This window comes from Camellia sinensis, chromosome 7, assembly GCF_055761805.1.
Source record: "Camellia sinensis isolate YWXY chromosome 7, ASM5576180v1, whole genome shotgun sequence".
NCBI lineage: Eukaryota > Viridiplantae > Streptophyta > Magnoliopsida > Ericales > Theaceae > Camellia > Camellia sinensis.
In genome coordinates, this window is record NC_138967.1 from 179,468,734 (window position 1) to 179,540,822 (window position 72,089).

Genomic DNA, 72,089 nt, shown 5'->3' on the forward strand with positions numbered 1-72,089 from the left:
TGTATACATTACACCTATGTGTTTATCTACTTTAACTCGTTGTTAGATTCTTGTTGGTTATGTATATGCATTATACATGTTGGATATGCCTTGTTGCATGGTTGTTGTTGGCGTTGTATGCCGCGCTTATAATCAAAGGTACCGTTACCTTCCAGCTAGCGCCTGGAGAACTGTATGCGCTAATAATAGAAGGCACCGTACCCTTCCAGCTAGCGCCTGGTAAACTGGTATTTTGGCTTACTACGCACATAGCTAGTAGAGCGAAGTTGGTTGTAGTTATTTCAGTATATCTTTGGCTTACTAAGCGCATAGCTAGTTGAGCAGGGTGGAATTGTTGTTGTTTAGTTGTAACTGAAAATATCATAGATTTGATTGGTTCCAGTTCGGAGAACCGAGTTACTCCATTGAATGATTGTATATATGTGGGTGGGTTGTAAATTTATAATTTTACAAGGTTATGCATGTATAGGTATGACAGTAGTGGAAATGAACCAAAATGTCTTTTTTTGCCTTTTGGAAAGTGTGAAGGAGAATGAATGTTTTAACGATAAACATGTTTTGAAAAGGTACATCTGTGTATGTATAGGAAGTGGAAGAGAGTATCGGGCTTAGTGAGATTATTTTCCTAAGTAATTGTTAATGTTATGAAAGAATGGGAATGGGGATTAATGAAAGGAATAAGGAAAGATGAATCGCTTATAGCGTTGAATGAAACGGTTGTTTTCAAGAAAAGTTTATATATATATATATATTTTGTATAAACTGTCATATTACTATTCTAGTACGAGAATGAGTGTGCATGATCACAGCTATCTGTAAGTTGTTATTGTTGAGGATCATGTTGAGATCCCTACTGGACTTTATGTTCATCCCACGTTGTTGAATCTTTTTCAGGTGTTTAGCAGGTTGTGCTACAAGATTTGGATTTTCTTATTTGTTGGCCACGGGGGCTCTTTGTTGTTGGCGGAACACCATATGTGTAAAAGGGTTACACCCCTTCATTTGTTTATTTAAAGGTTGTAAGCCCAAGGGCAATTTATTAAGTATGTTCATGTAACATTTACTTTGCATACGAATGAGAGTATTTATATTCATTTCTATGGATTGAATGTATGAGTTTATTTCCGCATGTTATCTCTGAAATTGAATTAAGTTAATGAATTTGGTAATGGCTTCGAGTAATAAAAAGTGGGGCGTGACAAATCTCCTTCACTTTTCTTTAGAATAACATATTTTTCATTGCTGGACGGTCATTGAATACATATATTCATCCTGACAGGCAATGTTTTGCATATATTTCAAAGGCCTAATGAATCAACCATGATTTATTCATAATTGCCAATTTGGGAAGCAAAGCATACATTATATAATCAACATTGAGAGCAGAAGCAGCACATATATATTCTCAAAATTTTGGGATATGAATATAGAAAACCTTAACCCTCATCAGAAACTGAGAAAACATGGGCAAAATTTCTAACCAAAACATAATTAATTTTATATCTTTTCTATGACCAGGACTTGAGAAAAGAAAACCAAAGGAAAGAGGTAAATAAGTCCAGTCAAAGCAGATTAGGAGTTTTTGTATTCTTTTTATTTTTTTTAGCATCGTCAGTATTCTAATCAACCAAACAGAGTATGATCACAGATTATATATCCAAAGAGTAATGGTACAGAGCCCGAATATAAGGGCCCGAATTTGGGTCGAAATTAGGGAGAAGAAGGAGGAGGAGGAGGAGAAGAAGGAGGAGAAGGACTGGACTGGAGGGGCCAACAAAATCGGGCGGAGGTGGAGGCGGAGGCGGAGGTGGAGGTGGAGGCGGAGGCAGAGGTGGAGGCGAGGCTGCGATGCCGACGAGCGACGAGGGACGAGCTGCGAGATCGGCCGACGAGCTGGGACACCGACGAGCTGCGACGATGCCGACCTGCGTTCTCTCTCGCCTCTGTGTTCTCTCTCTCGCCTCTGTTGAACTCAACGAAGAAGAGGAAAGAAAAGGAAGAAAAGGAAGAAGAAAAAAAAAAAAAAAAATCAAAACCCAAAACGACGTCGTTTTGGGTTTTGAGCCAAATTCGAGCCCCTAATTTCGGGCCCTCAAACATTATTCTATATCCAAATTCCAACTGAAATAAAAACATTATAAAAAAATTAAAAATTCTTGGTTGTGTTTGAGGGAATTTTCATTAGATACTAGAATTTTTCTTTTATTTATTGGCCAAACACAATCTGTCTAGTTTGGAATTTTCTAAAACCGAATTTTCAATCCATATGTTTTTTATTTTTAGTAAATTTTTTTAACATTTTAATCAATTATTTTTTATTTTTTAAATCCACTTAATTTAGATATAGTTAAATATATATATATATATAATATTTATACAAAAATCGTCAAAACAAAATCAGTAAAATACAACAAAATATGAAAATGTACACACACACACAAAAAAAAAAAAAATTTGTCTTATTTAATGAATTTTTTAAAAGATTTTTACACAAATTTTCTATTTTGATTAAAAATAAATAAAAAATAAGAATTGAAAAAATAAATAAACTCCAAACCAAACAGATTTTAATTCATTTTCTCCCTAAACCCTAAACCCATATAAATATATAGAAAGGGGATTTTTAGCATTTATACAAAAATCTTTATAAAAATTCATTAAAATACAACAAAATATGAAAATGTACCAAAAAAAAAAAAAAAATTGTATTCAATGAATTTTTTGAAATATTTTAACACATATTTTCTATTTTGATTAAAAAAAAAAATACAAATAAAAAAAAAATTCCAAACCAAACAGATTTTAGTTCATTTTCTCCCTAAACCCTAAACCCATATAAATATATAGATAGAGGAAATTCTAGTATAGACAGCTCTTACCATATGCACCCCTAAATTATGTTATTTTCATTTTTAATTATGATCTTATTTTATTTACAACCGTGCTGGGGACCTCCAGTGGGGGGTGACCCCCAGCACCTCCAGCTCCACGTGGGGCTCTGCAAGTAGAAGACCAAAAAAAAAAAAGAAAAAAAAAGAAATATGGACCAATCAAAAAACAGTGGGGGTGGTGGGGGTCTGGGGCATTTTCCTTTTATTTATGAGAGATCTTTTATTATACTTCATAATGTTTGGTTATAATATATATATATATATATATTAATTATAACTCAGAAAATATAAAATTATATCGTTCTATAGTACATATAAAATTGGTTCGGCAACCTTAACTAAGTAGAAGCTTCTCTCACTCACACTCGATGTCTCCCTGGACTTTTGATAGCTATTACTGTGTGTCGCGGGTGACGATGCAGCATGATTGAATTTGGGAGCCCAATTTACATTTGATAAATATTTTGAATTTTTTTTATTAATGTAAATATTGAGTTTTTTAGTATTTTTAAACTTTTTTTTTGTTAAAAGATGAGGTGAAATATGTTTGTTAATTTTTTTTTTCTTTTTTTATAAACAAACATGCAAAAATTATAAACAAACATGGAAAGAAATTTTTCACTTTTTTTGTATCAATTAATTTAATTTTATTTTTTTGGGATAAAATTATCATTTGTCAAATGATTTCTTTGTAAGTTCATATGTTAAGTTCAATACGTATTTTTAAAACTTACGGAAGAAAAAAAAAAAAGATTTATAATGTTAATTTGAGATTTTGAACTTGCTAATTTTTCAAATATATTTTGGAATGAAAGTGTCTGTCTCAACCAACTCATTTATAAAATTTTAATTTTAATTTTTTACTATTTAGTTATACAATAAATTAGAAAATATTTAACTGTTTCACTTTTACAGGTGTATAAATTTAAAGACTGAAATTCAAAAATATGTGGTCAAATGTTCAAATTCAAACACTTGTGGTAATAGGGATAAAATTTATTTAATAGTTCACACAAAAATCCCATTTATATGAAGTTAAGTGGATGAGCTCGAAATTTAACTGCTTTTTTTTTAAGAGTTAAATTTGGAAGGGTTAAATTATGCCCAATATTGAGACAAATATGTTATTAATATATAATAATTTGTTTGAATTCGGAATTGCTAAGTTTTGTTTATTTTGCACAGTGAAATTTATGGACTCTATTTGATGTCAACAGAATATCTATTTCAGCACTAAAAATTCTAAAATTGGTGACTAATTATAAAAATTAGGCCTATAATTCCAAATTTATCACTACAAGGTTCAAATTGAGAGTTCCAAAAAAATATCAATTTTAAGTGAAATTTCACTAACTATCATAGTGAAAAATCACATGGTGAAAATTCATTGTGAGACAATGCAATCAAATTGTTTTGGAGCGTGAGAATTGAGAGGTTGTGTAGATGAATTGGTTGCAAACAATCACCTTTTGTTCTTCACTTTGGTTGAACTCTAATTCATACAAACATCTACTCAAAAAGGTATCAAAATTTTAACGAACGAGGCCAAACAATTGTTCTTAAAAAATAAATAAATAAAACAACCAAACAGAAACTTAAACTCCTATGTTTTATTGATCATTTTGAATGGATCCTGAAATTGGTTGACAATTTTTTGTATTGTACCAACAAATAACCAACTCACTAAACCTATTTGACATTTAAAAGAGTTGAACCTCCCCTCTTCCAGTATAGGGTTTGCTAAGTGTACACAGAAGAGATAGAGAGCACTCAGTGTCACTCTGCATTCCCAAATTAACAACTTTTAGTTCATTTCAGGCAAACTTCTCTTATGAAAAAAAAAAAAAAAAAACAACAAAAAAATGTAAGTTCAATAAGAAAGAACATGTAAAGACAATACAATGAATCGACATGGAAGACTAAACTGTTAGCGGGGTTCCAGAATTATAACCGTCACATTGTTCAGTGAACATATTTCTGGGCTATTGCATAAATTCTGATCTGGCACATTTGTAATAGTTGAAAATGCATGTTGTAATAGTTGAAAATGCAGGGTAGAAGCACAAGTTCATTGCTAAGAATCCCAACTCAAAGTCATTGCCAGCAGGTACGATGGTATTGGAGGTTGTGATTGACTGTCTGTGTAAGATTGTATCTGTTGAGGCATAAACAAACAGCAAACATGAAGAAATTAACAGGAAAACAAGATGAGCAAATGTTCTCATCCTTGGATTATTGGTTTAATATAGTTCCACAATTGTTCTGCCATATATGTCCACTCCACAAACCCACCTAGGAATCACCGTGATTATTCTTTATAATAACATATTTTGTACAGCAGAACATTCATCAAATAGATTTATTACAGGCGATGTTTTGCATATAATTCATCGCCTCGATCACTTTTAACCAGACCAAATTTGTTTTATAGTGTCGACAATGAGGCAGAAATTTTCATGTTCATTTCAAAGTCCTAATGAATCAACTATGATTTATTCATTATATAATTAACAATGAGAGCAGAAGCGGCACATACATGTTAGGGAAAATATGTGATTCCCCACAAGTAAATCAATCAATGGGAATAAAAACTAATGCGGAAAAATTAAATCAAAAGCAACACAAGAATTTTTACGTGGTTCCCTCAATGTGAGGTACGTCCACGGGATCAAAATCCGATTTCACTATCAACCAAATAAGTTCCAACCGATTACAAACGAGACACTAATGGTCTCACAAACCACCCTTAGGTGAATTCCAAATAATCACAAATAAACAAAGAGGAAAGACCTCACCAAATAGATGAACCAAAAATCTTCAGAACCAAAGTTGAAGAAGATCCAAAATAATAACCCAAATCAACACCGAAAACGAACCAAACAAACTAACCAAATATTCACCAACTTGTTCCACGCAAAACAGTGCACCAACTTGAAAAGAATCAAAGCACCCAATCGCAATGTTTGGCTGCCACTCCACTCAACTTTGAAAAACAAATATATTAGGCCACTACTCCTCCTTCACCTACGGCACACACAAAACAATATATATATATATATATATTGTGAATCTAGGGTTTTGTTTTATCAAACCTTAGTTGTTTCCAAATTGGATTGGGTCTCCTCAAATATAATATATAAAAATATATTATACCTAAATCAAGTCAAATTAAAATTCTTTTACCAAAACCAATTGGGTCCCACACTCCAATAAGGAGGTATACCCAACAATTCTCCCTCTACCGACTTAGGTGGAGATATCAACCATACCCGTCAAAGTTCGATACTTTAAATGTTTGTCCCTCGACAAAGTCTTAGTCAACATATCCGAAATATTATCATTGGTGTGAACCTTTTCGAGTTGCAACAATTTCGAATCTAACACATCACGAATCCAACGGTATCTCACATCAATGTGTTTCGATCTCGAATGAAAAGTATAATTTTTACTCAAGTGAATAGCACTTTGACTATCACAATAAAGCACATACTTTTCTTGCTTTAAACCCAACTCTTGCAAAAATTTCTTCAACCATAACTCTTCTTTGCAAGCTTCTGTAATGGCAATAAATTCAGCTTCGGTAGTTGAGAGAGCAACACATTTTTTTAATTTAGATTGCCATGCCATAGCTCCCCCTGCAAAAATCATCAAATACCCCGAAGTAGGTTTTCTAGAATCAATATCACCGGCCATGTCATAATCTGTGAACCCATCAAGTATCGGTTTACCATCCCCATAACACAAACACACCTTCGAAGTCCCTCGAAGATACTTTAGAATCCATTTTACCGCTGCCCAATGTTCTTTACCCGGATTAGAGAGAAACCGACTCACCACACCAACTGCGTGAGCAATATCCAGGCTTGTACAAACCATGGCGTACATCAAAGAACCAACTGCTGAAGCATAAGGAACTTTTAGCATCTCTTCCTTGTCTTTCTCACTTGTAGGACATTGATTCGAACTAAGCTTGAAGTGACCCGTAAGTGGACAACCAACCAGCTTTGCTTTATCCATGTTGAACCTCTCAAGAACTTTCTCAATGTAGCTCTCTTGAGACAACCAAATCAGCCCCTTTTTGCAATCACGAACAATTTTCATACCAAGAATTTGCTTTGCCAGTCCCAAATCTTTCATAGCAAAAGACTTGCTCAACTCCAATTTCAACCTATTTGTCATGGTAGAATCTTGACCCACAATTAACATGTCATCAACATAAAGCAAAAGAATAATAAATTTACCATTCGAAATTTTTTTCACAAACACACAATGGTCCGAAGTGGTTTTAGAAAAACCATTATTCATCATGAAAGAGTCAAATTTTTTGTACCATTGCTGCGGGGCTTGCTTGAGACCATACAAACTTTTCTTCAATTTGCAAACAAATTTCTCTTTCCCTTTCTCTACAAAACCTTCCGGTTGCTCCATGTAAATTTCTTCTTCAAGGTCACCATGAAGAAATGCGGTCTTCACATCAAGTTGCTCAACTTCAAGGTTCATACTTGCAGCCATGCCAAGTACAACCCGAATAGAAGACATCTTTATAACAGGTGAGAAAATCTCGTCAAAGTCAATGCCTTTCTTTTGCCCAAAGCCTTTCACAGCAAGACGTGCCTTGTACCTCAGATTCTTGCCATCATTCTTCAATTTGAAGACCCACTTATTTTTCAGAATTTTCCTCCCCTTAGGCAACTTCACTAAGTCATAGGTGTGATTTTCAAGTAAGGAGTTCATCTCCTCTTCCATGGCCTTTTTCCAATCACCTTTCTTTGCTTGCTCAATTGCTTCTTGGTAGCTCTCCGGCTCCCCTTGATCAGAAATCAACACAAACTCATTGGAAGGATACTTTCTTGAAGGTTGTCGGTCCCTTGTAGATTTTCTTAACTCAAGTTGTAGTGGCGGTTCTTGAGTTGGATGCTCTTCCTCAATTTTTGGCTCAACTTCATTAGGATTAGCATCATCTTCTACATCTTCAATGGGTGGCTGCACATCTCCCCCATTTTCATCATCAACTGAAGATGAAGGAGATGGATCCATGTCAATGAGATCACTAGTTTTTGGCTCCGGTTGGTCACCTTTGCCAAAGTCTTCAATTGTTTGGTCTTCAAGAAACACAACATCATGGCTTCGACTGACTTTCTTGTCGACCGAATCCCATAATCTATACCCAAATTCATCACGCCCATAGCCAAGAAAAATACATTGTCTTGACTTACTATCAAGCTTGGACCTCTCATCTTTTGGAATGTGAACAAAAGCTCGGCAACCAAACACTTTCAAGTGCTCATAAGACACATCTTTGCCGGTCCAAACTCTTTCTGGAACATCACCATTCAATGGATAGGAAGGAGACAAATTGATCACGTCAACCGCTGTCTTCAATGCCTCACCCCAAAAGGATCTTGGCAATTTAGCTTGTGAAAGCAAACACCTTGTTCTTTCCACAATGGTGCGGTTCATCCTCTCTGCAACCCCATTTTGTTGAGGAGTCTTCTTAACTGTCTTTTGGTGCCGAATACCTTGGCTGCGACAATACTCATCAAATGGCCCAATGTATTCACCACCATTGTCCGATCGGATGCACTTCAATTTCTGCCCTGTTTCTCTTTCAACCATGGCCTGAAAATGCTTAAATACTTCTAGAACTTGATCTTTAGTTTTTAGTAGAAAAGCCCAAACTTTCCTTGAATAATCATCAATGAAAGTAACAAAATAAAGTGCACCACCATGTGTTCTAACTTTTAAAGGACCACAAACATCTGAATGAATCAACTCCAAAACATTTTCTTTTCTAGAAGCAACATTTTTATGAAAAGAAACTCTATGTTGTTTACCCGCCAAACAATGAACACAAGTTTTGAGATGTGTACCTTTCAAACTGGGTAGAAGCACTTTTTTGAACAAAACTTGCAGCCCCTTTTCACTCATGTGGCCAAGCCGCTTGTGCCATAATTCGGTAGAAGTATCAACTTCAAGTGCATTGACAACACCTTTACAAATTTTTCCTTGCATCGAATAAAGTGTATGAGTCTTCTTGCACTTAGCCACCACCAAAGAACCCTTTGTGAGCTTCCATATTCCATCACCAAATTTCTTGTTGAAGCCTTCATCATCTAGCTTCCCGGTAGAGATCAAATTGAGACGAATATCGGGAACATGCCTCACATCTTTAAGCAATAACTTGCAGCCCAAATTTGTTTCCAAGTAAACATCACCCATGCCAATAATCTTGGACAAACCTTCATTACCCATTCGAACAAAACCATAATCTCCTTCGGTGTAGGTAGTGAAGAAATCAACTCGAGAAGTCACATGAAAAGAAGCACCAGAATCAATCACCCAATTGCTCTCTTGGCCCACAAAATTGATACAATCATCTTCACAAACGACCATGAGATCACAATTGGTAGTAACTGTCGCTGTGTCTTCTTGCTTCTTGTCCACACTTTTGTCACGCCTTTTCTCCTTATTCTTGAGCTTTCGGCATTCCCGCTTCATGTGCCCTTTCTCATGGCAATAATGGTACTCAATGTCTTTCTTTGAAAAAGAACCATCTTTCGATTTGTCACGGCTTTGATCACGACCTTGAGGAGTCTTATTCCTCCCCCTTGTTCTGCTTCGGCTTCTCACAACGAATGCTTCCGAATGAGAGGAGCCCGCTGATTTTCTTCTAGTTTCTTCATTCGACAGGCTACTAGTGACTTGGCCCATTGTGACAACTCCATCGGGCGCCGAATTACTGACGGTCACAACCAAAATCTCCCAACTTTCGGGCAAAGAACTAAGTAGCATCAAAGCCTGCAACTCATCATCAAAAACAATTTTCATAGAAGCAAGTTGGTTAACAATACTCTTTATTTCATTCAGATGTTCCGGAATAGGGCTGCCCTCTTTATATTTTAAATTAACCAACTTATGAAATAGAAAAGCTTTATTTGTGGCTGATTTCCTATCACAAAGGCCCTCTAATTTTTTCCATAAATCATGTGCTGAAGTTTCAGTAGCAACATGATAAAACACACTGTCATCAATCCATTGACGGATAACACCAACGGCTTTTCGATTAAGCCTATTCCATTCATCATCTTTCATACCCTCGGGTTTGCCAGAATCACCCTCAATGGGTCCATATAAATCTTTACAAAATAATAGGTCCTCCATTTTAGTTTTCCAAGTTACCCAATTGCTTCCATTGAAGCTAGACATGCGACCCACATTCCCCTTCATTGATTTACACAAATAAATAAACCCAAATAAACCGTAAGCTCTGATACCAGTTGTTAGGGAAAATATGTGATTCCCCACAAGTAAATCAATTAATGGGAATAAAAACTAATGCGGAAAAATTAAATCAAAAGCAACACAAGAATTTTTACGTGGTTCCCTCAATGTGAGGTACGTCCACGGGATCGAAATCCGATTTCACTATCAACCAAATAAGTTCCAACCGATTACAAACGAGACACTAATGGTCTCACAAACCACCCTCAGGTGAATTCCAAATAATCACAAATAAACAAAGAGGAAAGACCTCACCAAATAGATGAACCAAAAATCTTCAGAACCAAAGTTGAAGAAGATCCAAAATAATAACCCAAATCAACACCGAAAACGAACCAAACAAACTAACCAAATATTCACCAACTTGTTCCACGCAAAACAGTGCACCAACTTGAAAAAAATCAAAGCACCCAATCTCAATGTTTGGCTGCCACTCCACTCAACTTTGAAAAACAAATATATTAGGCCATTGCTCCTCCTTCACCTACGGCACACACAAAACAATATATATATATATATATATATTGTGAATCTAGGGTTTTGTTTTATCAAACCTTAGTTGTTTCCAAATTGGATTGGGTCTCCTCAAATATAATATATAAAAATATATTATACCTAAATCAAGTCAAATTAAAATTCTTTTACCAAAACCAATTGGGTCCCACACTCTATTAAGAAGGTATAACCAACAATACATTCCCAAAATTTTGGTAATTTACATGGAACAATCAATTTCAGATATGAATATAGATTGGGAGTTTTGCATTCTTTCTTCTTAGCATTATAAAATATTAAAAATTGTTGGTTTTGTTGTGGAAATTTTCACGTATTCTTTTATGTTTACTTATTTAAATTCCACACGCTACTAATATATAATTAGATTATGTAGTTGCAGTTTTTCACCAAGTAGAAGCTTTCTCTCATTCGTACTCGCCATCTCGCCAGACTTTTGATTGCGCTCACTGTGCATCGCCAATGACGCTACACAATTGAATTTGAGAGCCCAATTTATGTTTGATAAATATTATAAATGTTTTTTTTTTATATATATTAATGTTAAAATTGAGGATTGTTCAGAATATATATATATTTTTTTTTTGGGAAAAAAAAAGAGTTTTTTGGGAAAAAAAAAAGAGTAAGTTACCATTTATTGGTAAATTATAAAAATTATGGTAAAATTTATAATTTTAATTATTAATATTTATAATATTTTTCATCTATTTGTAATTCAATGGTTTTTTTTAATTTCAAAAATATTTAATTTTCCAAGTTCTACCCACTAGACAGTCCATTAATTTTTTTTTAAAAAAAAAAAGTCAAGAAATGACCCAAAAAATAGTGGACTTTTTAAAATTTCTTCCTCAATTTTTTTTTAAATTTTTTTTGTTACATTTTAAATTCCTAAGATGGAAGGAAAAGTTTTAAAAAATTGACGTAATTTTTAAAAAAACATATCAGAAAAATAGAAAACATTATACATATATTTGGATCGACAAATAAGATGGAAGAGCGACAAGACAAAGAAAATGTTGTTAGTGTCAAAGGTGAAAAAGGCGGTGTTGATGACAGATCTCATATCGTGATACCATTAGCAATGCTGCTAGCGACATCATTGGACAATCTTAAGAGTAACAATAACACTGGATCGTCCCTAGAATTACTATTTTTTTAACCCTAGGTTTTGAAAATTTAACCATCTACATTTTTCTCAAAACAAAAACAATACACGAAGTTTTTGTTACCGATTTCTAAATGAAATGAAAACAAAAACAGAAATTAGAAAATAAAAACAAAAATGCTACCAATCAAGGACAATGGTTTCCCTGAAAAATGAAAATATAAAACGAAAACCAAAAACACCTACGAAACTCAAACACAGGTGTTTTCTTAATCTTTCATTAGCTTCTTTTTTGGACAGCAATGACAGTATTTGTTTCCTTTGTGTTTGATCTTTGACTCACGTCTTTCACAAGCATAACCATGAAACTTGCCCTGTTAGTCGAGTCATTTTCAAAATTTATAATGATTACACAACTTATCCAAATCAACAACAACATTTTGATAGAGTTTACCAATAGTTCCTAATTTTGTCAACAATAGTTTGTGTTGTATTTGTTGGTACTGTAGTATTGTATCAATATACCATGTCACTAAACTTCATTTATAGTCTAAATGAGTTAAATCTCCATTCTTCCAACATATGGGTTGCAAACTTGTGTACAGACTAAATCACACAACCTAATTGTCACTCTTCATTGTTAACACTATTTAGTACATTTCAGGCACACTTCTTTTATTGGGAAAGAAAAAAAAAAGTGAGTTTACAAAGAAAAAACAAAAACAATAGATGAATTGACATGGAAGACTGAACTGTTACCGGGGTTCCAGAATTGAATTTTTCACAGTGTTCGGTGAACATATTTCTGGGCTTCTGCATGAAGTTCGATCAGGCACACTTGTCATAATTGAAAATGTAGGTTTGTTTCGGAGAGGGTAGAAACACAAATTCATTGCTAAGCATTGACACAACATTAGACAAGGTAGGCCTGTCGGCTGCAATTTCTTAAACACAAAGAAGACCTAACAGAGTCTCACAAGATTCCTGTGTTGAAGTTTTACTACGAGCATTGCCTCATCTGTAATTCCTCCAATCCTCGTCCAAATTTTCTTGAAAGCCTTTTCACAGCCACCTCATATCCTTTTAGTAACTTTCCTTGATATGGAACCTCATTCATTTTCTTTGTATTCTTTGGAAAACTAACATCAAACACTATTTGAAAGTAATATTTTAAGTAAAAAAAAAACTCTATGCACCAATTGGGACTTCACTACTTAATAGTAGTGTTCAACATACCAAAAGCGTCACAGTTAGTGATGTTGAATGTTACCTTGTCAATAGGTCCAAAACCAGCCTCTCTAAGCTTTTTTGCATCAGAGAAGTTATCGGTAGCAGAAGATACACTAGTGAAACTGAACAACGATAAAGCAACTTCCTTCTTCCCACCAATAAGATCCTTATTGGCTTCATTTAGTGTGCAGTTGGTAGCTCCAATGCTTGTGCCAACATCGAATAACAGTAAATCCTCCCCTGCTTGGTAAAAAATACAGGGGTTAATTTTTTTATTTTTGAATTATATTAGGGCATTTGAACCTATATAGAAGCACAATGACTAAGTTTTAGTTACTAATAAAAATGCTGTACCTTGAATTGGTTTAGTTTTATGTTCCAAGAGTGAAATTCACACCTTTGTTTTGTGACTTTATCCTTCTCAACATACAATAAAACAAGTGTCATAGAAGCTGCAAGTGCTAGAATAAACCATTTCCGCCTCTTTCTTCTTGAATCTGCAAAAAGAGTTCCAAAAACAATGTAATTAATTGTTGTCCCCATGCCACCAAAAAAATTACAACAGTTCCATTATTCTTACCTTCACTAAGAAATGCAGAAGCAGAAAGTTTAAGACAAAAATCACTCTTATCAGGGTCATCGTCTTTTAGCTGTTCAACATTAAAGAGATCTTCACTCCATATTGAACACCCATCACTGCCATAAGCAAGAGCAAATATTCAAGCAAGCCGAATCACAGTCAAAAGCACCTCTATATTGCAAAACCATCAGATTGAAAAGGAGTCTTACTTTAGGTATCCAAATTAGGTCCCTAGTTGCCAATTCCGCAAACAAACTCAGTTTAATGGAGTTATAATTTTTTTTCCTTGGTTTTGGTCTTCCCGCTCGAGCGGGAACATTTTCACTTTAGCAGAGTTTACACCTTCTCAGTAGTTTGGCTTGTCTGCACAAATACTAGGAGGCGTGTTTTTGCCCTCGAGCATGGGTTCCAGCGCTCGAGCGAAGACTTGTTTAATTGCACGCATTTTAGTGACTCCGCTCAAGCGGCAAGTCCTGCGCTCTAGTGGGGTACGCGGCCCCTGTTTTCTATATATATATGTTTAGGTTTGCTTTTAGGTTTAATGCTTCTAGATCTGTTTTGGGAGCTCTAGGGTTTTCTTTTAGAGGCGGTTTTGCTAGTTTTCCTTTGATGTTTATTTGAGTATTAAACTCACATGGTTTGATAATTCACACCAAAGGGTTGTTTGAGTGATCATCTTCAAGAGTGTTCTTCTTTGGCAGAATTTGGAGATTCAAGCGTGGAGTGTTCGAAGGTGTACGAAGTTGGGCGCGGTTGTTGAGTCGACATGGATGTTGTGGAATCAACATCAATCTAATCAATCCCGAGGCGAAGGTTGCGGTAGAAGATATACAAAGCATTGAAGACAAATTGACAGAGTTTGGGTATTTTGTATTCTTTCTTTCCTTCATAGTGGATTGATTTGTGGTGTTTTGCCCGTGGTTTTTTTAATCACAACTGGAGGTGCTCCAATAGTGATTTTTTCTACGTAAAAATCCTTTGTGTCTATTTATTGTTTCTAAAACAACAATCTAAATCACTTTCGTAAGTGCTTGATGATTTAGATTGTTAGTTTTAATTGTTTGGGAATTGGTACAATTAAATCTTGATCTAATCACGAATCACTTAGGTTTTTCAATTAGTATCAGAGCAGGTCACTCTTTGTTTTCATCAAAACTATAGGAGCATGATTTTGTGTGATTGGTGATATGGATTCAATTCGTGAAGGTAACTCAACCCATAGACCTTCATTACTTGATGGTACAAACTATTCTTATTGGAAAGCTCGTATGAGAGTGTTTTTAAAATTTGTTGATGAGAAAGTTTGGCACTGTGTGATCTATGGGTGGAGTGAACCTGTTGTCACCATTGATGGTGTTGATATTCCCAAACCTCTTGATAAATGGGATGCATTCGATTATCAAAATTCGAATTGGAACAATAAGGCTCTCAACTCCATCTTTTGCTCCATCACACTAGTAGAGTTTTGTTGTATTTGTACTTGTGAGGTAGCAAAAGAGGCTTGGGATATTCTTGAAACTATTCACGAGGGTACTACTTTTGTTAAAAGGTCAAAACTTCAACATCTCACCTCTACCTTTGAAACCCTTTTTATGCGTGATGATGAGATATTTGATGATTTCTATGCTAAACTTAGTCACATCGTGAATTCCTGTTTCACACTCGGTGAAAAAAATCCCTGAAGCTGAGGTTGTTGGAAAAATTTTGAGGTATTTACCAGAGAGGTTCCAATCAAAAGTTATAGCTATTGAGGAGGCTCAGGATGTTGATACCCTCAAGCTTGATCAGTTGGTTGGAAATTTGCAGACTTATGAAGCCCACCAAATTTCTAAGGAAATAACAAAAGGATAGTGGGGCTTTCACTAGTGCTCATGAGACTACAAAAACCCCTGAGGTTGAGTTTGATCTAGAGTCCAAGATGGAAGCTATGTTTACTAAACAGTTCAAAAAAAAATTAAAGAAAAAGAAGTCTAATTTCAAAAATCCTATTTCAAAATATAAGAGTAATGAAAAACCCAAAATTTTTCCACCAAAAATTGCTCCTAAAACTGAAAAGAAGACTATGAAGGGGCAAGGAGTCAAGTGTTACGAATGTCAAGGGTTTGGACATATAGCTCTTGAATGTCCATCGAAAAAGAATCGGAAGAAAGTCTATACAGTGACTTGAGATGATGAAAACGAGTCAGAGCAAGAACCCAAAGAAACCGAATTTGGTGAAGACAGAGATAGTACTTACATGGCATTCTAGTCTACTGTCACTCAACCTCCTCCATGGCTAGTGGAATTTTCTTGTGGTCAGAATCTGCACCGTGCTCCTACCTTTGATGGGAGCAATTACTTGTTTTGGAAGATCAGAATAAGGATGTTTCTGAGAGCTTATGACCCTAAGGGCTGGCAAGCCATTAAAGAGGATGTTAAAAGCACTGACAATCCGAGCAATTAAAGAGTCTGACAACCATTCGTGAAGCAAGTTATGATGAAGAACAGCAATGGATTGCTCACTGCACAAAGGCCAAAGATGCATGGGACATTCTGAGTCAATTTCATGAAAGAGGAAAGTCATCTTCACCACCATCCATCAATTTTTATGCCTTAGTTGCTCGATTGGATGAGATCCAGGAGAAAGATGAGCAAAAAGAAGATGATGAAACCTCAGAAGACAATGGTGAGATTGATGGTGATGACCTACAACAAGCTTATGAAAATCTTTAGGATGAATCTCTGAATTTGTCCAAGATAAATGACAAACTCACTCTCAAACTCAAAGCATGTGAAAGTGAGAATGTCAAGCTAAAGGGAGAGATTGAAGCAGCAAAAAGGGATGTCATCAAGATCTCAAATGACAGGAAAGACCTTTATGGAAAGCTTCTAGCTTATGAAACCGAAAGGAATGAACTTTTAAGCATCTATGCTACATTTGAAGAGAAGATTGGAATTCTTGAGATGTCACAAGCCATGTTGGAAGAGTTGATTGGTCAGAAAGAGGAAGAACTCAAAGTTACTAGAGCCACGATTGATATGTGGAACAAAGGTCAAAGACACTTGAAGGTATTATCGGGTCTCAACAAATGAGTGGTGATAAAAGTGGGATAGGCTATACTGCTACAACACTTCAAAAGGGACAGGCCTCTACATCACATGATCTGAAGACTCAAGCAAAGGGAAAGCTCAAGGCTGATACTTCTCTTCATCAATCCAAAGGCAATAAGATCGACAAATTGGAGGTAAAACCTGTGTTTGTTTGTCATCATTATGGGAGGTATGGCCACATTCGTCCTTATTGTTTTAAGTTGTTTGGTAAAGTGTCTAAAAAGGGTAGAAATTCTAATACTCCTTGGGTTAGGAGACAACCTTACATGTCTAGGCGGAACACCAAGATTCATGAGGATGTTTACAACACTAAGACGTCTACCAAGACTGCCAGTTCTGCTTCTACTTAGACCAAAAAGATATGGGTTAAAAAGAGCGACTTAACGTATTTGGTTGTTCACACTACACTGAAAGCACGTGACTCACTCATGTGGTATCTTGATAGTGGGTGCTCTCGTCACATGTCTGGTGACAAATCCTACTTCACATCTCTTGATAAATATGAATAAGGAATTGTTACCTTTAGAGATGGTGGCACCTCTAGAGTCATTGGTAAGGGCTCTATAAGTATTGTTGGTCTTCCTAAACTTGAAAATGTTTTGCTTGTTGACGGCCTTAAAGCTAATCTATTGAGCATTAGTCAAATGTGTGATTCCCATCATGAAGTATTATTTTCAAAAAATAAATGTGAAATTTTAGATAAGAAAGGAAACACTGTCATGCATGGGGTTTGCACATCTAACAATTGCTATGGGATTATTACCACTAATGATCTTACTTGTCACTCGGCCGTCATAAGTAACATTGACCTGTTGCATCAAAGATTAGGTCACATGAATTTCAAAGACCTAACTAAGATTGCTAACAAAGAACTTGTGAGAGGAGTACTGAAAATGGGTAAGAATGTGAACCATGTATGTGGTCCGTGTCAACTTGGGAAGCAAACTCGTGCTCTTCATAAAAAGGTGAACAGTTTCACAGCTAACTGTCCTCTTGAATTGGTTTATATGGATCTTATAGGACCCACTCACACTGAAAGCATTGGAGGTAAAATATACATTTTTTTAACCATTGATGATTTTACTTATTTTCATAGGTAAATTTTTTAAGAGAAAAATATGATACGTTTGATGCTTTCCATGCCTTAGTCCTTAAAATCCAAAATGAACAAGGTGTTTCTATTGGGCATATCATAGGAATCCGAACTGATCATAGTCGTAAGTTTGAAAATAGTTCGTTTTTGGATTTTTGTGATATGCATGGAATTAAGCATGAATTTTTTGCACCAATTACTCCACAACAAAATGGAGTTATTGAGAAGAAGAATAGAGTTATTCAAGAGATGGTTAGGGTCATGCTCCTTAGTAAGAAAGTTCTTCCAAAGTTCTGGGCTGAAGCCTTAAATACTGATGTTTATGTTGTAAATCATGTGTATTTAAGGCCCAACACTTTACAAACTCCATATGAATTGTGGAAGGGATTAAAACCTAATGTAAAATACTTCAAAACTTTTGGAAGTAAATGTTACATTTTCAAAGATAGAAAGCCCTTAGGCAAATTTGACTCCCGAAATGATGAAGGTATTTTTCTAGGGAATTTAAACTCAAGTAGAGCTTTTTGTGTCTATAACCTGCGTACTTTGACTTTAATGGAATCGATCAATGTGGTTATAGATGACATAGGTTCTCCTACTTCAGCGTTAAATGAGGAAGAAAATGGTGAGCCTCTAATTCTGGATACTGAACCATAAAGTCAAGGAGAAGCAGAGGACCAAGCTCAAGAAGGTGAGCCATCACCAATTTCTATGGTGAGTCCAAGTCCAAAGAGTGCATAAAGAGACACCACTTCTGATGCTTCTGTCACTACAAGTCCAGAATTTAAACCATCAGCAAGGGTGAAACTGAATCATCTAACTCAGCAGGTGATTGGAAGTGTCTCAGATCGAATGAAAACCCGAAGACAAATTTGGGAAGAGGTATCTCATATGTGTTATGTATCATTAATTGAACCTAAGAATATAAAAGAGGCATTACTAGATGATAGTTGGATCAGTGCTATGCATGAAGAGTTAGGTCATTTTGAACGTAACAAAGTTTGGACTCTTGTTTTCAGACTTAGAGACATGAATGTGATAGGTACCAAGTGGATCTTTAAAAATAAATATGATGAGAATGGTACTGTGGTTAGAAATAAAGCTGGGTTGGTTGCTCAAGGCTGTACTTAGGTAGAGGGTGTTGACTATGATGAGACGTTTGTCCTAGTTGCACGTCTCGAATCTATTCATATTTTACTTGGTGTTGCATGCTTTCTTGGGTTCAAATTGTTTCAAATGGATGTGAAAAGTGCCTTTATGAATGGGAACTTGAAAGAAGAGGCCTCTGTTGAGTAGCCAAAAAGGGTTTGAGGAGCCTAAATGTCCAAACCATGTCTACAAGTTAGACAAGGCTTTGTATGGGTTGAAACAAGCCCCTTGGGCTTGGTATGATAGACTTACTATCTTTCTTCTTGATAATGATTTTCAAAGTGGTAATGTGGACAAGACTTTATTTGTGAAAAATAATAAGTCTCATATACTTGTTGCTCAGATTTATGTTGATGATATTGTGTTTGGATCTACTGCTAAACATCTTGTGAAATATTTTTCGGATTGCATGCCACATGAGTTTGAGATAAGCATGATGAGAGAGTTGTCTTATTTCTTAGGTCTTTAAATTAAATAGTCTCCTTTGGGCATGTTTGTTTCTTAGAATAAGTATGCCAAAAACCTTGTGTCAAAGTTTGGTCTCGAGTCGGCCAAACATGCACGCACTCCCATGAGCACCAGTCTTCATCTTTCCAAAGATTCCTCTGGAACTGATGTTGATCCTACCCTTTATGGGAGTATGATAGGGAGTCTCTTGTACCTTACAGCCAGTCGTCCTGACATTGCATTTAGTGTAGGTGTTTGTGCCCGTTACCAAGCCTGTCCTAAAGAGTCTCATCTTCTTGCATTCAAACGCATCATTAAGTACGTTAATGGGACATTGGGTTATGGGATTTTGTTCTCGACCGACACTGCAGCTAAAATCACTGGTTTTTCTAATGCCGATTGGGCAGGGTATGCTAATGATCGTAAGAGCACATCTGGGGAGTGTTTTTACCTCAGAAATAATTTGGTTGCCTGGCATAGCATAAAGCAAAATGCCATCTCTCTTTCAATCGTTGAGGCTGAGTACATTGCTGCAGGGAGTTGTTGTGTCCAAATGTTACGGATGAAGCAAATGCTTCATGATTATTGTATAGACTAGAACACTCTCACCCTCTTCTGTGATAATACTAGTGCCATCAATATTTTTAAAAATCCAGTCCAACACTCTCGCACCAAACACATTGAAATTTGTCATCATTTCATTCGAGAGTTAGTGGAAGAGGGCCTTGTTGTTCTGGAACATGTACCCACTGAGCATCAAAAAGCTAATATTTTTACAAAACCCCTTGATCTTCTTAGGTTTGAGTTCCTTAGAAAGACCTTGGGTGTAGTGCTCAGTCACTAGGGTGTTACATGTTACTTGAGTGGGTGTGAGTGATTGGTTTTATGTGTACTTGGATGCTATAATCTCATTTTCATTGATTCTTGTCATCTCTGCATTTAGACTCATATGAACACCTCTCATGTTGCTTGCAAAATGTCATTCTTCTTTGTTCATAGCTCATTCTGAATGCTCATGCTCATTGACTTCATGATCTCATTTTGTACACATCCTTGAGATAAACTATTGCAGGGGTTTCCGCACAAGTGATCAAAGTTCTCTATGGATCACTAACAGTGTCTTTTTTACATTATTGGAGGAATTGACCTATACTGGCACATCATGGGTGATGTTGAGTCACTTAACCATCTACCATCATTTTTTTACTTCCACGGTTCCTCTTTCAATTCATTGAAGTCCTGGCATTAGGAAAAGGCTACCTCAGAGGCACCAACCAGGCCATCCTTACTGATTTCATGCTTCTCTGGTTTGGTCTACATACTCTTGAGCGTGCATGCCACTAGTGAGTGCCCACAAGCAAGAAAATTCAAAAATAAAAGATAAATAAAAAAAATTCATTGTTTGAGGGTGAACCTCCGCATTTACTCAACAAATACCCCTTGATTCCTAGTGGTTTGACTTTTCTCTATGATGTTTAGTTGCTCTTGTCAGAGGTCCAGCCATCCGATCACTACAAGGATTAACTCTAGCTCTGTGGCCTCTCAAGGATTGCGCACACACACATTCATTTTGTGAGCTCTCATGATTGTATTTGAGTTGTGCATTCTCATGTAGCTTATGCTCATTGATCAACATCCATCTGATTTGCTCATGATATTATGCTTCATATTGTCAATATTGCAAGTTTGCAGGCTTCATGGTTTGTGGATTATCACATCTTAGTGCCACATTCTGGTTACTGTGCTCTCCTCTAATTGTTTCAAGTCCCACTTGGCAAAGTGAACTGGTTTTAATTGCTCATAAGGGTTTTTTTTTTTCTTCTGTCTTTGGTGTTTTTTCTTATCCGCTCGAGCAGACCTTATAGCACTCAAGCGCTTTTTCTCTTCATCCAACACTTTTGCAGAATATGCGAGTTTCTGAGAGCAATTTTTTTATGCTCGAGCGTTCTTTTCTTCGCTCGAGCAGAGAGATGCACACAAGTGAGTCCGCTTAAGCGTTGAGTCTCACACTCGAGCGGCATGCCCTAGTGTATATTCTGCAACCTGTCCGTTCAGTCTCATTTTTTTCTGTTTTTACGATTGTCTCTCTCTCTCTCTCCCCCTCCCATAGGGCTTCGATTGCGACTTGCTTGGGCTTTGTTTTGGTTATCTCTCTTCTTTTTCCCCTCTGGTTCACCTTTGGTAAGTTTTCTCACCCCAAATTTCTTAGTTTTTCCTTTGCTCTCTCTCTTTCTTTCAGTCTAAATTGGGGTTTGTTTGGTTTTTGAGCTTTGGTTTGTTTTGTGCTTAGTCCTTGGTTTGTTCACTTTTTCATCCTTTTACACAGTAGGTTTTTGGGTTTGTGGTTGTCATTCTATGCTATATTGATAGATTGTGCATTTTTTTTTATCCATGCTAAACTGTTCACATACTTGTCTATCTGTCTAGTTTGTTTATCTGTATGCTCCTTTTCTGCTATTGTGTAATTTCTGTTTTTCCACTTGTCCTATTACTGGTTTACTAAGGGATTATGCATTGTTTCATTTTAGTTAGTAACGGGTTTGTACCTACTCATTCGTGCTAGTCGGTTTTTTTTTTTTTTTTTTTTTGTCTTGCTCTTCCTGTTTTTTTAAAAAAAAATTATGGTTTTGGGGGTTTGTCTAATTTGGTTTTGGGGGGTGTTCAGTTCGATTAGTATAGTTTTGACCTTGGGTTAGCTATGTCCACTTCCAAACGTAGGAAGTCCATAGTCACTCACTCTTCATATAACACCAACTGATTTCCACACTACAACAAAAGTAACCTATGGTGACGAAAACTAGTGAAGAAAATAAAATTCGTCACTGAATGAAAATAATTCGCGAGGAATTTATAAATTTTGTCACATAAAATAAAAAAATAAAAATGATAGGTGACAAAATTTATTTTCGTCAATAAATACTTCAATTTAAGTGAGGAAAAATTAAGTTTCGTCACCAAAAATTTTCCCGCTATTTTTTTTGGGTGGCGCCAAAAATTTTGGGACTTTTGGTGACAAAAAATGTTGTCACTAATTATAAAATTATTTGTGATGAATATATTTTCGTCACCAAAACGTTTTAATATTTCTGATATCTTTTGGTGAGGAAATAATATTGTCACCATTTTTGGTGGAAAATTTTTGATATATTGAGCGGCAATAAAAAAAAAAGGGTATTAATTTTTTTTACCCTTTTTTCTGTTTATCATCTCTCTCTCTCTCTCTCTCTCTCTCTCTCTCAAAATAGGGTATTAATTTGTCTTACCTCTTGCTCTTCCACCACGCCGATCGCCATCGTCGCCTCTATTAGTCTTGCCGATCGTCACCTCCAGTAGCAGCCTTGTCGGTAACCACCACATTTTCTTCGCTCGATGATTTGGTACATGATTTCTCTTTGCTCTTTTTCTGGTGTCTCTTTCTCTTATTCTCTGTTTTGGTATGGTGACAAAAATTAGTGAAGAAAACAAATTTCGTCACTAAATAAGAATAATCCATGAGGAATTATAAATTTTGTCACGTATAATAAAAAAAGAAAAATAATAGATGACGAAATTTATTTCGGTCAATAAATACTTACTTTTAGGTGAGAAAAAAAATAAGTTTCGTCACCTAAATTTTTCCCACTAATTTTTTTTTTTTTTTTATGGTGCCAAAATTTTGAAAGTTTTGGTGAGAAATTTTTTTTTCAATAATTAAAAAATTATTAATGAGGAATATATTTGTGTCACCAATAATCTAATTTTTTTTTGAAAAACTTGATTTTTAATATTTTAAGACCATTTGGTGAGAAATATATTTTCGTCACTAATAATTTTTAATATTTTTAGGCTTTTTAGTGAGAAAATTATTTTGTCACCAATTTTGAAAGAAGAATTTTGACATATTAAGCGGTAATGAAAAAAAAAAAAACTATTATTTTCCCTTTTTTTTTTTTCCTAGATTTTTTTTCCTTCTATTTTTTTTTTGATCAATTTTATTTTTCCCTCCCTTTTTTTTATTATTTTTTTATCAGTCTTCGTATTAGTCTCTATCTCTGTCTCTCCCTCTCAAAACAAACTAACGAAACAATTTTCCTATCAATCTCTATCTCTCCCCCTCTCCCTCTCCCTCTCCCTCTCCATCTCAAAACACAAGTGCTGTGTGTTCTTCTCCAGCGCCCCTTCAGTGTGTTCTTCTCCAGCGCCGTTGCCAACGTCCCTCTTCTCCTCCTTCAGTGTCGCCACAGACGTCGTATCTCCTTTACTGCTGTGTGTTCTCTTCCATCAGGTATGGGTCCTCTTTCTCTCTCCCTCTCTCTCTCTCTCACTCAATTTCTCTATTTTTGTATCTCTGTTTTCCCTAATTTTCGAAATTAATTTTCAGAATTAATGCTGTATTTTATTCTTTCCAGCAAGGTTTCTGCTATAAACTTGAGAATGAATGTCCTATTGATTATAATTAAGAGTTTGAATTTAGTAAAAGCCCTTGACTAAATGTGAATATTTTATATGATTTGGATTGTTTGTCTGTATTTTTAATAAAATTAGGGTTCAACTCCTCTCTATATTTGAATGTTAATTTAATATCTGTTTATTTTATAGGTTTTTTTGCTTAGGATATTCATAAAAAAATAAAATTGATTACTTACGTCATGATATCGATCGATTCCTTTGCTTCTGTGATCGTCCTCCTGATTCTTCTTGGATACCATGCCTGGCTATTTGAGGATCCTTGTACATGCCTGATGCTCTGCTACTACAATTATTTGTTGCCTTTGTTTTAGTTGGCTGTGGGCATCTTCTCTTTATTTTTTTATTTTTTTATTTTTTTTCAGATTGTGTATTTTTTTTTCTTCAAATTGCTGATATAGTTCTGTACCCATTACATATTACATTTTCTGGAATGGAGCTTAATTGGAAAGCTGTATGTGAGGATGAATAGAGAAAAGATTAAAAGAGATCTATTTTCTAGAATGGGAGGTCTAGGGACTGAAATTTGAAATTTTGTTGCAATAATTATTTTTCCTTAATTTTGAAAGATGGACTGTCGAATTTGAAATTTAATTAGATATATTCGGTCTTTGTAAGAACCATTTCAATCAAGTAGTTTCCCAAATACTAGTTGCAACTGAAAAATTCGAAAGCTTTTCTTTGTGGTGATGTGGACTTTTTGTTTGTATAATTGTTATACAAGTAACTATAGAACTTGTCAAAATTAATTGTTGCTTAGGTGGAACTGTGGACTTTTTGTTTGTATAATTGTTTCTGGCTGGGCTAAATCTAATCATAATTAAATGCTCACTGACTTGAGGAAGGAGTGATTTTATTGAGGAAAAAGTAACTAACTGTAAAACTCCTCTTACTAGCGAATGCTGGTTTCCTATTTTGTTATAATTCGTAGGTTATTATTTTTATTTTATTCTTTTTCAATTTTCTTGGATTAGTTAAACTTTCCTAACTTATCAAGGAAAAAGAATGTGAATTGTGAAGAAGGCAAAAGCAAAATCTGTTACTGAAGATTTTGAGTGTGAGAGAAAATGGATCAAACATCTATACACAGGATAAAATGGATGGAGGTCCACTTAGATGTTATTGATAATCAATGTCCAATCTCTTTTGTTGAGTGTCACAACACTTAGATTTCCCAGTGTACCTGACATATTTTTATGACTTGTCAGTGTCTTGAGTTGCTTAAGTTCAAGATGAAGTCAAATCCTATATGTCTATGTGTGTGTATATGCATTTGTAGGTATGTATTATGTATTTTGATACTAAAACAGTAATGCTAAAGCTATTAGTTACTTAATATTTCTCTGGATGGAATTGGTATGTACTCACCAGTTGCCCAATTTTTAAAGAATTTGAAGCCCAAGTACTTGATCCAGTAACCATGAGGCCTGCTACTTAATGAGATTATATGATGAGAAGTAGAGAGGAAGGTTAAACTATGACCATGGCTGGTTATAATAAGAAATAAATTTTGATGGGAATTTGTATTACCATTTCTTCCTCAAAGTTAAAGTATGAAAATCTATACAGGCAAGTATGTGTCGCATCTCTTTGAGTCTAGGTATCAAGTTGCATCTCTAAAGTTTAGTGAAAATTTCACAAATCTCTGTCATGGTTTGTTTGCTACAAGTTGGATATCACATCTTTTTGGATTATCAGGTTGCTGATAGTTTGGTGTTTGGAGTTAGGATAAATTGTGGACAGCTTAAACTGTAGATCCTTCCACAAATATCCGTAGCCATTGCTAGTCTCAACCCAATGTTCAGCCCATCTAAGTTCATTTTTGGGAGATTTTGGTCATGTTTGGTTACCAATAATTCTTCAATTTCCAAATTATCTGCTGAGCAAGCACTTGAATTCAGGGTCATATTTATTTCCTCTATCCTTTGTTTTTTTTTTTTTTTTTTCTCTTTCAAATCGTTGAAATGCTTGTTAGATGACTTAAGCTGATGCTATATTTGTCACATGGAATCTTGGTTTCTTTTTTACCTCTACCTTGGGAAGAATCTGACTCAAACCTTCAATTGGTCTGAAATTTCTCTCCCATCTCTAACATTGTAGAAATTAATATCTTCCAGCCTTTTAGGCTCCGGACATGGATTTCAAATGAAGGGAATTTGAGTATAAAAATATTGGATAGTTAGCTATTATAGGTGGAGAGAAACTATAGCAGAAGGTAACTAGAGATACAAGAGATGTATTTTAGTAGGATTTTTGTAGCTAGAAGAGAATCCTTGGCATGATTTCAAATAACTACTTTTATATAGTTATTTCAAATCCATCATGATAAAGCTATTTAATTCAATATTGAAATTCATTTGAACATCATGTCTTCTTATTCCATCAAGTAGGTTGAATTGAACGAACTGGAATCAGATACCTTATCAGTGCAACTTGTGCATTATGATGTGCAAGGTAACTACCAGGTTTGAGAATTATCTAATGCTAGGGATGATCTTCTGACTAGATTTGGCATTTAGATTTCTGAAGTTGGGCAGGTCATGAAATCATTAGGTTGCCAACTTTTCTCCAAATTTGTGTTAGCATTCAACATTTTTAAAGTATAGTTTGCATTACTGGTCATGGAAATGAAGGATTTCAATGTAAGTTGGTGGCAGTGGTTATGGAGCCCTGGAATGTTTGACTAAATGCTAGAGTGGTTATGGATCCCCTTCTCCCCTGGCACCCAAAAAAATAAATAAAGAATGAAAGAAAAAGAAAGAGTAAACTGTTAAACAAAGTAGAATTGAGTCAGTTAGGATGAAGTGTAAATTAAGAGAAAAAATCTTAAGATACTTAGTTTTTTTTTTTTTGTCTGGCTCTTAAGATATGTTGTTTCCATCTGATAATCAATTTTACTAGATGTTTAGAATTTTGAAACACCATAGTTATAATAGCACTAGTGAATTGTTTAACTGCTCATTAGCCAGCAATTTCCTGTAAATATTGGAGGCTAAAGTGCCATTTTATATAACATAAGTTATTTATGCCGAATTCAGCTCCCTGGAATCAATGTTACGTGTTCAAAGTTTAGAGCCCCCATTAACCGCATAAATTGTTTTGCTGCCAAAGATGTGAATTGATCTGCTATGATGCAAAGCAAACGTTGTAATGCATTAAAAAATAACTTAAGTTATTTATGCCGAATCCAGCTTCCTGTAATCAATGTTAACTGTTGAAAGTTTAGAGCCCCCATTATCTGCATAAATTGTTTTGCTGCCAAAGATGTGAATTGTTCTGCTATGACGAAAAGCAAACGTTGTAATGCATTAAACAAAAAAAAAATCATTATTCCTATTTGAGATATTACATTTGACGTGAATGTGGTTTCAACTTTCAAGTACAATATTTATGTTGACAAACAGAACTAGTAATCTGGCTTGTAATGGAGAGAATTTAGGGGATGTGATGAGGCTGAATTAGGGAACTCGTATGCAACTGTTTGCTTTATTTTTTAAGCTACAGCAATATGTTTATGAATTAGTAATAGAATCCATATGATGGGCTTTATTAGTTACATGCCCTATGATCCTAAGGATCATGTCTTGTCACTTGGTTCTAATGACAAAGAATAAGCTCTATTAGACATGAAGGCCACATTTGATTTGTGGATAAGGAATGAGATATCATGCGACTATTTTTTCTCGAGATAAAAAGGCCCTAAATTAATTATCTCTTGGGTTACAATATGTGAACCAAGCACAAGATAGCAAGATTTTTTTATCCCGGCACTAAGGCTACTTGTACTGGGGTAAGTATTTGTCACAAAATTACTAAATTACCCCCATCAGGTTAAGTTATCTCATCTTATCTACAAAACTAACATGGCTTAAGGATAATTCAGGGCACCAGGTTTTTTAAGGCATTGATTAGTGTGGTACTGCAATGAAATGTTTTCTTGCTAGATTAATTTTTATGGGATGGTAAAAGGTAAATAAATGTTCATGCATAATTTTGCAAGAGGTTCATCACTAGTGAGTTGCGATTCATAGGATTCGCTGGGATGGGTTATTCAGGAAAGAACGTGTAAATATGCAGGAATGGCCAGCAACTAGGGCATCAAAACATCAATAATAATTTCATGGTTTGAATTGACTATCAATTTCCAGTTGATTTAGGCTTAGAAAACATCATTTCATGTTTCTCCCTGTCCAAAGACTTCTTGTTGGTTGGAAAATGATGAGAGAATTTAACTTTCCAATTTCTGTTTCTAATAATTTGGTTGCAAAAAATAAAAATTTAGCTGTTTTTCTTTTTTGGTTGAAAATGTTGACCAAATAATTAAAAATGTTTCAAAAAAGAGATACTTAGCCCTTGTTTGGGAAAATACTATTTTAATAACTTTTTGGCTAAAATCTGAGGTAAAAAAAATAGTATGTTTAGAATAAATTTATGGTTTTTTACGAAAAGATGTGTAAAACATAAAGAGAAAAATGAATCTTTGACTTTTTTGTATAGGCTATAGGTTGGCTATGTTTGGTATGCCCTTTTGGGCTAAAATAGCTATATTGGACAAAATTAACTATTTTAGTCAAATAGGACAAAATGTCACATTCAAACCGTAATCATTTTATTTTTTCGCTCACAAAAGTTAAAAAAGCCAAAAAAATCTATCTCAAACGAGGCTTTTTAGCCCTAGGCTAAAAAAGTCAAAAAGTCAATCTACATCCCAAATGGAGGCTAAGGTTGTGTGACTTTATCACCGCTACATCCACTAAATTTGTTTAGTCCGAATTTGCCCAAATGAGTCTCTTCTGGGTAGAGGCTCATTCAGGCAAATTCAGACTAAACAAATTCAGTGGACAAATCATTAATCTTTGGCTAGTTAGTGAAAACCTCGTTCGGGAACAGGTTATTTTAGTAATTTTTTAATTTTTTGGTTAAAATATGAGGTTAAAAATTAGTATGTTTGGAATGAATTTTTGATTTTTTATGAAAACATGTGCAAAATGTAGAGAGAAAAGGGAATCAGTGACTTTTTTGTATAGGTTATAATATTTTTTGTGATTTTTTGACTTTTAAACTAAAACAGTATGTTATCAAATGAGACCAGGGAGATAGAGAGAACCTAGAATTTGAAAATGAGAGGTCATTTTTGAAGGGATGAGTGTATTGCTTAGGGGTCGTTTGGCATTGGTTAATATAGCCAACTCTTTTGTGTTAGGACTTTTTTAGCCTCGTTTTTGTTTTGGGACTTTTTTTTTTTTTGAGAAAAAGTGTAATGATTATAAATAAAAAGTAGTATTTTGTCTTATTAGCTTTTATAATCAATTTTGTTTTTTTTTTTTTGTAATTATTTAGCCCCAAAATAAATGCCAAACCGGGGCTTAACAAACTATTAAATAGTTATACAACCACTTTTATGAATGGTGTACAATCATTTTAAGTGTGTTAATGGTTGTTAGTGCACCCGTGAACAGACTTCTTTTCTTGATCACTAAAGTTGAGTGCATTACTGACTTTATTAGTAAAGAAAACCTGGATACCCTCTAAATCTTGAGTCCGACTCCTCTATGGTTATTTTGCGCAGTAGGTTATAAAGCAAGTTTTTGACTGGTCAATAACTTGTGAGCATGGGTAGACATAAGATTTGAAACAAGAAAGGAAGTACATGGACATATACACTTTAGAGGTTGTTTGACATGTATTAAAATAGACATGTTATTTTAGCAACACATATCTTTTCTATACTATTTCACCCTCTTAATATTGCTTTTATCTTATCCTGGATATGAGTAAGTTCGAATGTTGTCAGCTTTTGTACTAATTTTATTGCAATATTAATCATACTTAATTTGCACTATGGTTTATTTTATTGGTTAAGAAGAGTCTTGTTTCAGGTGGTTGTATGATAGAACCAGTGGAAGGCAGTCGGTTGCTTTGTTGACAGTCTCATTTTTTCAATTGTTGTAAATGAGATCAGAGGCCTCAAGTTATTGTTGGCATTTCCAAATACTCCAAATACTTCATGATCAATAAAACATTGTTGCTATGAGCATGGGTAGGCTTATTTTGTTTACTTCTTACATTAAAATTGCCATTTTTTTTCCCCAGCTGTCTACATAAAGATGTGACAAGTGTTTATCTTGAATCTTTATATACCATAGCCTTTGATCATTAACATCCTTAATCTCTCTGTCGCTTCCTCTCCAACTTATTTCCACTGTTTAGAACTTGAAATGTAATGATGTTCAAGAAATTGATAATCTATATGGGATTCAATACCCATTTCAAAAGCACCTTTGTCACGTTTATATTGATATAACTTATAAGCATGGTTATAATTAGCATAAACGTAGGAAATTTTCCTATTGTAATTTGTATCTGTAGCGTGTGGTTTTTGTGTAGACAAAATATCTTTCGTATGAGAATACTCATATATATATATATATATTACATGTTGTATAATATTTTGAGATAAAATATTGTATATTCTTTAGAAATATACTTCCAATTAATGGAATTTAAAGAAAATATGGAATTTATATATCTCATTCATTTGATAAGTTAGAAATATTAGGTTAAACCTTAATAGATGTGAGTATTTTTTTCTTCGATAAATGTCTCATATCCTTGCCTTGTATACTGAGAGAAATTGAAGAATCGTAATGCAAATTGCAATATGCAAACCTTGGAACCAAGAGAATAGTGATGATGGACCTGGGTTTGATATTTTTTTTATTTATTGTGATGATAGTTACAAGAAGGTTCTGTGGCTTTCCACATTCAAGTTCATTAATTGGTTAGCAATTTCAATGTTTTTAGTTTATGAAATAGGTCAGATAATATTCTTAGTTTTTAGTTTTTAGTTTATGCCATTAACTTTCAATGTTTATGTCCTGAATTTCATAAACTAATGTTGGCCACGTAACCTGCAAATCATTGGTCAGTGATTTCCTTGAATAAAATTTATGTAACAATTGTCTAGTTGAAGAGGTTGTCCTGATTGTCTAGTTGAAGAGGCTATCCAGATTGGTGAATTTTACTTTCAATGATCAATGTTTGTTTTTGATGTGTTCCTATTTTTCAGAAGTTTCATCTTTTCACAAATCCTAATGATCAGAAGGTTAATGAGTTGACTTCTTTGTTACCTTTACTTGATGGTGTTTTCTAGAGGACTATTGTGTTAATAAGAGAGCGAAGAATATCCCTTCTTTGGGTCTTTTTCTTGTAAATCTTTCTTTGATATTTGAGTACTTAAATTGACTGCTTTAGAAACTCAATGTGGCATATTATGGGTTTTCTTTCTGTGTCATGTTATCTGCTTTTTACTCTCTGCTCACTGCTTTATTGGTTAAATTTTCTCTGAATTATGATATTTGTCTTCTTATTGATGGTTATTTTGTTGTGGTTTATGTTTTGGTTATGAATACTTCTTCTCTTTACGCTAAATTGCTTTGGCTATTTTCTCACGTGATTTATGTGTGGTTGTAATTTATATAACTCAGTATAATCATTGGACTTGAATTTTTTTTTAATTAAAATATATATATATATATATATTTCTATATAAAATTTGTCCTATTCACCTAACTTTAATTAACTCGGCATAGTCAGACATGGACAAAAGTTGGATTGCATTAGGTAGCACAGTTGATGGAAGGATAAGTCGGGTATATAATGATGGGGTAATATCATTTCTTCGTTTTGCAATGGCGGTTATCGATCAAGATGGTAAAATTTTGTGCCCTTGTCGAAAGCGTGTGAATGTTGTTCGTCAAAATTTTCAAATTGTTCAAATTCATTTGCTGCAACATGGGATTATTCCAACTTACACTATCTGGCACGTGCATGGGGAACCCCGTGAATCAAATGAGGCTTATCATCATGATATACCCATTGAGGGCAATGAGGTTTTGGGAGGTATTGATGCCTTAGTGGAAGATCGAATAAGAGGGGAATCAACTAATACAACTCAAGAGGAGGAGGTTCGCACTTTTGATAAATTATTGAATGATGACAAACGTGAGGTGTACCCAGGTTGCACAAATTACACTTTGTTAAAATTTGTCATCGAGATACTTAATATGAAGGTAACAAACCATTGGAGCAATAAGTCAGTTGACATGATACTAGAGTTTTTAACAAAACTTTTACCGAAGGATAATTTGGTTCCAAAGTCAACTTATGAAGCTAAAAAAATACTACGTGAATTGGGTTTGTCATACGAGCTCATTGATGCTTGTGTAAACGATTGTGTGCTCTTTTGGACGGGGAATGCAACACTAGATAAATGTCCAAACTGTAAGGCTTCTAGATACAAGACAAATCATGGTAGAGGTAAGAAGATCTCTCGTAAGGTTCTTCGATACTTCCCGTTAACACTGAGATTGAAAAGGTTGTACATGTCGAGGAAGAGAGCCGAGGATATGAAATGGTTCAAGGAAAAACATCTAGATGACGGTGTATTGAGGCATCCTGTAGATAGTGATGAGTGGAAGGAATTCGATACACAATATCCTGAATTTGCCTTGGAGCCTCGGAATGTGAGGCTAGGGTTGCTACTGATGGTTTCAACCCTTTCGGAAATATGAATAACTCATATAGTTTGTGGCCTGTCGTACTTATTCCGTACAACTTGCCACCATGGTTGGCTATGAAGGACCCATTTTTCATGCTATCATTACTTATTCCTGGTGAATCACAACTAGGAATTGATATTGATGTCAACATGAGACCTTTAGTGGAAGAATTGAATGAATTATGGAAAAATGGTACATTAACCTATGATGCCTCGACTGGTGAGACTTTCTGCATGCGTGCAGCTTTGTTGTGGACGATACATGATTGGCCCACATTTGGTGACATTTCTGGATGGAGAACAAAGGGTCATTACTCTTGTTACACTTGCAATGATGAACCATATTTTGAATCTTTAAAAAGTAAGACTGCGTACAGTAACCATCGATGCTACTTGCCTGATGACCACCCAGAAAGGCGAAAGAGTAGAGCATATAATGGCAAGCATGAAAAACGGAAGAGATCTTTGGTGATACCAATAGAAAAGATTAAAGAACAATTGGGCAGCATGATGGGTGTCACATATGGAAAACATCCAAGCAATAGGAAAAGACCTCGTCAGAACCCAAACTGGACAAAGGTAAGCATCTTGTATGAGCTATCGTATTGGAAGAAAAGGAGGCTTCGACACAACATTGATGTTATGCATGTGGAAAAGAACTTTAGTGAAAATGTTTTTGGAACGATGTTGGGAATTGATGGGAAGAACAAGGATACATATAAGGCACGAATGGATTTAGAAGATATGAATATAAGGAAAGAATTGTGGCTGACAACAAATCTCGATGGATCATGTGTGAAGCCGCGAGCCAGCTTCTCATTGACCCCTAAAGAGAGAGAGGGTTTCTTTGAATTCTTGAAATCAGTCAAGTATCCAGATGGGTACGCGGCAAACATTTTGAGATCAGTGAATGCAAAAAATGGTAGATTAACAGGATTGAAAAGCCACGACTACCATGTACTTATACAACGGATTCTTCCTATTGGGATGTGTGGTTACGTAGATAAAAAGATCAATACAGCACTTTTTGAGTTAGATAGCTTCTTCCAAGATCTATGCTCAAGGACACTGAAACAAAGTGAAATAGAGAAATTAGAGAAACGTATAGTACTTATACTATGTAAGTTTGAAAAGATCTTCCCTCCAGCCTTCTTCGATGTGATGGTTCATTTGGCCATTCACTTGCCACGTGCGACTATTCTCGGAGGACCTATGCAATATCGGTGGATGTACCCGATTCAAAGGTAATTTCTAAAATTGTACTTTCAAATGAAAGGTATAGATTATGTTGTGTGCCTAACCATACTCCTAATTGGTTATCTTTTCAAGGTTTCTCGGAGCTTTGAAAAAGTTTGTCACCAATCGAGCTCGACCAGAAGGTTCTATTGCAGAGGCCTACATTGTCAAGGAGTGCATTACTTTTTGCTCAATGTATCTTGAAGGGATTGAAACCGTGCATAATCAAGATGCACGAAATGAAGATTATGGAGTCCGTCGTGAAGGTTTGATAATATTCACTGAAACTGCTCGTCCTATTGGCCAAATCAGAAAGCATGTTGAGATGTCACAGGAACTTTGTGATATTTCTCATTGGTTCTTATTATACAATAGCCCTGAGATAGAGAAGTATCTTTAGTACGTGTTTCTTATAATTATATGTATTTTAACAATTTTCATGTTATTAGTCATTAATAATAGTAGTATTTCACACATTAACCAAAACTATTTGAGTAGGGAACACAAGAATTTGTTACAAATTCCCACTGGACAAGACATAACTCAGATACAACAGAAGGAATTTCCGAAGTGGTTCAAAGAATATGTAAGTCATTTTTAATATTCACAATTGCCCAAACACTATTAGGCTTGTATAAAATACAAACATTACTAACATAATTCAAGTGTTGCACATTGCATGTGGATGTAGATAAATAGATTGAGAGTTGATGAGGCACCAGAAGCAGCCGAAGAATTGTGGTCATTATCGAATGGTCCTAATTTGCTAGTGAAAGAGTACTCGGGTTGTATAATCAATGGTGTAAGATTCCATACGAAGGAATTAGACAATCGTCGTAAGAGTCAAAATAGTGGTGTGCTTACCAAAGGGGACTACAAGGGAGAGATGCACGAATTCTACAGTCACTTGTGCAATATTTGGGAATTTGAGTACATGTGTCAAAATAAAGTTGTTTTGTTTCAATGTGAATGGTACAACACCGGTAACACTGGTAGAAGTAGAACAGTACGAGCTGACACATATTACACAAGCATCGATGTCACAAGCCGATGGTATCAATCTGACCCTTTTATCTTGCCTAGCAAGCTAAGTTAGTGTTCTACCTGAATGACACCAAATGGGGGCAACCTTGGCAAGTCATGCAACGGGTCCAACATAGAGGTGTGTTTGATGTGCCAGAGGTTGGTGATGGAGAACCACCAGATCAACCAGAATTTAATGATGAGTTCCAACAAGAAAACATTAACTCAGTTGTCCAGATCAATATTGAAGATATTATTCGATTTCATAGGGATGATATTGAAGCTGAGGTTATTTCAAATAAAACAAAGAGAGATGGTAGAGATGACGAAGAAGATGAAGAACTTGGCATACTTGATGATGATATGGATCCTAATATGGAACTTGATATGGATTATGATATGTAGTTTTTGTTTTTTTTAGGTTTCTATATGGACATATGTTTTTAATGCATTACATGGTTATGCTATATTTTGTTGCGTCTCTTCAAGTAAAATTATGCTTTATATTTTATGTTTTATTTCAATTTATGCTTTTTTAGTTACCAAAATGGCCAAAGGGAAGAAACAATGGATCAAACCAGGTTTTCTAGCGAAATAGAAGCGAACAGAGTACGAAATGGAAAGATATAAGACAATCAAGAAGAATAATAAGAAAATGGATGCTCTACAATTGAAGCGTATAGCAGCTTCTTTGATGGGTTCTACTCAGCCCAATCGGGTTAATCAAAAGGGAAAGAACATTAGGGTAGATGATGATGACTACATACCATTAGATCATGAGGATAACACTGATGCTGAGTCCTTTGAAAGTGTTGACGATGAGGTACTATATGTACGGCCATTCATTTTTTTTTATTATGTCACCAATAGCTATATATTTGTTAATGATGCTTTGTTAATACTATCTTTATATTTTCGTATACTTTACTGGATCAGATTACAAATATCAACAGTGGCCTTGATGGGTTTCCATATACATATCTTTACTTATCCATTTTTATGTATTTATTGTTTATGCTTTTGTATTACGTTTTTTAGGGCTTACCAATGCCACCAAAACGATTGGCGCAGTCATCTCTTCAACCTTCGCACGAGGCAATTGTTGTTCCAAATGGGGATTTACATGACAATGTGGATACCCAACACTCACAGCCACTTGCTGTCGATATGGAGGCACCGAGGGAGGCAACCCCCCAATCTAGTGTCGGTAAGATACTGAATTTTACTAAGCTAAAGAAATTCTCTGTTTTAATATAATTCTATGGTGCAAAAAATTTCAAGCAATTTGTTTCATAGGGATTGATTTTTTATTTTTTATTTTAGTTTTGGTCTCACTTTTAATTTTTTGTCATATAACACACAAAGTTAACATCTCTATTGGAGATGCTCTTAGTTTTCAAGCATTCCTAGTTCTTTGAACAAAAACATTGAAGAAGGAGAAATTATTGGGTATATAAAAGGGTATAGCATGACATTGTTATGTGATAGTACTCGTCACCAATCATTAATTGCCACCTTTCATACTATTAGACAAACCATTAATGTAAATGGGATAAGCGATAAGCCCTACCCTGTAAACCAAACTCAATCAAAGAAGGCACCACGTGACAATACTTTGGTACCCAATAATTGCACGTGAGAAAAATCAAAGAATTGACTTGGTAGATGAAACTCTCTCTTACCCCACGTGATACCTAGATTTGAGTATTACGACTAAGCTAGATAGTTGCTTCTTTCTCTATTTGGTTCATACAAATTTGAAAAAACAACAAAAATAAAAATAAAAACAAAAACAGAAAAAATTACAGTGGTAGAGGATTGAAAGCAACAGATTATGGCTAGGAGTGGTAGAAGTCCTTCCGGACGTTCTGGAAACTCAAAGCAGGTTGTGATAAAGATGTGGCATCCGATCCATTGCCATTGTTGTTGCCATTGCAGGTTATGTTTAATGAAACAAATTGTTATCTACTTCTGCTGAAAGTGCAAGAATTTATTGAACTAGGGGAAAAATAAAAACACTTCATATTTGCTTCAAGTGTTGTTATTGGGAGGCTGACATTTTGGAGTTTCTGTTTTCTCACACAAACGAAAGCTTTACGTGGTTTCATGTTAAACATGATTTAATCAGAATTATGTCAATAAAAGGAACATGATTTAATCAGAATTTGTGGGTAAAGGCCAGTGGTGATGCAGTGTTTTTTTTTTTTTTTAAAGGATTTTCTTTGTTTGGTAGCTGAGAATATGTGAGAAAGAGGGGAAATTGGAAAGAAAATAAAATGTTGTCCTTTTGTGCGATCATGCTACTGCGGTTTCTAAGATAGTGAAAACCTTTTCAATTGTTTCCATTGTGCTTAATTGGGTGAAAATATATGTCTGCCTCTGTCTATAAAGTTGTGGAATTAGTAATTGAAGAATCTGAGGGCCAAAATTTTGATTTCATTTCTTTGCTCATACTGAATTTTTTTTCAGGAAAAATTGTTGGGCATTTTACGTGAATTGCTTGTTGGGTTGCTTCATTTGTGATGAGGATTTACCAAGTGGTAATGACTTAATGCACTTGAGGATTTTGCTAACTGAAGAACTAGACCTCGAAATTTTTCAGAATTTAATCTTTAATTGTTGCCTTGCCTTTGTTGTACTACATTGTAATACATTTTTCCAAGTTGTAGTTTTTGTTTAAATACTTAAATTTAGAACACTAATGTAATATGCTCAAATTTCATATTTGCTGTGTTGGATCCCAGATGGGAGTAGGCCTATAAAATCTGGGTTATGTGAAATCTTAGGTTAAATTATGTAGCCAAGCTTGCGATATTGGTATACCCTAGCATAAAGGTCCTCACTGGGGTAATCACAGCCAACCTTGAGCCCAAAAAATTATGTGATTTGTGGGTAAAGAACACTTCATCACCATTGATGGAAGCACCCAAGGTACTGAAATTGTGGTGAGAGTAGCTGAACTACTTACCAAAACAGAGAAGGAGACTAGTGCTCTATAGGAGAAATAGAGAAGGAGACTAGTGAATAGAAAGTAATAGTAGTACGGTAAAGAATCAGCAGCTGCAACAACTGCAGAACAAAGCAGCAGCCGTATAGGAGAGACTGAACAGAAACAGATAGTAGGGAAGAAATTGGCAGTAACAGAGAATAACGAAAAAGTTGCAGATGTAGGAAAGAGTGAAGAAACAAGAAAATGGAATAGCAAATATAACTGTGAAAAAGTGAAAACAACTTGAGAAATGAAAAGCATCAACTTCAGAGTAGAGAAGAAAGCTGCAGCTGTACCTGTGTGGCTGCTGCTAGTGCTGTTTGTGTAGGGCTTTTCTTGGGTTTATTTTCTAGTTTTGCTTGCTTTTTCTCTCTTGAGGGTTGTGCAAGTGTATTTTGTATTGTTTTTGGCTAGTCTATTGAATGTTCATAGCCCTTTTTTCCTCTTGTGGCAAATGAACATTCTTTTGTGTGGTTTATTTTAGGATGATTCTCTTTATAGTTTATTTAGTTTAGTTTATCTGTTTGGTTTTGTTTCTCTTTTATAGCTCAAGTTTTTTTTGTTTGGTGTTGTATGGCCTGGGGAATGCCCCTTGTATATCTCTATATGTTATCATTTTATTTTATGACTTACTAAAAAAAAAAATTTACTTATATTGCTTTTATGATTTCGCTTTAATTAATTGCTAACCAGTCAATGTTATGTCTTTAAAACAGTGCCTAGTAGACACCCTCGTGGCTTGACACGCGGGTTGAAGGTTCAAGCAATGGTTCAAAAAGATGGAAAGCTCAAAGTTCCCATACCACAGGAGTATCGTGTGCCAGTGGGGGATCATGCCTCTCAATTAGTCTCCAAAATTGGTGTTGAGGTCTGAACACACTTGCCAGACTTTAGCATTCGCAGGTGGAAACATGTCAACGAAGAAGTTACGGCACCTATGTTTCAGCGTCTAACGGTAAAAGTTTTACATAATTGATTGAATTAATGTAATATAATTAATTATGACTTACAAGATTTGTGGTTGTTGCTAGGATCAATTTGACATGGAAGGTGACCCCACAAATGTTAGCAAAGCGGTGGCAACAAAGTGTGGACGGAGCTTGAGCAGCCACACCTACAGACTACGAAAAAAATACCTGAACCTTAAAAGTGCTAAGGGAGAGGAGTATGCTAGAAGCCACCCATCACCTGAATGTGACCTCAAGAAATGGAAAAACTTGATTGACAAGAAGCGGAATGATACCAATTGGCTGGTAAACTTTTCTTATGTTTATTTGTTGTTGACAATTACCTTGTCTTCCTAATATATATATTTTTGTATTGGAACTTGCTCCTTGTAGAAGCAATCAAATGCTAACATTGACAATAGAAATCAATTGAAGACGAAGTATAGGTGTGGGTCAAAATCTCTCCCAGTTAGGGTACACAAGGCGGTGGGTCTTCTTTAATTTTCCCCCCCCCCTTTTTTTTAAAAGATGATTCTACTACCATCATTCTTATTTAACTTACTAGTTGAACAAAAAAAATCAGACAATTGCAAATGGGGGCCAACTGCCAGAGTTGCCATGTGTTTACAAATCTACACACTTTAATGATGTCACAAAGTAGTGGATTTCTCTGGAGTGCGAAGAGAATTATGTATGTATATTTACCTTTTGTATTAGGATGATTGCAATTTTAATTGTATCTTTATTCATTTTTCTATTTGTTTTTTTAAATGACAGGATAATATGATAAAGATCCAAGCTGAACATTGCTCCCAACCTGGTGTGGTTCCAATTACTCCGGAGGAGCTATCTGTGAAGGTGCTAAAGCCAAGGTCGGGATATGTTAAAGGACTCGGGTTGAGGCGTTCCTTCTCTGTCAAGACTACCAGTGCTTCGACTGACAGTGACTATGTGAGGCGTCTAGAGATGGAAATACAAGAGCAAAATGAGGAAATTCAGTCACAAAAAGAGGAAATTCAATCACAAAAAGAGGAAATTACAACACAGAAACGTGAAATTCAAGTACAAAAAGTGGAAATTCTATCACAAAATAAAGAGATAGGGAAGGTGAATAGGTCGATTGACGAGCATTTTGAGATCACATCAAGCATTATGGAGTTTCTTAAGAAGCAAGGTTTCAAAGGACAATTTAGAGGATGAGGTATCCCATGAACTCGTACATCGCCTTTTTGGTAAGTCTCGCTCGTTTTATCATTTTATTTTTCTCATGTTGGTTAGTATATACTAGTTAAAGTACAACAGTTTGACTACTTATTAACTAGGATTTAACAAGTTTGAAGATGTATTTAATGAAAATAGATTCATTATCAAAATTCTTACTTAGCATGACTCTAGTTAAAATACACACTAACCAAAGTAGAGACAAAAATAAGTCATATAATAGCCTGCTATTAAGTGTGCTTGTATCTGTGGATGTTGGTATCTGTATAGCCTAAGTCACAAGTATCTGTATGCTCTGCTGTTGGTATCTGTATGCTCTGCTGTTTGTTTTGCTGTTTGGTATCATTCTACTTTGCTGGTTGTGTCTGTATGCTGTGTAAATGGATAGATCTGCTGGGCTACTGGTCTGGGTAATTTTGCTTCAGTTTTTTGTGTTCAGTTTTGCTTCAGTATCTGTATAGCCTAATTTTGCTTCAATTTTGCTCGGATGGGTAGCTTGCTGTCTGTTGTGTTTTTTGTGTTGTTGTTGGTCCCTCACCAACAGTTCCGTTTTGGTGTTGTGCATCATCCCCTCTCCCCTGTCCTTTCTTGTCCCCTTTATTGATGTATTTTCTCCTTCTTATAAGGTTCTTTCATCAATAAAGTTTTTGTTAATCAAAAAAAAAAAAAAAGGAAGCAGTCAATGTTAAAACAAAATAATACGTATAGCAGTGTGTACTATTTTCTAAATTTAGAAGGGAGCTGTTTTTAGGTTTTGTGCATGGCATTTTAATGTTAATGTTAAAAACAATAAGCTTATTATCTACATCCATTTTGGTCATTGCTGTCACAACTCACCAAGCTAGTGGTCTAGTTATCCATTTTTTGCATTGTAGGTTGTTGCTCTCTCTCTCTCTCTCTCTCTCTCTCTCTCTCTCTCTCTCTCTCTTCTTGTCAATCAAGTTTACCAGCCAATTGGTTGTCATTCCACTTCTTGTCAATCAAGTTTTTCCATTTCTCGAGGTCACATTCAGGCGGTGGGTGGCTTCTAGCATACTCCTCTCCCTTAGCACTTTTAAGGTTCAGGTATTTTTTTCGTAGTCTATAGGTGTGGCTGCTCAAGCTCCGTCCACACTTTGTTGCCACCGCTTTGCTAACATTTGTGGGGTCACCTTCCATGTCAAATTGATCCTAGCAACAACCACAAATCTTGTAAGCCTCCCTGAATTAAAAAAAAAAATGAAGGATAGAGGAAATAAATATGACCCTGAATTCAAGTGCTTGATCAGCAGATAATTTGGAAATTGAAGAATTATTGGTAACCAAACATGACCAAAATCTCCCAAAAATGAACTTAGATGGGCTGAACATTGGGTTGAGACTAGCAATGGCTACGGATATTTGTGGAAAGATCTACAGTTTAAGCTGTCCACAATTTATCCAGACTCCAAACACCAAACTATTAGCAACCTGATAATCCAAAAAGATGTGATATCCAACTTGTAACAAACAAACCATGACAGAGATTTGTGAAATTTTCACTAAACTTTAGAGATGCAACTTGATACCTAGACTCAAAGAGATGCGACACATACTTGCCCGTATAGATTTTCATATTTTAACTTTGAGGAAGAAATGGTAATACAAATTCCCATCAAAATTTATTTCTTATTATAACCAGCCATGGCCATAGTTTAACCTTCTTCTCTACTTCCCATCATATAATCTCATTAAGTAGTAGGCCTCATGGTTACTAGATCAAGTACTTGGGCTTCAAATTCTTTAAAAATTGGGCAACTGGTGAGTACATACTAATTCCATCCAGAGAAATATTAAGTAACTAATAGCTTTAGCATTACTATTTTAGTATCAAAATACATAATACATACCTACAAATGCATATACACACACATAGACATAATTTTTTTAAATCCCATTTGTGTAGCAGCCACAATATTTGTTCCTTCCCATTCTCATTGACTGCATGCCCTGGTTTCTCACCATGAGATGTTGTAGTGTTATAACTGGTTTGGCTGCTGTCCGTGGGTCACTCCCAGTTTTTGATCCGAGCATAATTCTGGGGATACAGTGAATTGCCATGTTAAGGTGATCATTGCAAAGCCCATGGGTGGGAATGAGCATGGTATTCATCTTTTTAGTTAATCTCTGTTAATTTCTGTTCAGATAACTTCAAGCTTGTGATCTTGAGAACAGTTCTGTATATTTGTTAAGTTTCTAATATTTGGCTTTAAGTTTATAATAAAACTTTGCTATTATAATAAACTTTATATATATATATATATTCTATATTAATGTTTGCCTTGTTTATTTTCTTTGTAGATTGGTTTTGATGACGTTCGGAAGCATACTTGCAAATGAAGATCAACTGTTGAATTTTTTTTCCTAAACTGATGCTTAGTTGTAGTTGCAAATTAAGATTGAGTGTTGATTTGTTTTGGTGGACTCCACGTTAGTTCATTTTGGGATTTGCTTTTATGGTTTTTTTGTGATACTTAATGGATTATTATTAAAGTTGTTTGATGGATATATTATGATTTATAATATAAATTGTTTAGTGAATTTTTTTGTGGAGTGATGTATAATAACTAGTGGATTTCTTAGTACAATTAAAAGGCTAATGGGATATGAGCAGGGATATTTGTGAAATAATAATTTAAATTGAATATAAAATATGGAACAAGTTTAGTGACGAATTTGTTTCGTCATTTGCACTTGTTATTATGACAAAGCGATTATTCGTCACTAATAAACTTTTTTGGTGACAAAATTTACTGCAGTTTATATATGAAAGTTTTTATTATTTTGTTGTTTGGTGACTAAAAATTTCGTCACCCATGTATGACTTTTGAAGACGAAAAATTTCGTCATCTTTATATCTTATTGTGACGAAATTATTTCCTCATCAATGATCAACATGCGTGACAAATTTATTCGTCAACTAAAGTTATAAATATGGTACTGAATAACTATTTGCTGACGAAAATGAGAATTTTTGGCGACAAAATGTTGTTTTATTGGTGACAAAAATTATGACTTTTGAAGACAAAAAATTTCGTCATCTTTATATCTTATTGTGACGAAATTATTTCCTCATCAATGATCAACATGCGTGACAAATTTATTCGTCAACTAAAGTTATAAATATGGTACTGAATAACTATTTGGTGACGAAAATGAGAATTTTTGGCAACAAAATGTTGTTTTATTGGTGACAAAAAATTTCGTCGCTGAAGTGATTTCATTGGTGACGAAATTATTTTTCATCACGTTGGTTTTTAGTGACAAACATTCAATGACGAAACCGGTGACAAAAATATTTCCTCACAAATATCTATAGTGACGAAATTAGCTCTTGAAGACAAAAAATTTTCGTCATTCAAGACCCAACTTGTTGTAGTGCCATCCGCCGATAAAGCCAAGTCTTTTAAAGAGTCTTTCTCCTCTCGGACAGTCCATCTAGAGTGCCATGTCCAGCCCAACACTTTTGAATCCATTCTCATTCAACCATTGTTCGATCTGCTAGGAGGTGACTTAGTTCTATCTTTCTCTGGCCGCCAAAACCTTGACTGGGTTTGCGACTTTTTTTTGTAACATTGAGGGTATTAATGATATTGGCCCTTCCTTCTAGACCTGGGTTCGATCTAAGTCTATCTCTATTACCCCTGATCTTATTAGAGAGCTTTTAGGCATCGACCATGTTTTCCGGAGCACTATCATGTGATTTCAACGAGGTGGTCACTGCTTTGTGTGGTACGCCCCATAGTTGGGTCAAGGGGACTCTGATTAAACAGTTTGAACTTCTTCCCCAATTTCGTCTGCTCAATCTTATTGTCTGTGCAAATATCATCGTCACCACTCATTGTTCTGAAATCAATCAAGAACAAGGTTTTGTTCTCTTTTGCATAGCTCGCCATCTCTCCATCAATCTTGTCACCCTTACTCTTTGCAAAATGATTGCCCTTTTTGGGAACAAACAGTTAGGGTTACCCTATGGTTGTTCGATCAACCGTCTTCTATCTAGACTTGAGATCCCAGTTTTTGAGGATGATGAGTATGTCACTCCCATTAAACCCTTTACTAAGAAAATTGTGTCTCAAAGTCGTGCACATGTTAAGGGGGAGTCTTCTAGGGTAGGTCTTTCTTTTACAGGTGATGCTGATCTTATGGCAGAGGAGGCTGAGATTGATGTTGCCACAGCAGACACAGAGGAGCCAGATGTACCTCCCCGGACTATGCGTGACCAGCTTCATCGCTTTGAGCAGTCCTTGACTCAGCAGTTGGTTTACATGGATGCCCGTCTGAATCCTTTCAATGGTCGACTTGGCCATCTTGAGCAGTTAGCTGCCCAGACCACTCTACAGCTGGATCAGATTCTTGCATTGCTTCAGTTACAGCAGCCACATCCACCGCCACCCGATCCTTGAGTTCGTTTCTTTTTCAGTTTCTTTTTGGACAGTTTTTTTCTTATCTCTTTTGTCTTTTTGTCTCCCGAAACAAAAGGGCGAGTAGTTTAAACTTATGGTGGTTGTTGATTTTGGATATTTTTGCATGTTTTTGTTATTTTTGGATATTGTTGGCTACTGGTTTGTACATGTTGGACACAAACACACATATCTTTGGATTATGGATTATGAGATATCTTGGATCTTGGAAATGCGATGGCTGTGGGTTTTTATTTTACATTCACGCATTATTTCTATTTGTATCTCATCTCGTTCCACAGTTTTAGTTTTTTTTTTGGTATTTGGTCATTTCCACAGGTGGATTGTTCGACATGTTTCTCAGTGTTTCTCTACTAACTCGGCATTCGTGTTTTACAATGTTTTTTTTTTTTTTTTGTCTGATAGGGTGTGTCTAGTGTGTGTGTGTTTAGGAAAAATTGTTAGAAAAGTTTTGTTCAGGAATTGAGAAAAGGGGAGATTGTTAGGTCCCTAGTTGCCAATTCCGCGAACAAACTCTGTTTAATGGAGTTGTAATTTTTTCTTTTTTTTTAGTCTTCCCGCTCGAGCGGGAACATTTGCGCTCAAGCAAAGTTTACACCTTCTCAATAGTTTGGCTTGTTTACACAAATACTAGGAGGCGTGTTTTTGTGCTCGAGCGTGAGTTCCAACGCTCAAGCGGAGACCTATTTAATCACATGTGTTTTAGTGACTCCGCTTGAGCGGCAAGTCTTGCGCTTGAGCGGGGTACGTGGCACTTCTTTTCTATATATATATGTGTGTGTGTGTTTAGGTCTGTTTTTAGATTTAATGCTTCTAGATCTGTTTTGAGAGCTCTAGGGTTTTCTTTTAGAGGTTGTTTTGATAGTTTTCCTTTGATGTTTACTTGAGTATTAAACTCACATGGTTTGATAATTCACACCAAAGGGTTGTTTAAGTGATCATCTTCAAGAGTGTTCTTCTGTGGAATCCAGAGATTCAAGCATAGAGTGTTCGAAGGTATTCGAAGTTGTGCACGGTCGTTGAGTCGACGTGGATGCTGTGGAATCAACATCAATCTAATCAATCTTGAGACGAAGGTTGCGGTGGAAGATATACAAAGCGTTGAAGACAAATTGATAGAGTTTGGGTAATTTGTTTGGGTATTTTGTATTCTTTCTTTCCTCCATAGTAGTTTGATTTGTGGCGTTTTGCCCGTGGTTTTTTAATCACAATTGGAGGTGCTCCGATAATGATTTTTTCCATGTAAAAATCGTTTATGTCTATTTATTGTTTTTGAAACAATAATCTAAATCACTTTCGTACGTGCTTAATGATTTAGATTGTTAATTTTAATTGTTTGGGAGTTGCTACAATTAAATCTTGATCCAATCACGAATCATTTAGTTTTTTCACTGGTCACTATGTCCATTGGCATGACTATCAATGCCACATTGTAAAGGGGCTTTTCTCACGCACCCTCTTGACAAGTCTCCTGCATTCCAATTTCGTACAGAATGGGGTTCAAAACTCGACAAACATTGGCAAAATGGAAGGGCCTTTTGAATGCAAATGCTAAAAGCCCCACAGTAGGCATAAACCCTACACTGCTGGCTCGGTTGAGACCAAAACAAATCCCATTGATGAGTAGTTTTAGACCACGACAGCAGCTGAAGTTTCTCTGATACATCTAACACAAATATATTCGTGACGGAAGCATCAGTAACAAAGTAAGTGAAATTGCTCCACCACGGGCCGAAAACATAGGTGATGTGTATATTGCGAGCTCTCATATCAGGGATCATTGGGAAACTTTGTCCAGTCCATACCCCACTAGTCCAATACTTTTGAGATCCCTTCAAGATGAAGAACTGGGGCGTGCCTTGAGGATCAAATTCCAGAGAGAAAACTCCAGGGCCATGGTCTTCCCTGCCTTTCCAGGATATCAAAGACCAGGTTTTTCTATTGATCGTACTCTAACCAAGCTTCATTCCATGCAAGAGAGTATGTGAAGGGTAGTCAAAGCTTTGCCATAGTAACTCACCAGATGTCCTATCTCTCAAAACAAGATTTCTTGAATCCAAAAGGGTAGCACTAGTGTTACCATTTGATGATATGTTAGTCAACATGTAAAAAAAATTTCCCTTTAGTATCGCAAGGTTTCCATCACCACTGATGCTAAGAGCCACAGAAGAATCAGTGAGTGGGTAATTTCAGTTGGCTACCCAAACAACAGTTTGTACCATTGTTAGTAAAAATTATGCCGGGATTAGATCGACAGCAACCAAGCAATAATTCAAACTGAACAATTTAAACAAGAATAATCAGGCGATTGTGGTTTTGGTTCGAATGCCTCAAAAGAATGAGAACTTCTACAGATCAATGGTAGCAAAGTAAACAAGAAGAAAGAACACACTTTTTATATCAACTAATGGTAGCAAAGTAGATTTGAATAAACAGAAGTAATTTTATATTGAAATTACTGAAGTTCACTAAAAAAAGTACAAGTTACAATAGAACGAGCTACTCCTAAATTACAATTGAAACTACTCCTAAGTCTAAATAAAGCTACTCCTAAGATAAAACTAAGCTGTTGTGTTGTTCTTGATGTCCTTTCTCTCTCTCTGCAAATTTCTTGCTTTTATACTTCTTCTTTCCCATATCCCATGATCTCTTCAATCTACAACTGCTGATGTGTAACTGCTGCAGTTGGGTCTTGCCTTCTAGGCCTTCCAATCACATTAGACCTTCACTTCTGTCTGTCGAATTGCCCCTTCCCCAAGTTATCACGTGCCTACAAGCCCTTCTAACCTTCCCTCGACAGAGAAAGAATTCCACTTTGTTCATGCTTCCTCTTAAAGGATTGCCCACTAAGTCCATGATCACTGCTAGTAACCCATAGGCACAAACCCTGATGACCCGTGTTTTCTGATGCCAACTATCCAACCTAGACTTAGCCACGTGTCCTCAATTGACTAGACCACCTGTCGACAAGAACTAGCAAAAAATGTAATTCATTGTACAGCTTCCATTCCAATGACTGAAGAATCCCAACTTGAAGACATTTCCTGCAGATACAATGGTGTCGGCAGCTGTGATTGACTGTCCTGGTGTTAGCCATTGGATTTTCATGGTCGACTCCATAATATATAAAGTCCATAGCATATGCTTGTTAGCTCATTCATATACAATGGTGGATGCATTTCCTAACAGATTAAAATTTTTCGGACAATTTTTAAAAGGATTAAGTTTCCGTTAGTACAAGCCAACATCAGAATTAAAAAATATGGAATAATATAATTAATATAATTCCAGACATGTTCTGCCTTATAAATCCAGAAACCCACCTAGGAATCACCTTAACTTTTCTTTAGAATAACATATTTTGTATTGCTGGATGGTCATTGAATACATATTCATCCTGACAGGCAATGTTTTGCTTATATTTCAAAGGCCTAATGAATCAACCATGAATTCATAATTGCCAATTTGGGAAGCAAAGCATACATTATATAATCAACATTGAGAGCAGAAGCAGCACATATATATTCTCAAAATTTTGGGATATGAATATAGAAAACCTTAACCCTCATCAGAAACTGAGAAAACATGGGCAAAATTTCTAACCAAAACATAAAAGAAAACCAAAGGAAATAGGTAAATAAGTCCAATCAACTAAGGCTGCTGCAAACAATTTCTAATAATTGGGTGATTTCTGTTCCTCCATTTAAACAAATCAGATAGGAGTTTTTGTATTCCTTTTTTTTTTTTTTTTTTTTTAGCATCATCAGTATTCTAATCAACCAAACAAAGTATGATCACAGATTATACATCCAAATTCCAACTGAAATAAAAGCATTATAAAATAATTAAAAATTCTTGGTTGTGTTTGAGGGAATTTTCAATGGATAATAGAATTTTTCTTTTATTTATTGGCCTAACACAATCTGTCTGGTTTGGAATTTTCTAAAACCGAATTTTCAATCCATATTTTTTTTTTATTTTTAGTAAAAAAAATTTAACATTTTAATCAATTTTTTATATTTTTTAAATCCACTTAATTTAGATACAGTTAAATATATATATATATATATATAATATTTATACAAAAATCTTTAAAAAAATCATTAAAATACAACAAAATATGAACATGTACACAAAAAAAGATTTGTCGTTTTCAATGAATTTTTTAGAAGATTTTTACACAAATTTTCTATTTTGATTAAAAATAAATAAAAAAATATGAATTGAAAAAGAAAAAATAAGTCCAAACCAAACAGATTTTAATTCATTTTCTCCTTAAACCCTAAACCCATATAAATATATAGATAGGGTATTTTTAGCATTTATACAAAAATCTTTAAAAACATTCATTAAAATGCGACAAAATATGAAAATGTACAAAAAAAAAAAAAAAATTGTATTCAATGAATTTTTTGAAATGATTTTACACATATTTTCTATTATGATTAAAAAGAAATATAAAAAAAATTCTAAACCAAACATATTTTATTTCATTGTCTCCCTAAACCCTAAACCCATATAAATATATAGATAGAGGAAATTCTATTATACACACCTCTTACCATATGCATCCCTAAACTATGTCTCTTTTTTTTTTTATTATTTTAATTCTGACCTTATTTTATTTATGAGAAATCTTTTATTACACTTCATGTTGTTTGGTTATAATATTTTTTTTAATTATAATTCAGAAAATATAAAATTATGTCATTCTATAGTACATATGGAATTGGTTCGGCAGACCGGAACTAAGTAGAAGTTTCTCTCACTCGCACTTGCCGTCTCATCGAACTTTCGGTAGCTATTATTGTGTGTCGCGGGCGACGCAGCATGATTGAATTTGGGAGCCCAATTTACATTTGATAAATATATTAAATTTTTTTTATTAATGTAAATATTGTGTTTTTTTTAGTATTTTAAACTTTTTTTTTTGGTTAAAAAATGAGGTGAAATATGTTTGTTATTATTTTTTTCTTTTTTTATAAATAAACATGCAAAAATTATAATGAATGGGACTTGTAAGGGTGAATGAAAAAAACAAATTCACTTTTTTTGTATCAATTAATTAATTAATTAATTATTTTTTTGGATAAAATTATCATTTGTCAAATGATTTCTTTGTAAGTTCATATGTTCAGTTCAATTTGTATTTTTAAAACTTACGGAAGAAAAAAAAATTATTTATAATGTTAATTTGAGTTTTTGAACTTGTTTATTTTTCAAACAGATTTTGGAATGGGAGTGTCCATCTTAACCAACTCATTTATAAAATTTTAATTTTTTTTACTATTTAGTTATACAATAAATTACAAAATATTTCACTTTTACAGGTGTATAAATGTAAAGACTGAAATTCAAATATGAGGTCAAATGTTCAAATTCAAACACTTGTGGTAATAGGGATAAAACTTATTTAATAGTTCACACAAAAATCCCAATTATATCAAGTTAAGTGGATGAGCTTGAAATTTAACCTTTTTTTTTTGTTTTTTTTTTTTAGAGTTAAATTTGGAAGGGTTAAATTAGGCACAATATTGAGACATATATGTTATTGATATATAATAATTTGTTTGGATTTGGAATTGCTAAGTTTTGTTGATTTTGCATAGTGAAATTTTACGGACTCTATTTGAAGTCAATAGAATTTCTATTTCAGCACTAAAAATTCTAAAATTGGTGACTAATTATAAAAATTAGGCCCATAATTCCAAATTTATCACTAAAAGTTTCAAATTGAGAGTTCCAAAATGATCAATTTTACGTGAGATTTCACTTACTATCATAATGGAAAATCACACGGTGAAAATTCATTGTGAGACAATGCAATCAAATTGTTTTGGGGCGTGAGAATTGAGAGGTTGCGTAGATGAATGGCTTGCAAGCAGTCACCTTTTGTTTTCACTTTGGTTCTAGTTGTTGTATTCCAAAAGGGCAAATTAAAAGAAAGTTAAAATAAAAATAAAAAATTAAACTCTAACTCATATAGACATCTACTCAATGAGGTATCAAAATTTTAACAAACGATGTGTAGACACCCCATTTTTTACCGCCCTTAAGACTTGTGCGCGACTGATTGATCACTCGAGGATGAAAGTTATGCTATGCAAAGGGTCGATTTCTTCGGCAAGGAGAGCGTCAAATCCCAACCTTACACCTCATTTTGGACCAAAACTATTTTGACAAAAATGATTTTTAGACCTTAAAATCCTCTTTTTTTCAAAATATTTTTGAAAAAGTTTCTACGATGTTCCGAGACTTGCATTTCATTAAATGTTGCGCTTTTTGGTAAACCGAGCAAGGACAAAGTGAAAATAAATAAAAGAGAGGTGAACTCTTTCAAAAAAAATTTAAAACATCTTATTTAGAGGTTTAGAGTTGAAGAAAATTGGAGGGGAGGGAAGAAACCTAGTTGGTGAAGAAGTTGGGCATAAACCGTTAAGAGAGAACCGAGCAGCCTTCACTAAATCAGGTCTATCCTTTTGTACACTTGGACTTTGGTTGTGAGGCCACCACCATTGGAAAGTGGACTTTCAGGGCTTCATTTTTCACTCAAGAATCTCCTAAAGACGAGTCCGGATGAGGGAGATATGGCTAGTTGAAGTTAGGCATCAACCTGATTAAGCCAAAACTGAGCAACCTTCACTAAAATAGGCATATCTCTTAGTACACTTATAATTTCGATGTGAGGCTACTTCCATTGGAAATTAAACTTCCGGGGATTCAATTAGGCTCAAGAATGACCTGCAAAGGAGTCCAAATGAAGGAGTTATGGCCGTTTGAAGTTGGGCCTGGAAGTAGATTTTTGGTGGCCAGCCGGCCACCACTGAAAGTTGTCGGCAAATGGTGAAAAACTAAGATATTTTTGTGCCAGCTATCCCCCAAAAGCTCCAACTGTCCAGGGCTTGATATTTTCGACCTGAGCTCACATATTCTTATATATAGAGGACCTTCTCTATTGTTTTCAAGGTTGGAAAAATTTTGGGAGTCTCGCTCTCTACAATTCTCTCTCTCTCGACTTCTCTCTCTCTTAAGCTTTTGTTCTTAGAAGCTTGCATACTTCAAACTTTAACCTATCAACCCTTAACCAATGTGGTTCATCTTTGGGCTGAGGTTGCTTGAAGCTCTCTTGGAACTCCTTAAGTGGGTTTCGGCTTGAATTGTGGCCTAGAATCACTCTTCCCTTCAAGAGGTATAACCTTTACCCTTTAAGTTTGTTTTTCATATTTGTTTTGCCATCTTTTTGCACTATTTTGGGGCTGGTTTTGAACTGAAAAAATAAACCCTCTATTTTATGACCTAAAAGTGGCGTTGGAGCCTATTTTAAGTTAGGGGGTGGTTCGCCCTTCTTGTTTCTTTGTTTGTAAAGCTTTTGTGTCTTTATTCATCACCTTCAAATCAAATTTTTTTTGGGCCTTTTAACCACTAAATTTTAGGGATTTTTTAGTGGCAAAAAACTTATTTTGAAGTCCAAAATTGGAGGGGTTAGCCTCCCCTCCTTGTGTCTTGCTTGCATGCCTAGTTAGCTTCACATGTTAGCATATTTTTCTAGCTTAACTTAGTTCAAGTGCAGCATGTTTTAGCCTATGAAATAACCTGTTTTAGCTCTGTTTTGGGCTTGTTAGTTTGTTTGAGCCTTGTTTTGCATAGTTGTAGTGCAACCCCATGCATTAGCTTAATATTTTGGCTTTTCGTGTCTTGAGTCCAGCATGATTTCCAACTGATTTTGGGCTATAAAAACTCTATGTTTTTGGGTTGAAGCTTGGGTCCTAAGGCCATTAAAGGTTGAGGGGTTGATAGCCCTTCTTTGTACCTTGTTTTAGAGGCCTTTGCCCTTGTGTTTCCCACGCTTGCATCATCTCTTTTAGACTTTTCAGAGCTATTTCAGTGGCTAAAAACATATTTTGAAGTCCAAATTTGGAGGGGTAAGCCTCCCCTCCTTGTATCTTACTTACTAGTCTAGCATGCGCCTTATTTTAGCCTATTAATCTAGCCTTTTCTAGCTTAATTCTAGCATATTTTAGGACTTGTTTTGGACAAATTTAGGACTGTTTTGAGCTGTTGGCTACATTTGAGCTTTATTTTGTATGCCTCTAGTGTAATAGTCCTCACAAGTTTGGTGTTCTAGGCCTTAGACACCTTCTTGTTTGAGTTGATAGCATTTGTTTATGCCTTTATCACTCATTTTTAGCATTTAATCATTTCTGCAACCTTCCTCCTTTCTTGGTTTTACTTTTGCTTTGAAAGTGGTTCAAACCATTTGCTTGTTTAAAGCATGAAATTGAGGTTTTTGTGCTTAATGATTTAATCCCTTTGGGGGTTCATTACCAATGGCATGAGGTCTCTTTCATGCCTAAAACAACTTGTGCTTTGAGCCTTCTTTTCATTAGAGGACAATTCACCATTTGGACTAATTGATTAAAGGATGATTTGGTAATTAAAATGAGTATAAAATTGGCAAGTAAAAGTGTGCAAGATAAACATTCTTTGTGTTGCATTGCATGTGTTCAAATCGGACGTTAGTTTGAACACAAGGAGAATAAGACATTTCATACTCAAAAGTGATGAAATGTGTCATTCTCCTAGGTCTCCATTGCCCTTGATCATGCATGACAGGGTGGTGGTCATTTTGATCTTGTTTGTGTGTTTATTAAACTTGTACAAACTTGGTCCCTTAGCCATCATGCATGGAAATTGCTTGATTGATGGTTTGAGGGCCAAGAGTTGCTCTGCTTTGAGCTTGTGTGATGATAAGGAGGGTAAATAGTGCAAACAACCTGTGAGAATACACTGTTTTGCTCTCTGTTGTAGCAAGGAAGTTCAGCTCATCAGTGACCGATTGACCACAAATGGTAGCCGACCGGCCACCATTGGTAGCCGATTAGCCCCTGGTCCCCCTTGTCGGCCATCAATGATTTTTGCACAGTGTGTTCCTGAGGTGGAGCAGAGGTGGTCTGGAAGTGGACACCTTCTTTGGTGTTCAAGTGTGCAAACAGAGGCGTTCAGCAGCAGAACAATGGCTTTTCGGTGCGAAAACCGAGCGCATGCATCTTCCACTTCCCGGGCCGGAGTAGTGGCAGTATAGTTTAAATGCCTTGCATGCTTAGTTAATGCACATTTGCTTTGTTTTAATTAATTAGTTTACTAGTTGATTAAAGTGTGGTAATAATTAGTAATTAGTTTACTAGTTATTCATTTGATTTGTAATAATTAGTCTAATTAGTTTAATTAGATTAGTTAGCTTATCTTAGCTTAAATTAGTTAGCTTAATTAGCGTAGCTAGTTGATTAGCTTATTCATTCGGACCCTCCTTCGCGAAGGGGTAATGTTGTAATAAGTGTGCGTGCGTATGTGAATGTCTTCCAATCCCACGTCTTTCTCCCTTTCATTTATCCGCTTTTGATGGTTAGATTAGGGACCTATTTCAATTAGCGTATCGCATGCTTGCATTCATTCATTTGTATTACATGCATCGAGGCTCGGCGCATCATTCAAACTGCATTGCCATTTCAATACCTATTTGAATACGTGTTTAATCGCATGTTATTTAAATTACTTCATATGCCATATTAGTAGCCGAGCCTACTAAATTGCATATTGCATATGTTGCATTAGGCATCTTAACATAGTTAGGAATCATGCATATTTTTCTAACTCATGTCTATCTTAGCATTGGAGTACTAGGTGAGTTTTATGCTTTAGCATACTAGCATGAATGTGAATGTTGCCATGTCTAGCATGCTTTCCATGAGGCTAAATGTTTAAATGCTAAACTGCTTGAATGCTTGTGGATGAAGGCTTCTTGCTTGAATTGGAACAATTCAACGAATGTGCGTTTTCAGCCCACTTTGTTGAGTGACAAATCATGTTTTAAACCCACTATGTTTGGTGGCAAATTCACAAACTTTAAGCCCACTTGAGGGTAGGAAATTCAAGCCATTTTTGCAAAACAAACATGACTTGAAATGTTCCAATTCTTGCAAACTAGTCTATACTTGCTTGTGCACATCGCATAGTAAAGCTAGTCTAATAACCGGAACAAGAACACATAACATTTATAAAAAGCATATCACGATTAGTAGAGGCCAATCTTTGATCGGGCGAGCGGGGGTGCTCATTTCAGGATCTTTCCCTCTCGTACCCAAGTTCCCGAGTTGAGGTAACTTTGGTGATGACGGACATGTGGCCTTTGGCACGAGTCATGGATTTCCTAAAATTCTCCAAAATAAAATATTTAGGTAGCGACTCTGTATCTGGAAAAGCAGTTCACTTTTGGCATTATTTGATTTAAAATCGATTTTTCAAAAGATTTGCCGGATTTGGACTCTTTGGTGTTTATCAGTTTCACATTGCACTTGTGTGACTAGATTTAGAACCGCGGGAGTCTGAACTATAGGGCTTTCTTTCGAACCTTCCGAAAGGGGGCGCGAAAAAGCCGAGCTACATGAGGCCAAACAATTGTTCTTAAAAAATAAATAAATAAGACAACCGAACAGAAATTTAAACTCCAGTGTTTTACTGATCTTTTGGAATGGATCCTGAAATTGGTTGACTATTTTTTGTATTGTATCAACAAACCAAGTCACTAAACCTATTTGACATTTTAAAAGAGTTGAACCTCCCCTCTTCCAGTATAGCTGTTGCAAAGTGTACAACAGAATAGATAGAGACAACCCTCAGTGTCACTCTCCATTCCCAAATTAACAACTTTTTAGTTCATTTCAGGCAAACTTCTCTTATGAAAAATAAAGAAAAAACAACAACAAAATGCAAGTTCAATAAGAAAGAACAAGTAAAAACAATACAATGAATCGACATGGAAGACTGAACTGTTATCGGGGTTCCAAAATTGAAACCGTCACATTGTTTAATGAACATCTTTCTGGGCTTTTGCATAAATTCCGATCTGGCACACTTGTAATAGTTGAAAATGCAGGTTGTTTTGGAGACGGTAGAAGCACAAGTTCATTGCTAAGCATTGACACAACACTGGACATGGTAGGCCTATCAGTTGCACTTTCTTAAACACAAAGAAGTCCAATGTTTATGTACCTCAACAGCATACGTGTAGAAGGTATGTCTCCCAATATTGGGTCCTTCAGGTTCTGTCCCATGCCACTCTTCCACAAGTCCCATGCCTAAAGAATATAAGGCAGTAAAGTATATCTCCTTGTGAATCCTTCAAAGACGAATAAAGTGGAAAGGTAAAAGAAGGGCATGATAAATGTAATAGCATTCTGGTACTCACATATCCAAGAAGATTAACAGAGTCAGTCAAATAAAAGCCTGTATTCTTTTTGCCACTCAAAATCTCTAACAAGAAGACTCCAAAGCTGAGGACATCGGATTTGATTAAGAATAGGCCATACAAAGCATACACAGGTGACATATAGCCGATGGATTCAAGTATTAAATTGAATCGTTTAGTAGCCTTAAAATACCAATGTACGAAAAAATAAGATGTTTTGGTGCAAAGGTGCATAAACTATGTTTTACTCACTAAGTGCCCACAATTCGATTTGTTGCTTGTGATCCGTTTCCACCGAAAATTCTTGCTATCCCAAAATCAAAAATTTTTGGGTTCAAATCTTTGTCTAACAAAATGTTGCTAGCTTTCAAATCTCTATGGATGATTTGTAACCTTGAATACTGATGAAGATAGAGAAGCCCTTGAGCAATTCCTTCAATGATGTTAACGCGTAACTCCCAATTTAGTGTCCCATATTTGATTGGATTTGTCGCGATTTCACATCAAATTAATAAATTTAAATGGTAGTACATAAGTATGGATAAGCATACAAACAGAAACGATCAAATATATTCAAGAATGCGAAGGCACAAACCAAAAAGCAAGAAATCCAAGCTTTTGTTGGGCATATACTCATAGATTAAAATCTTTTCATGTTTTTCAATGCAGCAGCCCAATAGTCTCACAAGATTCTTGTGTTGAAGTTTTACTATGAGCATAGCCTCATTCTGTAATTCCTCTAATCCTTGTTCAAATTTTCTTGAAAGCCTTTTCACAGCCACCTCATGTTCTTTTAGCAACTTTCCCCGATATAGAACCTTCTTAGCTTGTTTATGATCTATGGAAAACTAACATCAAACACTATCCGAAAAAAACATATTATTAAGTAAACATGGACTCTCAAAAAATAAAACAAAGCTCTATGCATCAATTGGGATTGAACTATTTGGTAGGATCAAAATGATTTCTGTTTAGTGTTCAACATCCCTAAAGAATCATGGTCAGTGATGTTGAATGTTACCTTGTAAACAGGTCCAAAACCACCCTCTCCGAGCTTATTTGCATCAGAAAAGTTATCAGTAGCAAGAGAAACACTAGCGAAACTGAACAACGGTAAATCAACTTCCTTCTTTCCACCAATAAGACTCTTACTAGTTCCAATGCTTGTACCAATATCGAATAGCATCAAATCCTCCCCCGCTAGACAAAAAAAAAATATAGGGGCTTATTATTAAATTATTTTTTTTTGGGGAATTATATTTGGGCATTTGAACTTATATAGAAGCACAAGGACTAAGTTTTACTATATATATATATAAACCTCCCGTGGATTGGTTTAGTATTGTCTTCCAAAGAGTGAAATGCATACCTCTTTTCTGTAATGTTCTCCTCCACATACAATAAACTAAGGCTGATAGAGTCATAGAAACTACTAGTACCAGAATTAACCATTTCCATCACTTGCTTCTTGAATATGAAAAATGAGTTAGGTGGACTGAATTCATTTTTATCCAAAACAAAGTAATTAATTTCTGTCACCATGCCACGAAAACAATTGAGGCAATTCCATTATTCTTACCTCTACTAAGAAACTCAGAATCAACAAGTTTTAGATAGAAATCTTTCCCATTAGGGTCATCATTTGTCAGCTGTTCCACATTAAAGAGATCTTCACTCCATATTGAACACCTATCACTGCCATAAGCATAAGCAGAGCAAGAGGAGTTACTCAAGCAAGCTGACTTGCAGTCTGAAGCACCTCTATGTCGCAAAATTACTGGATTAATAGGGAGTCTTACTTTAGATATCCAAAGAAACTGGTCTTTCTTCCCATTGGCTTGACTTTTATTGCTGCACTGCAATGGGGCTTTCCTCACACACCCTCTTGACATGTCCCCTGCATTCCAATTTTTATAGAAAGGGGTTCAAAACCAGGCAAACATTGGCAAATGGACGGGCCTTTTGACTGCAACTGCTAATAGCCTCACAGTAGGCATAAACCTCGCACTGCTGGCTCGGTTGAAACCAAAATAGATCCCATTGATGATTAGTTTCAGACCACGACAACAGCTGAAGTTTCCCTGATACATCCAACACAAATATAATAGTCGCAGAAGCATTAGTAACAGAGTAAGTGAAATAGCCTCCCGATGGGTTGAAACTAAAGGTGATGTTTATATTGTGAGTTGTCATATCAGGGATCATTGGGAAACTTTTTCCATTCCATACCCCACTAGTCCAATACTTTTGATATCCCTTTCTGATGATGAATTGGTGCATGCCTAGAGGATCACTTTCCAGAAAGAAAACTCCAGGGCTGGGGTCTTCCCTGCTTTTCTAGGATATGAAAGACCAGGTCTTCCAATTCATCCAATTATTAAAACGACCAAGTTTCATTCCAGGCAAGAGAGTATGTGAAGGGTAGTCAAAACTCTCAAATAGTAAGTCACCAGATGTCTTGTCTCTCAAAACAAGATTTCCTGAATCCAAAAGGGTAGCACTAGTGTTACCATTTGATGATATGTTAGTCAACGTGTATGAAATTTTTCCCTTCACTATCACGAGGTTTCCATCAACGCTAATGATAAGAGCCACAGAGGAATCTGTGAATAGGTAGTCTCGGTTGGCTACCCAAACAACAGTTTGTTCTGAAATACTTTTGTACCATATACCCAGGTAGTAATTCATTGTCGTGCTCCCCTTCCCAAGATTGAAGAATCCCAACTCGAAGTCATTGCCAGCAGATACGATGGTATTGGAGGTAGTGATTGACTGTCCGTGTAAGATTGTATCTGTTGAGGCATCAGCAAACAACAAACATGAAGAAATTAATAGGAAAACAAGATGAGCAAATGTTCTCATCCTTGGATTATTAGTGTTAGCCATTGGATTTTGAGGGTCGAGCTTATAATAAATAAAGTCCATAGCATATGCTTGTTAGCTCTTAATATACAATGGTGGACACATTTCCTAACAGCTTAAATTTTTTGGAGACAATTTTTGAAAGGCTTAATATGACCTTCACTTACCCCTTCCTGCTTGTAAGTTTCCCTCAAAACAAGCCAACATCTGAATTAAAAAATGTAGAAAAATAATTAATACAGTTCCACAATTGTTCTTCCATATATGTCCACTCCACAAACCCACCTAGGAATCACCAGGATTTTTCTTTATAATAACATATTTTGTACCGCAGAACATTCATCAAATAGATTTATTGATCCTGACAGGCGATGTTTTGCATATAATTCATCGCCTTGATCACTTTTAACTAGACCAAATTTGTTTTATAGTGTCGACAATGAGACTGCAATTTTCATGTTCATTTCAAAGGCCTAATGAATCAACCATGATTTATTCATTATATAATTAACAATGAGAGCGAAAGCAGTACATACATTCCCAAAATTTTGGGAATTTACATGGAATAATCAATTTCTGATACGAATATAGATTGGGAGTTTTTTTATTCTTTATTCCTAGAATTATAAAATATTTAAAAGAGCAGTGATTCAGAACTCTAGAGATGGAGCTCTAAACTTAGCTCTAGTGATGTGGCAAATAGCCGTGATTGGTAACTCTAAATTTGGAGCACTAAACTAGCTCTAATGAGCTAGAAAATAAAAAAAAATAAAAAAGGCCAAAACATCCCATCATGTGAGACCCACACCCACATTACAGCTATTAGAGCTCTTGGTTTAGAGGTCTGAACATTTCTGGAAAAAATAAAATAAAAATAAGGCCAAAATATCATTTCACTGTGGGACCCACTCCTATTAGAGCTCTCTAGAACACTTTTATTAGAGCTTCCAATCATTTTTGTATTTAAAAATTGTTGGTTTTGTTGTGGGAATTTTCACTTATCCTTTTATTTTTACTTAATTAAATTGCACATGCTGCTAATATATAATCAGATTATTTAGTTGCAGTTTTTCATCGAGTAGAATCTTTCTCTCATTTGCACTCTCCATCTCGCCGGACTTTCGATTGCGCTCACTGTGCGTTGCCAATGACGCAACACAATTGAATTTGGGAGCTCAATTTATGTTTGATAAATATTATAGCTTTTTTTTTTATCAATGTTAAAATTGAGGATTGTTTGGAGAAAAAAAATTCGAAAAAAAAGAAGAAGAGGAAGTTAGCATTTATTGGTTAATTATAAAAATTATTACAAATTTCTGGTAAAAATTGTAATTTTAATTATTAATATTTATAATATTTTTCATCTATTTGTAATTTAATGATTTTTTTTAATTTCAAAAATATTTAATTTTCCAAGTTCTACCCACTAGACGGACCATTAATTTTTTTTTTTTTTTAGAAAGTCAAGAAATGACCCAAAAAATAGTGAACTTTTTATATTTTTTCCTTAATTTTTTAAAACATTTTTGTTACTTTTTAAATTCCTAAGATGGAAAGAAAAGTTCAAAAAAAAAAAAAAATTTGACATAAATTTTATAATCAAAAGAATAGAAAACATTAGACATAGATTTGGACCAACAAATGAGCCGGAAAAGCAACAAGATGAAGAAAATGTTGTTAGTGTCGAAAGTGAAAAAGGCAGTGTTGGTGATAGATCTCATATCTTGATGCCACTAGCAATGTCTATCTCGATGTTGTGGCTATCTTGATGCCATTAGCAATGTCTATCTCGATGCTGCTAGCGACGTAGTTGGACAATTGTAATAGTAGCAATAACACTGGATCATCCCTAGAATTACTCTTTCTTTAACCCTAGGTTTCGAAAATTTAACCATCTATATTTTTCTCAAAACAAAAACAATACACCAAGTTTTTGTTACCAATTTCCAAATAAAATGAAAACAAAAATAGAAATTAGAAAATAAAAACAAAATATTACCAAACAAGGACAATTGTTTCCCTGGAAAATGAAAATATTAAATGAAAACCAAAAACACATACGAAACTCAAACACAGGTGTTTTCTTAATCTTTCATCAGCTTCTTTTTTGGACGGCATTGACAGGATTTGTTTCCTTTGTGTTTGATCTTTGAGTCGGGTCTTTCACGAGCATAACCAAGAAGCTTGCCCTGTTAGTCGAGTTGTTTTTGAATTTATAATGATTACACAACTTATCCAAATCAACAACAACATTTTGATAGAGTTCACCAATAGTTCCTAATTTTGTCGACAATATTTTGTGTTGTATTTTTTGATACTACAGTATTGTATCAATAAACCAAGTCACTAAACTTCATTTACAATCTAAATGAGTTGAATCTCCCTTCTTCCAACATATGGGTTGTAAACTTGTCTACAGACTAAATGACACAACCTAATTGTCACTCTTCATTGTTAACACTATTTAGTACATTTCAGGCACGCTTCTTTTATTAGGGAAGAAAAAAAAAAAAGTGAGTTTACAAAGAAAAAACAAAGACAATAGATGAATTGACATGGAAGGCTGGACTGTTACCGGGGTTCCAGAATTGAATTTGTCACATTGTTCAGTGAACGTATTTCTACGTTTCTGCATGAAGTTCGATCAGGCACACTTGTCATAATTGAAAATGCAGATTGTTTCAGAGAGGGTAGAAACATAAGTTCATTGCTAAGCATTGACACAACACTAGACATTGTAGGCCTGTCGGCTGCAATTTCTTAAACATAAAGAAGCCCTATATTTATGTACCTCAACAGCATCTGTGTAGAAGATATATCATTTAGTATTGGGTCCTTTAGATCCAGTCCCATGCCACTCTTCCACAAGTCCCATGCCTAAAAATTAAGACAAGAAGCGTATCTCATTGCGAATCCTTCAAAGACGAATTATACGAAGAATTAAGATTTTCAAGGCAGTTTTAGGCTCCCGTCACTGCAAGGTCTGGGAAGGGTCAGATGCATGTAGTCATATGACCGCATGCGAAGAGGTTGTTTCTATGGTATGAAGGTCTAAGATTTCAAAAGAAAAAGGGAAAAGGGGAAAAAGGGGGGGGGGGGGATAATAAATGTAGTAGCATTCTAGTACTCACATATCCAAGAAGATTAAGAGATTCAATATGATAAAAGCCAGTATTCTTTTTGCCACTCAAAATTTCCAACAACAAGACTCCAAAACTAAAAACATCGGATTTGATGGAGATGAGGCCTTTCAAAGCATACTCAGGTGACATGTAGCTACAAAATTCAAGTATTAAATCGAATCAGTATCCTCATAGATATGTATGCCAAAATAAGATGTTTTGGAGGAAAGGCGCACAAATTATGTTTTACTTACTAAGTGCCAACAATTCGATTTGTTGCTTGTGATCCATTGTAACGCCCCACTACTTGCTGGCTTAAGTAACTTGTGGGTCAACCAACAATACCCAAAAGCTTAAGTCCAAGTTATTTAGTAGCGAGGTAGTGGTGCTTTACATGCCTAACATCACCCATGCAAACTTCCGATGTGGGACAGGGTGTTACAAACTCCCCCACTTATAAATCCTCGTGTCCTCGTAAGGGTCTATAATCAATCAGAATACCACGACAAGCTCGTGGCTAGCCCATAATAAGTGGCCCACATGGTTGTGTACATGGGTCGGCTCTGATACCATCTGTAACACCCCACTACTTGCTAGCCCAAGTAACTTGTGAGTCGACCAACAATACCTAAAAGCTGAAGTCCAAGTTACTTAGTAGCAAGGTAGTGGTGCTTTCTATGTCTAAGATCACCCATACAAACTTTCGATGTGGGACAGAGTGTTACAAACTCCCCCACTTATAAATCCTCACTTCCTCGCAAGGGTTTGTAATCAATCAGAATACCATGACAAGCTCGTGGCTAGCCCAGAATAAATGGCCCACATGGTTGTGTGCATGGGTCAGCTCTGATACCATTTGGTACAATTTTTAGAATAGTTTCACAGAATATTCAAAGAATTTTCATAATAATATCCGATGCTATTTTATACTTGACCCATATTTTATTTTAAGAGAACAGGAAGGCTATAAATAAATAATTATAATTTCAAATGATTCAGTAGACGTAAAAATGAACCAACAGTGATAGAGGGTTACTTACCTCAAACAGTAAAATAATATTTCCCAAGCTAATCTCAAATTACCAAGATCCACCTCAATCTCACAAACCTAATAAAATATTACACCACATAAACAATTATTATTTGCACCCATCCTTCTCTTCTTGGAACAAAAATAAAATAAATTAATCCAATAGTCTATTAGGAACTCCCACAATTCAGCATCAAAACAAAGCCATCACGGCTTTGGAAATTCTCAACCTATATTATTCTATACATGTATAAATTTGTAATTGCTTGTAGCCAATCTTGCATCCCACAAACACACCACCATTAAACTTAACCCATCACATATCAATTTCAAAATATGAACCACCCAAAAGGAATGCAAAATACAGTCTAAAGTCCGACGAAATTGACACCCCCAACATGGACTACATCAATATAATTATTTAATCATATATGCTCATACAAATCATCTATTGATATATTAACACTAAAATCATAGATAGGAATACAATAGAATAAATCTTACCTAAGTGATGAATAAAGCAAAACCACCACTCTATGAATCCTCCCTTCTCATTTTGGTTTTGTTTTATTTTCTTTAACTTTTTCAAACCCTTGCTGCCTTCCACCTTCTGTAGCATCCACGAGACTCTCTTTGTTTTTTTTTTTTTGGTTTTTTTTTGTTTTTTTTTCCAAGACTAAAAGCCACGACATGTTGGCTTATTTAACCTAATTTTTTTTTTCAAAATTGCAAAATTACCTACCTAAGTTATAGAAATAATAATGTCATCTCATAAATAATTCCTTGATATTACTGAATGACCCATATAAATTAATTTAATTACCAATCTATCCAATAAAATAAGTCTACACATAACTTGGGTTTTACATTCTTCCCCACTTAAAAGAAATTTCGTCCTCAAAATTTGACATACTTGGAGTCTCAAAAAGTTGTGGATACTTTTGTCTCATTTCATCCTCGAGTTCCCAAGTAGCTTCTCTTTCCGAGTGATTGCTCCATTGAACCTTAACGTAATGGATGACTCGACGCCTCAAAACCTGCTCCTTCCTATCAACAATTCGTATAGGGTGTTCCTCATAGGTCAAATCCTCCTTAAACTATAACGGTGCATGATCAATCACATGACTAGGATCCGGTATATACTTCCTTAACATTGAGACATGAAAAACATTATGAACTCCAGCTAATGAAGGTGGTAGGGCAAGTCAGTAAGCTACCTCTCCAATTTGATCTAAAACCTCAAATGGCCTAACAAATCTAGGACTCAATTTACCACGAACACCAAACCTCATTGCTCCTTTCATAGGAGACACCTTAAGGAATACATGGTTTCCAACCCCAAACCCCAAATCGCATCTTCTGTTAACTGCATAACTTTTTTTGTGTACGCTGTGCAGTGCGAAGTCGCTCTCTAATAAGATTGATCTTGTCCATAGTTTGTTGCACAATCTCAAGCCCTAACAACTTAATATAATTAATATAGTTCCACAATTGTTCTGCCATATATGTCCACTCCACAAACCCACCTAGGAATCACCATGATTTTTCTTTATAATAACATATTTTGTACAGCAGAACATTCATCAAATAGATTTATTGATCTTGACATGCGATGTTTTGCATATAATTCATCGCCCTGATCACTTTTAACCAGACCAAATTTGTGTTATAGTGTCGACAATGAGGCTGCAATTTTCTTGTTCATTTCAAAGGCCTAATGAATCAACCATGATTTATTCATTATATAATTAACAATGAGAGCAGAAGCAGCACATACATTCCCAAAATTTTGGGAATTTTACATGGAATAATCAATTTCAGATATGAATATAGATTAGGAGTTTTTGTGTTCTTTCTTCTTAGCATTATAAAATATTTAAAAATTGTTGGTTTTGTTGTGGGAATTTTTACCTATCCTTTTATTTTTACTTATTTAAATTGCACACGCGGCCAATATATAATTGGATTATGTAGTTGCAAGTTTTCACCGAGTAGAAGCTTTCTCTCATTCACACTCGCCATCTCGCTGGACTTTTGATTGCGCTCACTGTGCATTGCCAATAACGCAACACAATTGAATTTGGGAGCCAATTTATGTTTGATGAATTTTATAGATTTTTTTTTTATTAATGTTAAAATTGAGGATTGTTGGGAAATTTTTTTTTTTCAAAAAAAAAAGGAGAAAAGAAGAGGAAGTTACCATTTATTGGTAAATTATAAAAATTATTAAAAATTTAAGGTAAAATTTATAATTTTAATTATTAATATTGATAATATTTTCATCCATTTGTAATTTAATGATTTTTTTAAATTTCAAATATTTAATTTTCCAAGTTCTACCCACTAGACAAACCATTAAATTTTTTTTTAAAAAAAAAGTCAAGATATGACCAAAAAAAATAGTAGACTTTTTTTTTAAAAAAAAATTCTTCAATTTTTTTTTAAAAAATTTTTGTTCCTTTTTAAATTCCTAAGTCAAGAAGAAAAATTCTAAAAAATTGACATAACTTTTTTTTTTTAAAAAAAATTCAGAAAAATAGAAAACATTATACATAGATTTGGACCGGCAAATGAGATGGAAGAGCAACAAGACAAAGAGAATGTTGTTAGTGTCGAAGGTGAAAAAGGCAGTGTTGGTGACAGATCTCATATCTTGATACCGCTAGCAATGTCTATCTCAATGATGATAGCGACATCGTTGGACAATCGTAAGAGTAGCAATAACACTGGATCGTCCCTAGAATTACTCGTTCTTTAGCCCTAGGTTTTGAAAATTTAACGATCTACATTTTTCTCAAAACAAAAACAATACACCAGGTTTTGTTACCAATTTCCAAATAAAATGTAAACAAAAACAGAAATTGGAAAATAGAAACAAAAATGTTTCCAAACAAGAACAATTATTTCCGTGAAAAATGAAAATATAAAACGAAAACCAAAAACACATACGAAACTCAAACACAGGTGTTTTCTTAATCTTTCACCAGCTTCTTTTTTGGACGACAATGACAGGATTTGTTCCTTTGGGTTTGATTTTTGAGTCATGTCTTTCACGAGCATAACCAAGAAACTTGCCCTCTTAGTCGAGTCATTTTCGAAATTTATAATGATTACACAACTTATCCAAATCAATAACAACATTTTGATAGAGTTCACCAATAGTTCCTAATTTTGTCGACAATATTTTGTGTTGTATTTGTTGATACGACAATATTGTATCAATAAACCAAGTCACTAAACTTCATTTACAATCTAAATGAGTTGAATCTCCCTTCTTCCAACATATGGGTTGCAAACTTGTCTACAGACTAAATCACACAACCTAATTGTCACTCTTCATTGTTAACACTATTTAGTACATTTCAGGCACACTTCTTTTATTGGGGAAGAAAAAAAAAAGTGAGTTTACAAGGAAAAAACAAAGACAATAGATGAATTGACGTGAAAGACTAAACTGTTACTGGGGTTCTAGAATTGAATTTGTCACATTGTTCAGTGAACATATTTATGGGCTTCTGCATGAAGTCCGATCAGGCACACTTGTCATAATTCAAAATACAGGATGTTTTGGAGAGGGTAGAAACACAAATTCATTGCTAAGCAGTGACACAACACTAGACATGGTAGGCATGTCGGCGATAATTTCTTGAACACATAGAAGCCCTAACAGAGTCTCACAAGATTCTTGTGTTGAAGTTTTACTATGAGCATAGCCTCATTCTGTAATTCCTCCAATCCTTGTCCAGATTTTCTTGAAAGCCTTTTCACTGCCACCTCATATCCTTTTAGTAACTTTCCTTGATATGGAACCTCATTAATTTTCTTTGTATTCTTTGGAAAACTGACATCAAAACACTATTTGAAAGGAATATTTTAAGTACAAAAAAACTCTATGCACCAATTGGGACTCCACTACTTAGTAGTGTTCAACATCCCAAAAGCATCACAGTCAGTGATGTTGAATGTTTCCTTGTAAATAGGTCCAAAACCAACCTCTCCAAGCTTATTTGCATCAGAGAAGTTATCGGTAGTAGAAGATACAATAGTGAAACTGAACAACGGTAAAGCAACTTCCTTCTTCCCACCAATAAGATCCTTATTGGCTTCATTTGGTGTGCTACTGGAAGCTCCAATGCTTGTGCCAACATCAAAGAACAGTAAATCCTCTCCTGCTTGGTAAAAAATATAGGGGCTAATTTTTTTATTTTTGAATTATATTAGGGCATTTGAACCTATATAGAAGCACAATGACTGTTACTAATAAAAATGCAGTCCTTTGAATTGGTTTAGTTTTATGTTCCAAGAGTGAAATTCACACCTTCGTTTTCTGACTTTATCCTCCTCAACATACAATAAAACAAGTATCACAAAAACTACAAGTGCTAGAATAAACCATTTCCACCTCTTCCTTCTTGAATCTGCAAAAAGAGTTCCAAAAACAATGTAATTAATTGTTGTCCCCATGCCACCAAAACAATTACAACAATTCCATTATTCTTACCTTTACTAAGAAACACAGAAGCATAAAGTTTTAGATTGAAATCACTCCTATCAGGGTCATCATCTTTCAGCTGTTCAACATTAAAGAGATCTTCACTCCATATTGAACACCCATCACTGCCATAAGCAAAAACAGAGCAAGAGTAGATATTCAAGCAAGCCGAATCGCAGTCAAAAGCACCTCTATCTTGCAAAACTATCGGATTGAAAGGGAGTCTTACTTTAGGTATTGTAGATATCCCATTTTTGACCGTCCTTAAGACTTGGGCACCATTGATTGCTTACTTGGTGATGAAAGTTGTGTAGTGCAAAGGCTCGATTTCTTCGGCAAGAAGAGAGTCAAATCCCAACCTTACACCCCATTTTGGAACAAAACTATTTTGAATGGTTTTTAGACCTTAAAACCCTCTCTTTCAAAATTTTTTGTTGAAACAAAGTTCCTACGATGTTCCGAGGCTCGCATTTCGTTAAAATTACGCTTTTCGATAAACCGAGCAAGGACAAAGTGGAAATAAATGAAAGAGAGGTGAAATATTTGAAAAACTATTTCAAAACACCTTATTTAGGGGTTTGGGGTTGAAGAAAATTGTAGGAGATAGAAGAAACCAAGTTGGGGAAGAAGATGGGCATGATCCGTTAAGAGAGAGTCGAGCAGCCCTTGCTGAATCAGGCCTATCCATTTGTATACAAGGATTTCAGCTATGAATCCACCACCGTTGGAAAGTGGACTTCTGGGGCTTCATTTTTCACTCAAGAATCTCCTAAAGCCGAGGCCAGATGAGGGAGATATGGTTGGTTGAAGTTAGGCATTAATCCGATTGGACCAAAACTGAGCAGTCTTCACTAAAAGAGGGATATCTCTTAGAACACTTGGAATTTTGATGTAAGGCTGTGACCATTGGAAAGAATACTTCCGGGGCTACAATTTAGAGTGAAGCATGACCTGAAAAGGAGTCCAGATGAAGGAGTTGTGCCTAGTTGAAGTCGGGGCCAGGGACTAGTTTTTGCTATCGGCCACTGGGGGAGGGTGCTGGCCACAAATGGAGCCATAGGTCGGCCAAAAGTGATTCTTATCGGCCACCATTAGTGGCTGGTGGGCCAACAATGTGGCCAGTCGGCCACAAATGTCCAGAAAGCTCAAAATTTGCAGATATTTCTCCTCCAGCTGTCCTACACTGCTCCAGATATTTCTTTCTTTGATATTTTCGACCAAAGCTCATATTTTTCTATATATACTTGATCTTTCTCTCATATTTGAAGGTTATCAAATTTTGGAAGCCTCTCTCTCTAAAAATCCTCTCTCTCTAGATTCTTCTCTCTCTAGAATTCTCTCTCTCTCTTGCCCTTTTGTGCATGGAAGTAAAGATACACAACTAGTTTGCCAAGGCATCCTCAACCAAAATTGCTTGTCTTTGGGCTGAGATTCCTTGTGACTTTTTTTGAGTTCCAAAAGGTGGTTTTAGCTTGATTTAGTACATCATTTGTGCCTAGAGTGCTCTTTGTTTCAAAGGTATACTATTTACCTTCTTTAAGCTTGCTTTGAACACTTGTTTTGCCATCTTTTCAAACTGTTTCTGGGCTGGTTTTCAATTGTAAAAACCTCTGTTTTTGAGGTTTAAAAATGATGGTTTAAGGCCTTTTTGAGTTAGAAGATTGTCTCCCCCTTTTGTCCTTTAGCTTGTGAAGCTTTTGTGCCATCTTTTCATCACTTTTGCAACAACTTTTTTTGGCCTTTTAACCACTGAATTCCAGGGGAATTTCAGTGGAAAAAGCCATGTTTTGAGGTCCAAACTAGGAGGGGGTGGCCTCCCCTCCTTATGTCTTGTTTGCAAGTGTAGATGGCCTAACATGTGAGCATGTATTTCTGCCTTTTTATATCTTAATTCAAGCATGTTTTAGGCTCTATTTTGACATGTTTCAACTCTGTTTTGGGTTGGTTGGTGCACTTGTTGCTTGCTTCTTGCACTTGTAGTGTAATTAAGCTTACTAGCCTAGCATGCCTAATGAGTTAGCCTATCATTCTTGTGCTAGCTTGACTCCAGCACATTTTTGTTAATGTTTTGACATGCTTTAACTCTGTTTTGAGTGGTCTTGGTCATATGAGCCATGTTTTGGATAGCTATAGTGCAAATGCCTTCACTAGCTTAGTGTTTTAAGGCCTCTAGCATGTCTTGCATGAGATGGTTGCATGTTATAGCATTGTTTTACATGTGATTTCAGTGCTTATATCTTTGTCACATGCTCACTTATATCACTCTTTCATTGCTTTTGAGGGTTGTGCTTTGAGCCTTGCTTGCGAGCTAACGAATGAGCATGTTTTTCTTGCTTTCTATACTTCAATTTCAGCATGTTTTGGCCACTGTTTTGGCGTGTTTAAGCTCTGTCCAGAGCTGGTTTGGTCATTTAAGCTTGATATTGCATGCCTCTAGTATAATGCTCATCACTAGTTTAATGGCTTTGGCTTTTGAACATGTTGTGCATGTGTTGCTTGCATGATTTACTGTCTTTTGCATGCCATATCAGCACTAAAAGTCTGTAACCTCCCTCTATTCTTCATTTTTTCAATTTGCTTTGAAAGTGGTCTTAAGCCCCTTGTTGGCTTGAGCATGAAATTGAGGCACTCATGCCTAATGGTTTTAACCTTCTCTTGAGGGCTTCTACTAATCAACAGCATGAGGCCTCTTTCATGCTCAAGGCACTTATGGCTTAGGTCATCTTTCCAATTAGAGGACTTTCACATTGGACTTAACCGGTTAAAGGACTAATTGGTAAGCTAAAATGTGCAAACAAAATAAACTAAGTAAAACTTGTACAAGATAAGCATTTATGTTGCATTGCATGTGTTTGGATCGGATGTTAATCCAAACACAAGAAATGAGGGACATTTCATACTCAAAGTGATGAAACGTGTCACATTTCTTGGTCGCCGTCACCCTTGATCATGCATGATAGGGTGGTGGTCCTTTAAGTCTTATGTGTGCATTCATTGACTTTGTACAAGCTTGACTCTTTGGCCATTATGCATTGAAAATGCTTGATTGGTGGCTTGAGAGCCAAGAATTACACTCTTTTGAGCTTGAGAAATGATAAGGGGAGTAATAGTACATATATTGTGTGAGAATACACTACTTTGTCTCTATTTTCTCTCTGTTGCAGCAAAAGGAAGAAGTTTAGGACAACAATGGTCGACCGGCCACATGTACTAGCCGACTGGCCACCAAAGCCAGCCGACCAGCCACTACTAGTGGCCGATAGCCATCATTTCTAGCCTATCAGCCATCAGTGAAAAATTGTTCAAAATGTTTCTATGTTGGAGCAAAGGTAATCTGGAAGTTGGCATAATTTTCAGAGGTTCAAAGATGTGCAAACAGAGGCATCCAAAGGCAAGGCGGTGGATTTTCAGAATGAAGCCAACCGAGCATGCATGTCTCCCTCGTCTTCGAGGCCGTTTACTTGCTTTATTTAAATTGCTTTAATTAGCTTAGCATAGCTGATTATTCAATTCGTTTTGTAATATTCTCATTAGCTAGAATAGTTAATTAGTTTCATTTTGTAATAATTAGCTTAGCATAGCTTAGTTAGCTCTTATTCATTCGGACCCTCATTCGAGAGGGCATATTGTTGTAATAAGTGTGCGTGTGTGTGTGTGAATGTCTTCCAACCCCACCTCTTTCTCCCTTTTATTTAGCCGCTTTCGATGGTTAGTTTAGGGTCATGTTTCAATTAGCATACGTTATGCTTGCATGTTTGCATTCATTCATTTGTCTTGCATGCATTGGGGCTCAGCGCATCATTCAAACTACATTGTCATTATAATACACTTCTTTGAATACGTGTTTCAAAGCATGTTATCAAATTGTTGCATTCATATGCCATCTTAGATAGCCGAGCCTATTTAGTTGCATTATTGCATGTGTTGCATTAGTCATTTAACATAGTTAGGAATCATGCATTTTTCTAACTAGTTTTTGTTTTGGTTTGGAGTACACTGTAAGTGTTTACGCTTTAGCATACTTGCATGAGTGTGAGTGTTTCCATGTTAGCATGCTTTCCATGAGGCTATTTGCTTACATGCTAAACTGCATGAATGCCTGTGGATGAAGGCTTTATTACTTGAATTGGAGCAATTCATCAAATGTGAGTTTTAAAGCCCACTTTGCGAAGTGGCAAAATCATCATGTTTTAAGCCCATTTGAGGGTGGCAAATCCGTACTTTAGCCCACTTGAGAGTGGCACTTTCAAACCGTTTTCGAAAAACAAACATGAGTTGTTTTGTTCCAATTTTTGCGATGAAGTCTATACTTGTATGCTGTGCGCATTACATAGTAAAGTTAACTAATAACCGGATTAAGAACACATGTGTTTGTAAAACAACATATCATGATTAGTAGAGGCCAATCCTTTGATCGAGCAAGCGGAGGTGCTCATTTCAGGACCTTCCCTTCTCGCACCCAAGTTCCCGAGCCGAGGTAACTTTGGTGATGACGGACACGTGGCGTTTGGCACGAGTTAGGGTTTCCTAAATTTCCCAAAACAAAATATTTAGGTGGCGACTCTGTAATCTGGCAAAGCAGTCCAATTTCGGCATTATTTGATTTAAAATTCGATTTTCCAAAAATGATTTGCCGGATTGGACTCTTTGGTGTTTATCAGTCTTACATTGCACTTTGTGAGATTAGATTCAGAACTGTGATGGGAGTCCGAACTGTAGGACTAGTTCGAGTTCTCCGAAAGGGGGCGTGAAAAAGTCGAGCTACAGGTATCTAAATAAACTGGTGTCTCTGTCCGTTGGCTTATCTATCATTGCCACATTGTAAAGGGGCTTTCCTCACGCACCCTCCCAACATGTCTCCTGGAATCCAATTTCATACAGAACGGGGTTCAAAACCGGCAAACATTGGCAAAATGGGAGGGCTTTTTGACTGCAAATGCTAAAAGCCCCACAGTAAGCATAAACCTTGCACTGCTGGTTCGGTTGAGACCAAAACAAATCCCATTGATGAGTAGTTTCAGACAACGACAGTAGCTAAAGTTTCCCTGATACATCCAACAGAAATATAGTCGTCACGGAAGCATCATTAATAGAG

General features: G+C 35.4%; 3 protein-coding genes and 1 pseudogene across 3 annotated transcripts; 2 read left to right on the forward strand and 2 right to left on the reverse strand.

Moving 5' to 3' along the window:
• Window positions 1–31,423: 31,423 nt before the first annotated feature.
• LOC114288079 (uncharacterized) lies at window positions 31,424–32,398 on the forward strand. The gene has a single exon (XM_028231565.2). The coding sequence runs from the start codon at window positions 31,424–31,426 to the stop codon at window positions 32,396–32,398; it is 975 nt and encodes a 324-aa protein (XP_028087366.2).
• Window positions 32,395–34,717, forward strand: LOC145796331 (uncharacterized). The gene is made up of 4 exons (XM_082881415.1): window positions 32,395–33,629; window positions 33,715–34,011; window positions 34,120–34,207; window positions 34,313–34,717. Exons 1-4 carry the CDS (start codon window positions 32,395–32,397, stop codon window positions 34,715–34,717), a joined length of 2,025 nt encoding a protein of 674 aa, XP_082737541.1.
• Window positions 34,718–45,631: 10,914 nt separating this feature from the next.
• Window positions 45,632–47,351, reverse strand: LOC114276549 (G-type lectin S-receptor-like serine/threonine-protein kinase At2g19130). The gene is made up of 2 exons (XM_082881416.1): window positions 47,243–47,351; window positions 45,632–46,152 (listed from the first exon to the last, which is right to left on the reverse strand). The coding sequence occupies exons 1-2, from the start codon at window positions 47,349–47,351 to the stop codon at window positions 45,632–45,634; spliced, it is 630 nt and encodes a 209-aa protein (XP_082737542.1).
• Window positions 47,352–55,072: 7,721 nt separating this feature from the next.
• LOC114276557 (receptor-like serine/threonine-protein kinase SD1-8) lies at window positions 55,073–57,681 on the reverse strand (annotated as a pseudogene).
• Window positions 57,682–72,089: the final 14,408 nt, after the last annotated feature.

What these genes read in the sequence shown, in the direction of transcription:
- LOC145796331 (XM_082881415.1), top strand. Translation starts at nt 32,395, where the DNA reads ATGAATAACTCATATAGTTTGTGGCCTGTCGTACTTATTCCGTACAAC. An exon ending in AATAGCCCTGAGATAGAGAA is followed by an intron (nt 34,012 to 34,119) that starts GTATCTTTAGTA and finishes CTATTTGAGTAG; the next exon opens with GGAACACAAGAATTTGTTAC. An exon ending in CGAAGTGGTTCAAAGAATAT is followed by an intron (nt 34,208 to 34,312) that starts GTAAGTCATTTT and finishes ATGTGGATGTAG; the next exon opens with ATAAATAGATTGAGAGTTGA.
- LOC114288079 (XM_028231565.2), top strand. Translation starts at nt 31,424, where the DNA reads ATGGACAAAAGTTGGATTGCATTAGGTAGCACAGTTGATGGAAGGATA.
- LOC114276549 (XM_082881416.1), bottom strand. Translation starts at nt 47,351, where the DNA reads ATGAAAATCCAATGGCTAACACCAGGACAGTCAATCACAGCTGCCGAC. An exon ending in CAGTCATTGGAATGGAAGCT is followed by an intron (nt 46,153 to 47,242) that starts GTACAATGAATT and finishes TATCCTGGAAAG; the next exon opens with GCAGGGAAGACCATGGCCCT.